The following is a 72,089-nucleotide window of genomic DNA, read 5'->3' on the forward strand; positions in this document are numbered from 1 at the left end:
AATTTTGATCTACTGTTGCAGAACGAAATTGTTTCTCTGCATAAATGTTGGTATATTCTCCCCGTGTCGGCGTGGGTTTCCTCCGGGTGCTCCGGTTTCCTCCCACAGTCCAAAAATGTGCAGGTTAGGTGAATTGGCCGTAGTGTTAGGTAAAAGTGGTAAATGTAGGGGAATGGGTCTGGGTGGGTTGTGCTTCGGCGGGTCGGTGTGGACTTGTTGGGCCGAAGGGCCTGTTTCCACACTGTAAGTAATCTAATCTAATCTAAAAAAAACATCAGGGCTGGTGTTAAACTCAGCAATGTTCTGCTTGTTTGTTTGTTTTAGGTCAAAGACATAGATAGATCCACAGGACACTAAGCGTCCACTTTGGTGAATCTCATTGACATATTTTACACCGTCCAACTGCGGCGACATGCCAGGCTTTTGCTGTTTGCGAATTTAGTCTTAAATCTGCCTTAGCTGTGCAGAAATCTTACTCCAGTCTCTAATGTTCTTCCCCAATATCTTGAATTCCCCAGCTGCTGAACAACTGCTTGTCTGACGTAGAGTCTTACAGCACAGAAACAGACCCTTCAGTCCAGTTTGTCCAATTTTTCCAAACTAAACTAGTCCTACTTGCCTGTGTTTGGACCATATCCCTCTAAACCTTTCCTATTCGTGTACCTATTCAAATGTCTTTTACATGTTGTAACTGTACCTGCATCTACCACTTCCTCTGGCATTACATATACAAACCACTGTCCAGGTGAAAAAGTTGACCCTTGGATCCCTTTTAAATATTTCTCCTCTTAACTGTAAAAATATGCCCCTTAGTTTTGAACTCTTCCACCCCAGGGAAAAGACCTTTGCTATTCACTTTATCTATGCCCCTAATGATTTTAATCAACCTGTATAATGGCACCCTTCGACTTCCTGCATTCCAGTGAAAAAAGTCCCAGCCTATCCAGCCTGTCTAATAACTCAAATTCTCCTGCCCCAGCAACATTCTGGGAGATGTGATCTATATGGACTTCAGTAAGGCGTTCGACAAGGTTCCCCATGGGAGACTGATTAGCAAGGTTAGATCTCTGGAATACAGGGGGAACTAGCCATGTGGATACAGAACTGGCTCAAAGGTAGAAGACAGAGGGTGATGGTGGAGGGTTGTTTTTCAGACTGGAGGCCTGTGACCAGTGGAGTGCCACAAGGCTCGGTGCTGGGCCCTCTATTTTTTGTTATTCACATAAATGATTTGGATGCGAGCATAAGAGGTACAGTTAGTAAGTTTGCAGATGACACCAAAATTGGAGATGTAGTGGACAGCGAAGAGGGTTACCTCAGATTACAACAGGATCTTGACCAGATGGGCCAATGAGCTGAGAAGTGGCAGATGGAGTTTAATTCAGATAAATGCGAGGTGCTGCAATTTGGGAAAGCAAATCTTAGCAGGACTTATACACTTAATGGTAAGGTCCTAGGGAGTGTTGCTGAACAAAGAGACCTTGTGGCGCAGGTTTATAGCTCCTTAAAAGTGGAGTCACAGGTAGATAGGATAGTGAAGAAGGCATTTGCTTTGCTTTCCTTTATTGGTCAGAGTATTGAGCACAGGAGTTGGGAGGTCATGTTGCGGCTGTACAGGACATTGGTTAGGCCACTGTTGGAATATTGCATGCAATTCTGGTCTCCTTCCTATCAGAAAGATGTTGTGAAACTTGAAAGGGTTCAGAAAAGATTTACAAGGATGTTGCCAGGGTTGGAGGATTTGAACTATAGGGAGAGGTTGTATAGGCTAGGGCTATTTTCCCTGGAACGTCGGAGGCTGAAGGGTGACCTTATAGAGGTTTACAAAATTATGAGGGGCATGGATAGGGTAAACAGGCAAAGTCTTTTCCCTGGGGTCGGGGAGTCCAGAACTAGAGGGCATAGGTTTAGGGTGAGAGGGGAAAGATATAAAAGGACCTAAGGGTCAAGTTTTTCATGCAGAGGGTGGTACGTGTATGGAATGAGCTGCTAGAGGAAGTGGTGGAGGCTGGTACAATTGCAACACTTAAGAGGCATTTGGATAGGTATATGAATAAGAATTGTTTGGAGGGATCTGGGCCTGGTGCTGTCAGGTGGGACTAGATTGGGTTGGGATATCTGGTCGGCATGGACGGATTGGACCGAAGGGTCTGTTTCCATGTGGTACATCTCTATGACTCTATGACTCTAAATTTTTTCTGAATCCTTTCTAATTTAATATTCTTCTTATAGCAGTGTCACTAGAACTGTACACTGTACTCCAAAAGTGACTCTAATAAAGTCCTGTACAACCTCAATATGATGTCCCAACTCCTATAGTTCGTGGTGTGAAGAATGAAGGCAAGCGTACTGAATGCCTTCTTAACCCCCTGTCTACCTGTGACACAACTTTCAAAAAACTATGTACCTGAGCTCCTAGGTCTTTCTGTTCGACAACAGTCCCCAGGGCCCTACCATTAACTGTAGAAGCCCTGCTATTGTTCATTTTACCAAAATGCAATACCTCACATTTATCCAAATTAAACTCCATCAGCCACTCCTCAGCCTATTGGTCCAATTGATCAATGATTCCTTTGTAATCTTAGATAACCTTCTTCACTGTTGACGTTACCACCAATTTTGGTGTAATCCTCAAACTTCCCAACCGTGTCTCCTAAATTCTCATCCAAATTGTTTCTTTAAATTACAGGCTAAAGTGGACCCAGTACGAATTCGTGTGAAACACAGATGATCACAGGCCTCCAGTCTGAAAAACAACCCTCTATCACCACCCTCTGTTCCCTCCCATCAAGCCAATTTTGTATCCAGTTGGCAAGCTCTCCCTGAATCCTATGTGATCTACTTTTACTAATCAGTTTACCATGAGGAACCTTGTCAAAGGCTTTACTAAGGTCTATGTAGACAATGTCTACCGCCCTGCCCTTATCAATCTGGACACTTCGCGTGTGTGGAAGGTTTGAGTTATAAAGGAAAGCTGGATGGGCTGAGACTTCTTCCACTCTATTGGGAGGCGATCTCATAGAAGTTTATAAAATCATGAGGGGTATAGATAGATTAATGATAGTTGTCTTTTCCCTTGGATGGGGGAATTTCAAGGTTAGAGGACACCTTTTTAAGGTGTGAGAAGAAATATTTTAAAAAAGGTATGAGGGGTAATTTTTTTTATACAGAGGGTGGTTTGCATGTAGAATGAACTTCCTGAGGAAGTGGTAGATGTGGGTACAATTACAATGTTTAAAAGACATTTGCTAAGTACATGAATAGGAAAGGGTTGGAGGGATATGGGTCAGGAGCAGGCAGGTGGAACTAACTAATTTGGGATTATGTTCGGCATGGTGTGGTTGGACCAAAGGGTCTGTTTCCGTGCTCTATGACATTATGACTCTGACTTTATGTGTATATCGTCCTGCCTTGATATGATGTTGCCATTTTAGAGTGTGGGATCATTGGCAATTTCTTGGTATCACATGTTGGCGTAAGTGGAAGCACGAGTTGAGCAGGTACCTTTGCTGCTATTCTGTGACTTGGGTTGCAACAGGCTAAGTTTAGCTTTAGCAACAACTGGTAAGTATAATGAGCTTGGATTTTTTTTGCCTAAAATTTGGGGTTCAACTTATGCATGACGTATATGAGAAATAAATGATTATTTGGCCGAATGTTGGGAGTTGGCCTTTACATAAGCTTGACCACTTCACAAGCATATACAGCAATAAAATAAAACCCACCTTCAATCTCCCTCCAGGTAAAAGCTTACTAAGGCTTACAGGTCAGATGCTCCAGAGTTTGATGCTGATTTCTCTGACCTCAGCTAAGAATTCAGTCAGGGATATAGCTGGGGAATTAATAATGGAAAAGAATAATATAATAGATTAGTTGAACAGGTATTTTACAATAGTCTTCACTACTACATTCACATAATATCCCAAAATGTTGCCAGGATTGGAAGATTTGAGCTTTGGCAGAAGTTGAATAGGCTGAGGCTGTTTTCCCTGGAGCGTTGGAGATTGAGGGGTGACCTTATAGAGGAGGGCATAGGTTTAAGGTTAGAGGGGAAAGATGTAAAAGAGACCTAAGGGGCAACGGTTTCACGCAGAGGGTGGTATGTGTATGGAATGAGCTGTCAGAAGAGGTGGTGGAGGGTGGTAAAATTACAGCATTTACAAGGCATCTGGATGGGTATATGAACAGGAAGGATTTGGAGGGATATGGGCTGGGTGTTGGCAAATGGGACTAGATTGGGTTGAGATATCTGGTCAACATGGATGAGTTGGACTGAAGGGTCCGTTTCTGTGCTGTACATCTCTATGACTCTATGAGTGAGGAATCTAGGAAAATCGCTATCACCAAGGAAGTGGTAAGGAGCAAAGTGATGGAAGCTGTGTGCTAACAAATCCCCCAGATCTTGATCAACTTCATCTTAGAGTCTTAAAAAAAACTAGTGAGATAGTTGGGTTTAATTTTCCAAAATTCCTGAGGTCTGTGGAAAGTTCTATTAGATTTGAAAATAAAGAATAAGGTCCTGCATTCAAAAAAGGAGGGAGACAGAAGGCAGGGAACTACAAACCAGTTAGCTTAATATGTGCCATAGGGAAAATGGTAGAAGCTATTGTTAAAAACATAATTGCAGAATACTTAGGGAAGTTCAAGGCAGTTACGCAGAGTCAACATGGCTTTGTGAAAGGGAAATCATGTTTAAGTAATTTACTGGAGTCTTTTGAAGAGGCACAGTGCCATGTATTGTGGATAAAGGGATGTACTGTACTTAGATTTCCAGAAGGCATTTGATAAGATACCACATCAAAAATTGTCGTGGAAATGAAAGGTTTATGGCAGTGTGCAACATATTGGCATGGATAGAAGACTGACAGTTTAAAAGGTTACAGAGAGCAGGCCACAAATGGATCATTTTCAGGTTGTAATTGTGGCCATTTTATAACAAGGCATATGTGGCAGTCGCTGGAGTGTGTGTAGAGACTGCATAACGTCTTGCACAAGGTGTACCTGGGCCAGTCAGTTCAGATCCTGAGTGCTGATGTTCATTGAAGATTTAATGAGGTAAGGCTTTGCTGAACAGAAAGCTGGCACAGCTGGCCCAACAATGGCATGCCAGCCATCTCCCAGCAGCAGAATCCTCCAAGACAGCTGAGGATGTTCAAGAGCAGAATAGTAGCTTGCAGGAGCCGCGTCACCCTCAGCTTCCCCAGTGACGACGGCTCAACTTGCAGAGCTGCAATCACAAGAAGGTCCCCCAACATGTCCCTGCCTGGCATGGCCACCTGATAAAACCCATTGCCCTCAGACCTCATGAAAACCTCACCCATGTGGAAGCTGATGACATCTGTGATCTCTGTCAGGAGGGTGTGAGTGATAATATAAACACCACATTAACAATTCTGATGCTATGGAGGTCAGCAGCAGAGCTCTGAAGTGATCCTACGGCAAATACAAGATAGAAGTCCATTCGGTCCATCATGTCTGCACAGTCCCTCTGAAGAGCATTCCACCCCACCTCCACCCTATCCCCATAATGCAACATTTACCGTGTGCCACTGTGCTGCTCCAAGAGTAGGTCATTAAGAAGGGCACAGATGTCTATCAGACAGTTCTCCAGATACAGTCTCCTCCTGCACTCAGTAGGTCTGCCTATTGTGTTGTACCCATGCTGTGCATGTTCTTGAGTCGTCCTCCTTGGCATCGATTCATCAGATCCACTCTCTTGCTGCCTTGTGATCATCAGTGTGCTGGACTTCCATCCATTTCCAGTGGCAGCCTTCCTGCCTTGTGATAGATTTCTGCAATGGCTTGATGCCTAATTATTGACAGATGTTGTCACAGCCTCTGGGCTGTATCCGATGTCACCCCAACCCCCCCATTCCTTCCTCTTCCATTGTGCAACTCCATCACCTTCCCTGGAGTTTTCTTGTTTACTTTGTTACAAAGCTATGCCAACTTGTAACCTGTCCAAATCCTTTCGAAATGCCTCCTTTGCCATTCAGTGGCATGGCGGTGCTGCCATGATTTTTTAAGAAGTCATTCATGAAACGTGGGCGTCACTATCTGTCCCACATTCATTGTCCCTTCCTTACTATCCGTAGTTGTTTCTTCTGATTGTTGTTTGCACTTGTGTGAATGCAGGATGAGGCAAAGGTCACAATTGGCAATGTTGACTTGCATAGCTGAATAGCCTACTGACTCCTGAAAGATGGCCTCATAAAGGAAGAACAACCATTGAGCAAATTGTCAGGCATCAGTCAATTGAGACAGCGGTGGGAGTTATGTACAAGTGATCCAGGGCCAGAATTAATGATACAGAGACAAATCCCACCAGTTGGAGATGGCGAAGTTAAATTCATGAAATTATCTTGATATGAAATGATGATCTTAGTATTGATGATCATTCAACAATCAGACTGTTATAAAAGCTTCTCTGATTCAGTAATGTCCTTTAGGGAAAGAAATCTATTACCCTCAAATGTCATCCTCTCTGTGCCTCCATACCCAAAGCAAAATGGTTGCCTCTTTCCAGCTGCCCTCTGAAATGACCTTGCAATTCACTCAATTGTATGTAATATGGACAATAAATGTCAGCCTTTCTAGCAGTGCTGACTCCCCATGGATGACAACAGTCAGCTTTTATGGGATATCCTAATCAACAAGTTTGCGCTTTCAGAATAGAAAGTGCAATATAGCAGGGAGATTGTTCAGTTTAGTGATCTCATTAACAAGTATTTTATGGAACTTTTACACAATGAACCTGATCACAGACATATTTTTGCTCAAACAAATGTTATCTTCACATCCTCACAGATTACCTTTTCCTCACAAATATTGTGTCATAGCCTTTCAATAGACCACCGAACACTATCTGAGCCTCCATCTGCTGCTCTGAAAGTGACTATCTTCCTATTTAGAACCCTGTCATAACAAGTTCTTGATGGATTGCCCTGGTGACAGTCTCTGGGGTTTGGTGACAAGGTAATAGAGATTCCTACTGTCAAACAGCCCCTATGTTGTCAGCAGGACCTGTGTTCAACAGTGTGACTGGCAGCCCTCCACATCTGTGCTTCCAGGTTCAGTACTTGAGCCATCTTGTCTTCCTTGGCAAATAAACCTCTATTTTTGGCTTGCTGTGCTATTGACTACATGCGAAATAATGGTAAAAACAGCAGAAATCTCCGAGGAAAGGGTTGAAGTCAATGATTTGTACCTCATTATAAAGCTCTCCATTATATATCTCTTTTATGAGGCTATTAGATTTGGCTTACAACATTTTGAGCTTTTATATTTTATATACAGAGTGCTAAATGGCAGTCAGTCATACACACTCAATGAAATTTGAAAAATGCTTAGCTCAAGAGGCCCAGTTATAGGAACTCAATAACTCTCATTTCCTTGTTATTACTCTTAGTCCTGTGTCCAACAGCAAGCATCGTTATTTTGGAACATGTGTATATGTGCGCGAGGATTGCGTTTCCATAGTGTCTTATTACCTTTCTCAGAAACATCTCAAAGGACTTTATGAAAGGTAACTCTGCCAATTCTAGCTGTACGTGTTATTGAGGGATTCATTGTATGGTGTACTATGATCCTAAGGGTATGTTAGTCCCCCCAAACACATGGCTGCACACTCCTGCATTGGTCGTCTCATACATCAAACTTCGTGGCGATACACCTTCTCCTGCAAACTGGAAAACAGTTTTCCCCACCTGACTGGGCTACTCCTGACTGTCAGCTGAGCAGCCAATACTTTTATCCATTAATAAAGTGTTCAAAGGAAATGAAAAGAATACCTTTTGTCTAATTTCGCATCTGGCATTTCTCTTCAATTGTTTGTAGCATTACCCCAGAGATTAGCCTTAGGGTTTACAGGGTACCAATCAGGCAAGTACCTAAGGGCTCTGAGGCTGAGCATAGAACTGCTATTTCCACTTCAGATATTAAAACTGTGCGCACTCTGCATTCATTCGGGGACTTTAATGTTTTGTCGCTCAGCTACTTAAAACATTCACTTGTTAAAACATCACTTTATACATGTTTCAAAACTGAAGTGAGTTGACTTTGGGTCAAGAATATCACCACTATTTGTGACATCAATCTTTAGGGTGCTTTATGACTACAGCCTTTTGCATTTGGGCCTGGAAAAGTGTATTAAAATCCCTGGAATTAGGCATATTATTGGAGTACTCTACTATGAATCAGGACCTACAGCTTTTAATTGCAACTCTACTTCCTATAGATTATTTCGGGGTTTAGCAACAGCGCAAGAGGTTCTCTAACTTTTAATGTCATTTTAAAAGAAAATATTCACAGCACATATCGAATGTGCTGCAAATTCAAAGGCTCCTGCTTGCATTTTTAATACATGTAATATTTAGTAATTGGAACTGGATGCAATATGTAAGCCACAGTCCTTTCTCTTGAATGTCATAGAATCCCTACCGTGGAAGCAGGCCATTCAGCCCATTGAGTCCACTGATCCTCCAAAGAGCATCCCACCTCGACCCAACCCTCTACTATCCAGGCTAACCTACCTAGCCTGCACACTATGGGCAATTTATCATGGCCAATCCACATAACCTGTACATCTTTGGACTGTGGGAGGAAACCGGAGTACCCGGAGGACAGCCGCACAGACACAGTGAGAAAGTGCAAACTCCTCACAGACCATCACCCAAGGCCGGAGTCAAATTCAGGTCCCTGGTGCTGTGAGGCAGCAGTGCTAACCACTGAGCCACCTTGCTGTCCCAACATGATGGTCTAAATCATCAGCAGACAGCATAAAAAGGTACTGGTGGCTTCAAATAGATATCTGGTCCAGATATGATATGATGGTACCCCTGAGCATACTCATTGGGCTGAATCCTTTCTTTTTGGCTTAGTCGAAGGTGGGTTGAATTTCTTTGGAGGGTTTCTTGCCAGAAAGCCTTATGGGCTTCATCTCCTGTTTGCAAACTCACCTCATTAATCTCCACAATGCTTCTTTAGTGTTTCTCACCTTTGATTTCTGTTCCATCTTACCACCTGTCAATCCCACAACACCCCACTCAGCAGCTATGTGCCTGAAGACTGGCATCCCTTGCGCCTACACCATCTTTAACATGCCACAGTTCTGCCAGACAAGCATTGATGTAGTGAATCCATCCTGCTCATTGATGGGCATGTCCACGAGATGTTGGAGAAGGGATAAGTGGCACCCCAGACCTCCAACAGGGGCGTTAAGCTCTGGTTGGACAGGGAAGTACAACCAAGAGATGTCCTTTTCCCATGGAACTGCTAGAGGAGGCCATGCCACCTGACCCTGTCAATGTGGTCTGAGGCCACCACCCACATCAGCGCCATCTCCAAGATGTGCTTGGACAGCCAGCAATGCAGAAAGAAGGCTCATGACCTTTCCTGTCCCATCACACACAGTGCAATGTTTGTGTCTCTTCTACCTTGCACTTGCTCCATTCGAGCCCACTGCACACACATCTCACTCAGGCTCGTGCCCCACACACCCTCATTGCAACACATTCTCTCTCCCCACTCTTCCCCTTCAACCTCCCACACCACTAACCGAGCATGCCCTCTGTGCTGCCTCCTCAGTCTTCCTCACCATCTTGACCCCACATGCACCAGCACGAAGAGCCATGCTATCCACTGTCATCTCCCTCATTTCCCTCCATTTATTTCATTACAGGAGAAGACAGCCCATAACAGGACAGTGAGACCCCTTACAGATATGTAGAGTGGGTGCTGGTGCCCAACATCTTTGTCCACAAGATCAGAGAATCCTGGCTCTCGCGGAAGAATGCCAAGACATCAGTGTCCCACCAAGTGAGTAAATACGACTCTGGATGCCCCTGCCACTCTCCCATTGACCCTCCACCATTGCATGCCACTAGCCATAGCACCTTCTCTCTCATTTGTCTTACAGGTTTCACAGGCCTCCCAATGACGTCAGCGGAGAAATGACCCACTGTGGAGGACAAGGCCCTCCTGAACCCCTGAGGGGAAGAATACCCAGGTCTCAGATGAAGCATTGGCACTTCCCTCACCAGTCAAGACACTGGCACCTTGACAGGAGCCGTGGTCAAAAAGAGTGAGGGTACACAATCTGACGATCACCTCCCCACAACAGCTCTGTAGTTGGCTGAGGAAGGAACATCTCAGTCCTCTGGCTCTCAAAGGCCTGCCAAAGACCAGGCACCTGCTCAGCCCCAGACAGGAGAGGACCAGTGGTGTTGGCAATCATGGACAATGTCACTAATTGACAGGCGCTCTGATGTTTTGTAGCAGTTTGGGTCAGAATTGTAAATGGTAGAATGAATTTCTGTTTCATCAGAGTGCCTACTTCAGTGTAAATATGTCTCACCCTCAAGGTTTCTCCTGCTTATCTCCTTCTCTACTACAGGGTAAGATGTTCTGGTTAAAAATGGGTCAGCTTGCCTAGTATTGATTGTGTATTATTTCTGGTCTGAAACCAGGGGAGGTGGTGGCCAAGTGTTATTATCACGACGCTATTAATCCAGAAATTCAACTAATAATCTGGGGACATAGGTTTGAATCCTGACATGACAGATAGTGTAATTTGAATTCAGTAAAAAATATCTGGAATTAAAAATCAATTGGTGACTGTGAAACCATTGTGTATTGTCATAAAAATCCATCTGGTTCATCCATGCCTATCAGGGAGGCGAAATCCTCCATTCTCACCTGGTCTGGCCTCCATGTGACTCCAGACCCACGGCAATGTGGGTGACTGTCAGCTGCCTTCTGAAATGGCCAAGCAAACCACTCAGTTGTACCAATCACTACGAAGTTTCTACAAAGAAATGAAAGCGGATGGATCATCTGGCATTGACCTAGGCAAAGACAATATGGCAGAAACAGCCCTGTTGACCCTGCAAAGTACTCTTTACTAACGTCTAGGCGTTAGTGACAAAGTTAGGAGAGCTGTCCTAGAGACTAAATAAACAACAGCCTGACACAGTCATACTCATGGAATCATACTTTACAGGCAATGTCCCAAACACCACCATCACCTGGATATGTCATGTCCCACTGGGAGGTCAGACCCAGCAGAGGTGGCAGCACAGAGACAAGTCAGGAATGAACTTCGCTGGGAGTCCTCAACATTCATACTGAACTCCATGAAGTCTCATACCTTCAGGTCAAACATGGACAAGGGAAACCTCCTGCTGATTATCATGTACCATCCTCCCTCGGCTGAAGAATCAAAACTCCTCCATGTGGAACAACACACAGAGGAAGCACTGAGGGTGGAAAGGGCACAAACTGTACACGGGGAGGGGATTTCAATGTTCACTGAGTGCCTTGTAGTAGCATGGCGGCACGGTGGCTCAGCAGTTAGCACTGCTGCCTCACAGCGCCAGGGACCCGGGTTCAATTCTCGCCTTGGGCAACTGTGTGTGTGGAGTTTGCACATTCTCCCCATGTCTGTGTGGGTTTCTCCTGGGTGCTCCGGTTTCTTCCCACAGTCCAAAGATGTGCAGGTCGAGTGAATTGGCCATGCTAAATTGCCCGTAATGTCAGGGGTGAATGTAGGGGAATGGGTCTGGGTGGGTTGCTCTTCGGAGGGTTGGTGTGGACTTGTTGGGCCGAAGGGCTTGTTTCCACAGTGTAGTGACTCTAATCTAATCTGATCACTGATCGAGCTGGTTGGGTCCTAAAGGGCATAGTGCTAGTTTGGGTCTGGAGAAGGTGGTGAGGGAACCAATAAGAGGGAAAAAACATACATGACCTCATCCTTATTAATCTGCTGGCTCCAGATACATCTGTCTATGATGGTATCAGAAAGAGAGACCACCACACAGTCCTTGTGGACACCAGGTCCTGCCTTGATTGAGAATATCCTCATCATGTTGTGTGGCACTATGACTGTGCAAAATGGGATAGACTTTGAACAGATAAAGTAACTCAAGACTAGGCATCTATGAGGCAACAGCAGCAGAATTGTACTCCAGCACAATCTGTAACCTCATGGCCTGGTATATCTCCCACTCAACCCCATTCCCATCAAGCCAGGGGATCAACCCTGGTTCAATGGAATGTGCAGAAGGGCATGCCAGGAGCAGCAGCACCTGGTGAAGCTACCAAACAGGACTACTTGCATTCCAAACAATGTCAGCAGCAAGTGATAGAGCTAAGTGATTCTACAAGCAATGGATCAGACCTAAGCTCTGCAGAACTGCCACATCCAGTCATGAATGGTGGTGGACAATTAAACAACTCACTAGAGGAGGGAACTCCACAAATATCCTCATCCTCAATGATGGAAGAGTGCAGCACATCAGTGCAAAAGATAAGACTGAAACATTCACAGTGATTTTCAGCTAGAAATGCTGTGTGGATGATTTTGTTTCCTCCAGTGGTCCCCAGCATCACACCAGTCTACAGCCATTTCAATTCACTCCACGAGATATCAAGAAACGGTTGGAGACATTGGATACTGCAATGGATACAGGCCCTGACAACATCCTGAAAAAATCTGCAGATGCTGGAAATCTGCAATAAACAGGAAGTGCTGGAGAAAAATTAACAGGTCTTACAGCATCTGTATAGCCAGAAACCCCACAGTTAACATTTCGAATCTGATACAACCCTTAAAGGGGTGCAAAAGGGATGGGCTTTATACTCTAGGGTGGAGATGCTTTAGTGGAACAGAAGGGAGGACAGGGACCAGTTAGAAGGTGAGGTGCCACAGAATAAATGGCTAATGGACTGATAATGATTGTAGAGAAGATGAATAGGTTCAAAGCAGAACATAGGTCAGCTTTGCTGAAAGTAAAACTGAAGCACGAGGAGAGGGGGTCAGTTAAATGGTGGAGAAAACAAAATGGAGGACAGGGTTGATGCTCTGAAGTTATTGAATTCAATGTTGAGCTCAAAGGGCTGTAAAATGCCTCAGCAAATAATGACGTGCTTTTCCTCCAGTGTGTATTGTCCTTCACTGAAACACTATAGCAGGCCTCGGACTGAGATGAGAGCAGGAAATGGAATTGAAATGGAGAGCAACTGGAATGTCAGGATCATTCTTATGAACAGTGTAGAAGTAAGTACTCAATCTTTGGTTTCACCAATCTAGGGGAGACCATATTGTGAATAGAAAATAGAATCAACCTGATTGAAAGAAATATTATAAGTCTCAACTTTACCTGGAACGCATGTTTGGACCTTGAGCAGTGAGGAGTGAGGAAGTAAAGGGGAAAGGGTAAAGGTTTCATCTCTGGCTCTGGCAGAAGAAAGTGTTATTGGAAGGGGATGAGTTATTGGGGGTGACAGAGGAGTGGGCCTGGTATCACAATGGAATTGTTCCTCTGAAAGTGCTGACAGGGGAGTGGAAGAGATGTTCTGGTTGTGTCACAATGTTGAATGAAATGGAGGATGATCATAGAATCCCTACAGTGAGAGAGCAGGTCATTTGACCCATCAAGATCACAACAACCTTTCAAAGAGCATTCCACCTTGATACACCCCCATCCCTGTAACCCTACATTTTCTATGGCTAATCCACCTAGCCTGCACATCCCTGGACACTTTAGCATGGCCAGTCCACCTGACCTGCACATCCTTGGACTGTGGGAGAAAATCGGAGCACCCAGAGGAAACCCTCACACTCCAGACAGACAGTCGCCCGAGGCTGGAATTGAACCTGGGTCCCTGATGCTGTGCAACAGCAATGCTAACCATTGAGCCGCCATGCCACCCCTTTGCATATGAATGTTAATGAAGTGTTTGGTGAGAACAAGGAGGTCCTGATAGGGAAGGATAGCAGTGAGGGCAGAAGTACAAGAAACAGTGTGGGAGAATCCTTAATTGAGGGAAAAGGAAGACATGTCAGAAGTACAGTTCTGGGAAGTAGCATTATTAGAAAATGCCTGACAGAGATAGAGAAACAAAGAAAGTGGAATGGTGTCCTTAAAGAAATGAGGTTGTGAAGAAGTGTAGTTGGATTAGTTGTCGAGTGAGCGAGTTTTCACTGACTATTAAGTCGGCAGTCTATTCATGAAAATGGAGAAGTCAAGGAATAGAAGATAAGAGTCAGAGATGGACTAGGTGAAGGCTTCAGAAGGGTGGAAATTGCAACCAACATTGTTAAATGGTTCCAGTTCTGGACAAGAGCAGGAAGCAGCACTTATACAGTTGTTTATGTCCAAGAAAAAAGCTGGAGCTTTTGTTGTGACTTCAAATGTCCTTCATCCTGAAATCTTCCCCGACCTTCCCTCCAGTTCCATTTACCCCTCACCAGCTTCTTTTCAGAGTATAAAGCCCACGACTTTTCCACTTCTATCTTCAGTTTTGATGAGAAGACATATTGGTCTCAAAAAACTAACTCTGTGTCTTAATGGATGCTGCCAGATTGGCTGAGTGTATTCAACACTCTCTGTTTTTATTACCACACAGGATGTTTGGGTTCTGATCTTCCATTGCCAACCGTACAGCTACGTCAAACCCAAAGTGATCCACTTACCTCATTCTGCAAAGTGAGGAGTTAATGATGGGCAAAATGGAATAAATTTACTGGTGTTCTTAATGATTTTGCTAACTCAGTTTGGTTGCGGGTTAAGTCATTAAATGTCCTTCCTTCAGGTGAAGAAAAAATATCCTTTTGAATGTCACAATGTAACTCAGAATGAATTGAGAACTTTTTTTTTACAGACTGGAACAACTATATACCGGGGTCACTCCGATCTAGTTTACTGCAGGATTCATTATCTCCTTAATTGGTGGAAAGCGAAAGCCTGATTGTGAAGTAGGACTACCTCAGTATCCTCCTCAACGCAGAAACCCTTTCATTAAACTGAAGGGTTCCTGCTTTAGTACAGCAATTTTAAAAGGATGTTTTGCTAAAGCTACAAAGTGCACAGAGAAACAAAGCTAAGAATCTATGGGATGCTGGAGATCTGAAACAAAAGCTGAACTGAGTTCTGCTGAAGAGTCAGTGGACTTGAAATGTTAACTCTGCTATCTTCTTACAGATGCTGCTGGTCCTGTTGAGTTTTGCCAGCAATTTCTGTTTTTGTTTCAAATACAGGAACAGACTTCTATTCTGAAGAGAAGTCACAGTGGACTCTAAATGTTAACTCCGTTTCTCCTTCCACAGATGTCGCCAGACCAGCTGAGTTTCTCTGGCATTCTCTGTGTTTGTTTTAGTATGGGATGGATCCATCTTCATTTCACAATATTGCTCACTTTCACTTTCTGACTAGCAACATTGCACCACATGACTCAAACTGCACTTATACTAATTTTATTTGAATGATACAAGGAAGTAACATACCTGAAAATGAAAATATTTGTTTGTTAAACATAAATGCATTTAGTGCTTTGTGTCTGTTCAGCACTGGGACCTCATAATACCAGGAGGTGGTAATACCTTATATTCACTGTGTATAATATAGGTGCATCTGAATAAGGCTGATTTCATTTGGGAGTGCAAACATCATGTTTATTAATTCTGTATTAAGAATATCGTAGACTGAAAATCACATAGAATCTGTCTAAACAAATATATTAGGATTTGTACATTATTTAGATTACACTGGCATTCCTATACAAATCTATTTTACAACTTTTTCCAGTGTTTGATTATTCTATTCTTATTAGAATAGAACTGTTACTACTGCCGTCTCCCCTCAGTTTGCTCTCTAGCCTCCTCATGGGGCTGCTCTTTCTTAAGCTTCCTCATTTAGTCAGGAAAATGGAAGGATTTTAGTTCTGTTCCAACACTAATGGCATTGCTGCATAGTTAGTCAGCAGAAGGCAGTATTGGTGTTGGATGAGGGAACTGTGTTGTCTTCCTCCTCCATCTTGCTGAAGAGGGTCATTTCTTTCCTCTCCGTCCCACCCCATCTCCACTCACAAGCACCACCTCCTCACAACTCTACCGTCAAATCAATGAACTTGGACAACAGCCACAGCTCAGAGTGAGAATAGCTTTTTTCTCAATTGCCTTACGATCTCTGGTGGAGGTGTTGACTTGTGCTGCAAAGTCATATGGGAGCTAGCTGCCCTCGGAATCCTGACCTCAGTCGGCATTTTCTGTGTTCGAACGACAACAGTAAAGTTTGTGGGTGATTCAGTAAGGGTTGACTGTGATCTTGTGTACTCACTGCTACCACACACACATGGTTAACTACATGAAGCAGGAGCTGGAGGGACCTCAAGTTGATTTTGACTCTTCCCTTTTCTATTGAGGCCAATGTTAATGCCCAGCTGAAATCAACTGCCATTTCTTAAGATGGGGTATTTTTTCTTCTGAATTTTGCAACTTATCACAGCTTAAAATGCACTGTTCGTGAACTTTGAACAGAGGAAAGTGTAAGTTCAAAAGTGAAGAGTCCTAAGTCATGCTATGAAAAATGAGAGCAAAGTCTTTCTAAAACTGAGATGGCACCTTTGTGGCATCAGATCTCATGAGGCCACCATAACCCTTAGCAGCCTGCCACAGCTATAGCATGAGCTCAAAGCCCACAGTATGACTGCAGCTGTCTCATGCAAAACTTCCACATATACTTATGTGACATGAAGCAAGGAACCTGCCAGAGTTGAACCTGCTAAAGACTTAATCATAAGAAAGGAAAGATGGAAGAGAAAACTGATGCGTGGGGTGTGGTGAAGGTTGTAAATAATATTTTGAAGAACAGGGAAAAGACCATTAGACTCCACAAAGGACAAGTCAACCATAATCCTTCTAAGACCTATTTGCAACAGCCTTCCCTCATCATTTAATCTACAACTTCATTAGCCTTGTAGTTTTTGTTTTCTTGGCCTTCCTTCTTACCAACAAATTCCTGATTTTAAACTTAAATTCCCCTGTTGTCAGGTTGATATAGAGTTATAGAGTCATATAGCACAGAAACGGGCCCGGCCTCTACCACTATATAGACAAGAATCTGCAGGATAGTTGAGCACTGTGTGAGCCTTGAAACTTTAAAATGAAGGCTCCTTGAAATTTGTTCCTTCTCAGGGAGAACTATAGTCCAGCTTCTTTGGAAATGGCAGGACCTAACCGACTTACAATTATTCGCCATAGCAGTACTCATAGCCTAATGCCAATCATTACAGGTGCTGCCATTAAATCTGAATCCAACTACTACTGGTATTAAACCACAGTTATTGAAAAGAGTCCCTTCTTTTATTACAATGCTCAGTGTTTTGCATTTGCCTGGATGATCCCACTCTTGTTCACCATTGTTAAATAAAAATGCCTGTTCATTTAAAATACACACACAGAACTACAAATAACTCTAAGGAACATTTCTTATTTTGTTACAAAAAGCATTGGAAATATGAGACAAGCTAATATATGATTAATATTAAAGAGCAGCCTATATTTTATGAAATAACATACTGGAATCTTGAAGAAAAGAAAACCACAGTTCAAGATAGCAGCATTGAAGTCAGCATATCAAAGTTTTTAACTAGCCTGGTCACCCGCTAAGAAATCTGCAAGGTTAGGGACATTTGAATTATCGGGTGTCAGCATCAGCTCTTTCAGGGAATAGCTATGAGATGAGGAGTGAAGCTTCCCACCTGGTCAGACAATCAGGTTTAGTAACAACCTCTGCACCAAGACTTCTTCCTCTTTCCAAATCAACCACCCTGTGGTCCTTCTGTGGAATATTGCCAATTTGATGCAAGCTTGTGCTAAATGGGGGAGTTTAGTGCTGTGGGCCCACACTCACTAGCAACTTGGTTAAGTGCCCAAACACGATGACAGTCAGCAGTTAACTTAGTGAATTTAGACCCAGCTCAAGGTCTAATTCCTTGAGGCACTCAGTCCCTTTTGGTTTAAGTTTCGAATTGGTCTAAAGTGGTGCACATGTATATACAGAAAAAAGAAGAAAAAAGGTAACTCCAGCACAAGAACAACTGCAAAAGATCAAAAGTTAGGATTCTAGATCTTTAAAATCTGTAGCACAAATCTCTGTCCCAATAACATGGTCAACAATACATGAACACTAGGATCATTGAACAGGCTAAACTGTACTGTGCATTACATCGTACTAGAAGCATTGTTTGAGATAGAATCTTCTAGGATTCATTTCATCTTGACATAGTCTCTTTGTAACTGAAATATTCAGAATACTGTTATAATACATTCTGTTAGTCTGTCCAGCGTGCATTTCAGCCCATTAAGGCTGTTTTCTCTGTATTTGGTCTGCTTCTGTTTCACTGACTCTATACATTATGTTACAATTGGTACCATCTAATTTAATTATTGATGGTATAGTGCTGTCTTCTGTGTTACAAAGTAAAATCACGCACACGTGCACACACAACTGTGGGGGAAACCACAATGTGCCAGTCACTGCAAGCTGTCGGGAGCTGTGTGAAGGCTTGTAATGACAGGTTTGGAATGTACGCAGTTTGGAAGCATTGATGTACTGAGTCATCCGGAGACCACTGGAGTTCTGCGAGAGGCATCGCTACGTAATGGGAGACAATCGCAAGGCTAGTGAATGGATGGACAGGCTATGGCATAAGCTGGATCGCCTGGACTGCATGATCATTGGCAGGGTCTGCTGGCAGCTGGAGGTAACTTTAACATGATCAGAGAACAGCAGGAATTAATGGAGAATTGGAGACATATTGAAGTGAGTTCAAAACCAGATATGTTTGTGAGATAGCAGTGTACAACTGAAGAGGTATCAATTCCAGAATAGGTCTGTGCAACAATACCAGTGTCAAACCAGACCATCTTCTGCCTCCTTGATCCACCCTCTCGTTTCCTTGTTAAGCAGCATCAGTAACAGAGAGGTAAGTTCATCCGGAGCAGTAACAGTCCATGGAGAAGTACCTCCAGATCTTTGTTAGTCAGCAATAAATTAAAAAAATAATAAAACAAGGATCCTTTGGGACATCTTAAATAGTGTTTTCTCTCTATCTGTCTTCTTGGAATTGCTGGAGTGTTCTAGTCCCCCGTCGTGATGGGGCATGACTTGGGTTTGCCTTGGCTGACCAGCGATGCTTCTCATCACCGGCACGTGTGCATCTCCACCACTTTACGACACTGCTTGCACTTGACGAAGCAGCACCAGTGGAACTTACAACTGCACCTCTCCACAATCTCTACCTCCTCCGTGTTGAAGCTGCGACCACAACACATGAGCTCGCAACCATCAATGGCCTTGGACGTCTTATTGCACTGCCTCCCAGAGGTTCCCAGGACCCCGTTCCTAATGTCATGGTCACAGAAATCCGGGCTCGAGTCCAGGTACACGAGGTCCTCATCTGTGTGGGGCTTGAACTGCGAGTTCTTGGGCACCAAGACTTTTGTGGAACCGACTTTCCTTTGTTCAACTTCCGTGGCACCGTCGAATTTTTCCTTCAGCACGTTGCCGACTTTCCTGAATGGAGGCATGGCCTTCCAGCAGGTTTTCACTTCACACGATCCCGAAACCCCGTGACACTTGCATTCCACTCTCATGTTGTTCAGAATGGCCTGGAAAAAGAATGCACAATCAGACACGGTGGGAATAAACCAACGCTGAACTGTTTCCATACTTCATGTGATGCAGCACACAATGCTGTTCATGGGTCACAGTTATGTTGGAGGAGGTCCGGGTCACATTTTGAACTGTGTTTGTTTTATTAGAGCAACTGACTCTGGAAACAGCTGCATCCTCCAAGGGGTGGTGTCGCTTTGATGGGGAATTTACAATGCTGCTGAGTTCCTGGAACATCCTGCTATCGTGGAACATTTACACGATAGCAGATGCCTTGTTTGCAGCCCCTCGTGATGTGTTTTGAAGCTCAGATTTTGTCATATTGAAATTAAACCAACAATGGGTAGCCCAGCGTCTCAGTGTTTAGCACTGCTGCCTCACAGCGCCAGGAACCTGAGTTCAATTCTAACTTCAGGTGACTGCCTGTGCAGAGTTTGCACATTCTCCCCGTGTCTATGTGGGTTTCCTCCAGGTGCTCCGGTTTCCTTCCACAGTCCAAAGATGTGCAGGTTAGGTGAATTGGCCATGCTATGTTTCCCATAGTGTTCAGGGATGTGTAGGTTAGGTGCATTAGTCAGGGGGAAATGTAAAGTAATAGGGTAGAGGAATGTGTCTGAGTGGGATACTCTTCGGAGGGTCGGTGTGGACTTGTTGGGCCAAATGGCCTGTTTCCACACTGTTGGGATTCTATGAACAACGTGGTAAAAGTGGTTGCAAAATGCTGCACAGTGTGCCTAGTTACATAGCCACAGGGAGACAGGGAGGATAGGATTTAGGATTAAACCATTGGCTCTTTGAACATGCCCCACTATTTAATAAGATCATAGCTGCTGTGGTTGTGTTCTCATCATAACTGCATCACATCATCCTTGACTCCTTTGTTTGAACCATTTAATATTTAAATGATGAAAAATCTCAGGCACTGGAAGCAGCTTTGGCACTGACTTGAGGAGTGAGAAAATTTGGTGGAGATTGCTGGTGAAGAAATTGCTGAGTCAGCACAGGTGATAGTGATCAAGGTAGAACATAGTGAACCTTGGGTAAATTGGTGTGTGCAGATCTGATTAGATTAGATTACTTATAGTGTGGAAACAGGCCCTTCGGCCCAACAACTCTACACTGACCTGCCGAAGCGCAACCCACCCAGACCCATTCCCCTACATTTACCCCTTCACCTAACGCTACAGGCAATTTAGCATGGCCAATTCACCTAACCTGCACACTTTTGGACTGTGGGAGGAAACTGGAGCACCCGGAGGAAACCCACACAGACACAGGGAGAATGTGCAAACTCCACACAGAGAGTCGCCTGAGGCAGGAATTGAACCCGGGACTCTGGTGCTGTGAGGCAGCAGTGCTAACCACTGTGCCACCTGAGGAAAGCAAAATGAGACAGGGAGAAATGATATAATTGAGAAGGAAAGGGAGAATACTGGAAGAACATTGAGGAAAGGAGAAAAATCTTGCCTCTTATGGTAAGATTTAAAAGGGACCTAAGGGGCAACTTTTTCATGCAGAGGGTGGTGTGCGTTTGGAATGAGCTGCCAGAGGAAATGGTGGAGGCTGGTACAATTACAACATTTAAAAGGCATCCGCATAAGTACACAAATTGGAAAGGTTTCGAAGGATATGGTCCAAATGCTGGCAAATGGGACTAGATTAATTCAGGATATCTGGACAGCATGGATGAGTTGGACCAATGGGTCTGTTTCTGCACTGTACAACTCTCTGACTCTATGAAGTGTAATGTGTCAGTAGAATTAAGCTGGTGCAATTAGCACATATGGTGGATATGTTGGAGGATGAGTTGGAAAAACTGGGAAAGAGATGTAGTGGGAAGTTTGAGTATAAAAGTAGCTTTGGAAGACGATGGGTAGTATTCTAGAGAGGAATAAATATAATCTGTCTCGGATTTACTACCACCCCTTCTACCATTTCCATACAACTTCCAGATGACTGAAACATTACTAATCAAGTGATGTCAATGTGAGACATTCTTAATTGTCATTGATAACTTGACTGGCTTGAGCCATGAGACCTAGAATAAAAGATGGTTTAACAACCTGCTAAAACACCCCTTCCCACACAACACAGTCCAATAAGACAATTGGTTGATCTAATGTTAAAGGAGCTGATTTTTTTCATTGTAATCAATTGAAACTTAGTGCTTCATTTGGGGCAAATATAATTGGTAGGGGACACTTGATAGTACAGTGGTAGCGTCCTTGCCTCTGAGCCAGGAGGCCTAAGTTCAAGACTCACCTGAACAGGGAGATGCAGGAAAAAACAAATATTATTTGATTTATGCCACTTTTGTAGATAATGTGGTTCTATAAAGAATTAAATGCCTTCCTTGGAAGGTTGTAGACAAACTGGGGGTTTGAAATTGATCTAAAGTGGTGGCACAAAGCAGGAAGTAATGGATTTGCCTTCAGTTTTGTGCAATGCCTAATTTGATTTCCAGAGTCGTAAATAGACTTAAATATCATATATTATATTTGACAGGCAACTGATCCAAATGGACCCATTTTGGGCCATGATGTGGAGATGCCGGTGTTGGACTGGGGTGTACAAAGTTAAAAATCACACAACACCAGGTTATATTCCAACAGGTTTATTTGGAAGCATTAGCTTTAGGAGTGCTGCTCCTTCGTCAGATGGTTGTGGAGTATAAGATTGCAGGATACAGAATTTATTGCAAAAATTTAGTGTGATGTAACTGAAATTATATATTGAGAAAGACCTGGATTGTTTGTTAAGTCTCTCATCTTTAGAATGGGCATGTTGGTTTCAGTTCTTTCATATGTAAATTCCAGAATTTTGGGCCAGTATTAGAATCAGACTACAATTAAATTGACTTCTACATTTCATTATTCAATGACACATGATGCTAAAAAAAAGGATTTCTTTCCAATCATGGTGTAAGGTAGTGACAAGAAAAAGACATGAAGTTTAGTGATGTCAGAACATAATCATGTCTAGTTAATAACTTAAAAAACATCTACCATGGTGTTGTTGGAGTCAAATGTGCAGCAAGTCAATAATGTTCACAAAACAGATGTTTGAAAACTAATTAATAATACAGATGAACAAATTTGCTAATGGGTAACCTGCTTGCTCCATTTCCACAGTATTTTGAAATAATGGCAACTAGTCACCAAATTAATCCAGAAATGTTGTTTATGAGCAGATAATGTTAGCTTTTGATGATTCAATTGCTTCTTGCATTAATAATTGCTTTATTAAAGTTGTTGGCTAAACCAATTAATAAAGCAACAAAGTAGAAATGTAAGACTTAAAGTGAGCAGACAATTTGAATTCTGTGAAATGGAAATACGAAAAGCAGACTCAATAACATTGGATCGTTCATATATATATATATGTGGATTGGATTTCAAAATCAATTTTTATTTAAAATTCAGATGTACAATCTATCCCAATAAATTATTTCAGAATTGTAACTATACATCTGTAATCATTGGAATTCTTCCACTACTCTTGCTTGACTGATGGGAACCACAGGAAACATAATGTAAGGGATTATTCCTACAATCATGTCTAAAATGAACGCTCAGCACTAAAACTGAGTGCCCATTAGATCAATGAGAAATGTCTCAATTTCAATCCTCAAGCTGCAGTATTAGCTGGGGTAGTGGTCCAGCTGCTACAGTTGGACTGTGTGGCCTTGTCTGAGAAGGGGAAAAATCAGGCATGGTCCTTACTATGGATTTTAATTCAGCTATGCCTACTGCGAGGATACATGCATGGGTTTTAAGCTTCACTGTGATACCCTCTGCACACACAGCTTGAATCTCACTGTGGAACAATGTGGGCAAGCTATGATTGCTCGGTGCCTCTGCAGCTATATTCCATATAAGTTCAAAACAGAAATTGAAGAACATTGTTAAGAAAAGTACATATTGAGAAAATGAAATTATAATTAACAGGATATGACCTGGTTGCAAAATAAAGGAGAGAAGGTTGCAAAATAAAGGAGAGAAGATGACAAAACTGCAGGGAATTATTGCAATCAAGAAAATGGAGGGGAATTCCAGGATAATGGATTCCTATGACGCTGTCTTGATCTGGAGGAAAGCTGAATTATAAGGAATGATCGGAGAAATGTGACCTTTTTGAGAAACGATGTAATTGCCGGTTGAATTCATGGAAATAAAGCAGATTGTAAATAAGCAACATGGAAAAAGTAGATGCAGATACTACCTCAAATTACAAAATTTAGTACAGAGACAGAGGCATACATGAACAATTTAGAACTGATGCTAGGAAGTTCTTCATGCTCAGAGTTTTATATGGAGTGGACTTCTAAGCAGAGTAATAGAAGCAAAATCCTGAAACTGTAGAAGTTTTCAATGGTTGGGTGAACGTTAGGATGGATGATCTAATATGGGTCAAATGGCCTTCCACGTTTATAATTGCTTTGTGATTCAACAATACATTTGTCACCAAATGTTGGCAAATTAGTTGCTCCATTAGTTACCAACCTGTCAGTGCTGGTCAGCTTTGCACACATGCATTTGATGTAATCTATTGTCCCAAGAATCATAATGTAGAACATGGGAGGTTATCAGTAAAGAGCTGGAGCATCAATACAATAACGGGATGATGGCACGGTGGCTCAGTGTTTAGTGCTGTAGCCGCACAGTGCTAGGGACTGAGGTTCAAATTCAGCACCAGGTGAATGTCTGTTTGGAGTTTGCGCATTTTACCTGCATCTCAGTGGATTTCCTTCAGGTGCTTTGGTTTCCTCCCACAATCCAACGATGTGTACAATGGGTGGATTGGCCATACTAAATTGTGCAGGTTAGGTGGGATTAACCATGAGAAATGCAGGGCGATAGGATAGGATGCTCTTTTGAGGGTCAGTGGCCTCCATCCACACTGCAGGGATTCTATTCTTTAACTGGAGAAGCTTTTTTAACATCTGCTTTGATGTTGTATAATTTACGAGTGGAAAAACTGAGAATGGAGTTGGAGTTTTAGGATTACAAACCATGTACCTTCCTTCCTGCCTCGTTGTTATGCAGATTCATTAGCGGCCTGCTCGAAGAAGCTCCTTTACTTCGTTCCCTTACATCCACAAAAGACTGGGAAAAGGCAACGCCATACGCAATATTATCCGAACAGCCTGACCACTGGAAACCTAAACCCAACAGTAATGAAGAAATATTAATAATTGGAACAAAAAGCCTTTTTAATCCAGAAGTGAACAATCCAGTTATTTCCAAAGTCAAGTCAAGCCTAGGTCAAGCCAGGAACTAAACCCAATTTAAAATCTTGGAATTACAGTATACTGTTTCACATAAATAGTAACCCGATAGGTAATTAATGGTTATATATTACTTACTTTAAAAACAAAATCAATACTTTCCACATTTCCACTCCTAAAAGTATTAATCTTTTTTGGTGTAAAGGTGAACATGCAAAAAGAAATATGAGAAAACACCTGCAAGTTCATCAAGTTCACCCAATCCATTAGACTTTATTCTACATTCATATGTTTTAGTTGGGTGGAGGAAGATTAAAATTGATTGCACAATTCCTTTGAGTTAACAACATTGTAAAAGATGGCCCATTTAAGAGAGAGATTTGACAGAGTAGCAGGCAGCTATTAGAGCACACATTTAAGGACAGGTTTTCCCCAAGTAATTGGGGGTGGATTACACAGGGGGAAGAACAAATCTGAGTTTTAATTGAGTGAAGAGATATAGATCAACAGTTTTTGGAAGACAATCTGACTTCTGCTTCAGCATATGGATGGCTAGCAATTCAACATGAGTGTTCCAATATTTAATGATGGATCTTCAATATAGAACCATTCCAAGTAGCATTAAGTTTGGATTCCCAAAAAATATTCCCTAATTCGAAGCTGCTACAATTATGTCAACTGTTTGTGAAAATGGAAAATGAGGGACACATTCAGTAGTCAGGCAGCATCTGTGGAAAAAGAACAAGAACTAAGAATTAAGGTTGATGGGCTTCCATCAGAACCTGAAAATAATTGCTTCATTCTGATGAAAGGTCATTGACCTATAGCATCAATTCTATGTCTCTATCCACAGATGCAACCAGATATTTGACTATTTTCAGCATTATCCATTTTATATTTTCAGCACTTACAGTATTATGCTTTTGTATTAACTGTTTCATAGTTACTGAGGTGCACATAGTTAACTAAAAGGGAGGTTTTCTGCCGGTTATGGAGATCACACCTACACTGCATAATGGGATTTGCAGTTTGATTTTCACACCTCCACTGAGTTTTACTTTCCAGTTTTGAATGTGATGGGCCATCAGATCACTGATCAAATTCAGTGTTCACACACCAACCCCAGCACTTCACCAAGGCAGGTATCACTGCTCTGCAGTTTTGATTTAATTTAATTCTCTTTACTCTAAGTGATGTAGAAAAAATGGTTTTGCTCACTCAGATAATGAGGTAAATGTATACAAACATAAAGTTTATTTCAGCCAGAGGTTTTGTCATATGGCCTTTTATGATGTTCCTCATTTTGGAAGACAGATCTTGATTTAGGTCATGATTGACATAAAGGTCATGATTGACATGCTGCATCCAAGGAGCAGGAGAATCGACGTTTCGGGCATGAGCCCTTCTTCAGGAATCCGGAAGAAGGGCTCATGCCCGAATCATCGATTCTCCTGCTCCTTGGATGCTGCCTGACCTGCTGCGCTTTTCCAGCAACACATTTTCTCTGATCTCTAGCATCTGCAGTCCTCACTTTCTCCATAAAGGTTAAACATTAAAATAACAAACAACAGCAGTAACATTGGCTTTTAGAATATCTGTTAAACATAGTTCACTCTTCAAATACTAGGTAATAATAAACAGTTTATTATTATGCTAAGTTATTATGGAATGCTTTGTTTCTTTTTCTCACTGACTGGGAAAGGCACCTGACCTAACTGTCTCTGTTTGAATTCATTCGGGCAGATTTGAACAAGTGATTGTTTAAAACCATTTTGAAAACCTTGACCATGATCATGTAGATTTAATTTAAATTCAAAACAATTGCCAATTCTCACATTTCCACAGATTTCAAAAATATACATAATTGAACTAAATCACTTACACCTTCAGACAGGCAGAGAAATCTCAACTTAAGAGTTTGACAATTATTTCCATGATTTTGTGAGGGAATCTGTTTTTTTTTAAATTTCCTTACAGTTGGAAAGTAGTTCCAGCATGCCAGGAATGTAAGAAGAGACAGTTGGGGATTTGGCATCATTGCCCCTGCCCTTAAAGGTGTCATAAATGTAACAAAATACTCAGGCTACTCTGTGGCAAAACACTCCCAGGTAACAGCACTAGATGCAGAGCACTCGACCTCAATAGTGAGTCACAAACCGAAACCGAGAATGAACCATTTGTGATTTTTGTTCATTTTGAGAACAGCTGTTCTGGACCTGAAATGTTAACTCTGTTATCTCTCCACAGATACTGCCAGAACTAGGTTCACTACGTAGATTCCAGAGTTGACAGGGTCAGTTTATGTGGAGAGATTGAGTAAGACTGGGACTATACTTATTGGAATTTAGGAGATTGAGGGGGGAATCTTGTAGAAGCATATAAAGTTATGAAAGGAACAGATAAGATAGAAGCAGGGAGGTTGTTTCCACTGGTGGGTGAAACTCGAACTAGGGGGCATAGCCTCAAAATAAGGGGGGAGCAGATTTAGGACTGAGTTGAGGAGGAACTTCTTCACCCAAAGGGTTGTAAATCTGTGGAATTCCCTGCCCATTCGAGGTTACCTTGTTGAATGTTCTAAAGGAAGATAGGTTTTTTAACAGTAAAGGAGTTAAGGGTTATGGTGAGCGGGAGGGTTAATGGAGCTGAGCCCATGAAAAGTTTTGAAAGGCTGAGCAGGCTCAGTGGGCCAGATGGCCTACTCCTGCTCCTATTTCTTATGTTCTTATTAACCCTGCTGAATTTCCCCAGCAATTTCTGCTTTGGTTTCAGATTTCCAGCATCCACAGTTCCTTGCTTTATTAAGACTTCCAGCCTGTTGCTCTGTGCTAATTTTGAACATGTATTTCAGAGGAGAACGGGTAATTGCTAATTCTCTTCCCTTGATGGAGCAACATTTTTAGACTCACCGTCAGGGCTCACTCCATGGACTGTACGGTCACAGCCACACTTCTCCAGCTCACCGCTGCTGCAGGCACGAGTAACAGCAAAGGCCACTCCAGCCGATGAGATTGCATAGACAAAAGCTGCTTCTCGTGTTCCTGCATGTAAAGAAATAAGGAAGTTTACTCAATCACATCAAGGTCAAACTGGCATGTAACAACACCTTCATGGAAGGGGATAAGCAGACCTGAGTTATGCTGCCAGTTTCTACATTGCTTGCCGAGCACTAACCAAGTTCTGTGCTTGTACATGTCAACGGGTTAGATTTTAATATTAAGAGCAAGCTGGTGAGTGTATGGAAAGTGATGTATTAAGAAGACCACCTGGGAGCTACGTTGTAACAGTTAAATGTTGACAATCTTTTCTGATTTTACTTCCATTCCAATTACTTTTCCTCTATTGTGGCAAAGTAGGAACAGTTACATTTTGGCACAAATGTTAGCACCGTAATTTGGGATACAGAGTGGTGATCGGTTTGTCAACTGCATGAAAGACATATTCATAAGACCAGCACCATGAACTAGAGTAGAACCACTGAACTTTTAAAAAGTCTTTTCCTCACTCGGATAATTTAAACCTCATTGGCAGATGCACACATGCTAAAATTATTTTGACCAGACAGAAGCTTTTGGTCCAGGCCCCTCCCACTTGCTCTGTGACCATTACCTGGAGTGCAACTAACCCTTAAAATAAAGCCAACTACTCTCTCTGACTGAGCATTAACTGATGGGCCAACAAAGATTAGTGGTGTTTTAGATCATGTTACTTTAATGGCTGGTGAGGAGGAATGTGAAGCTGATTAAGCCATGAGATGATAGCCAAGAACGAAGCACTTCCCTGGTGGTATGGAGAACAGTAATCTTATTAAAACAGAACTGAGGTTTCCTATTACCAACTTTAAGACGGTGTTTCTGCTTTGAGCATTCAAATAGATTTATTCTAATCCCATATTTCCTCCCCCTCTCGGTGAAACGTATGTTGGGCTAAAGCTCAAACAGCATCTTTTGCCCTGAATGATGAGCACTCTTCATATGTGAAGCTAGAAAGTGATTGAAGGGTAAGGGTATTGTATCGTGTGGGTGTTAGAGCTAAGAGCAGCATGCCCATGTCCAGTATCCACAAATACATTGTTCGCCAAAGCCCACGAAAAAATTACAAGCTTGCAAAATCCTGTTTGATTTTCCTCTACCTTACTCAAGGTTGCTGAAGACTGTAGCAGTCATACCACCATCAGCGTTAAGAGTAGCGTAAGTAATGTGGACCTGTATCAATAGGTTAGAGTTTTCAATCTTGAAGCTTTATGTAGGTTCCTTATCCTTTCATAATGTGGTGCCCCATTAAAAGTATTTCATACTAATATTGTGTTCTCTGAATTGTGACTTTCCAACAGGAATTAGCACCAATTGGCAGTACCAATTGGATTGCTCCATTTTAATTAAGTATCTGCTAACGCACAATGCTATTATTTGTTGCAAGAGGGAATTTGTCCGTTATTAAAACTAATCCCCAGCCTCACTCAGTCAATACTGGAGTGAATTTTACCATATTAAAAATGCATTTACAAATAAAACTATTTCCTGTTAATAAACCTTGTACTGGACAGCTGACACATATATATACCAATGCTATTAATAATTGTACTATATATTATAGGAATATGATGCAACTTTCCCTTACAATGATGGAGTGTAGCACTCTAGAATGTGCAATTCATCCCCTCGTTACCAATAGTTTTCTCCAGTTTCCTCCTCTTGTTTCCCTTCCTGCCCTGAAGTTGCAGACTGTGGGAATACTGCTTTGTTGGGCTCTGACAGTCTTTTATTACCTTGTTTGAGTGTAGCCACTTAGTATCAGCTGGTCATTTAATAGCGAGGAACATATTTACGGAGCACCTTTCTGCTAACTCAATGTACACCTTTTAATCTGAATCATTGGTTAGTGATCAAGAAGCAGCCCCCCTGATGACTTTTTTCCCTGTTCTAGCCCTAGGACAGTGAGGCCAATTGCAGGGTCGCAACTGTTGCACTATGTCATTCCTTTGAGAGAAATCTCTCGCAATGTCTGTACAAAGGGCGGAGAAACAGCATTCACTCGCACTGCACATGGTCCTTTGGGTGTGCAGTCCTGTTGCAGCTGTTCCCTGCTGCACTAACTTGAGCTGCATTTCCTCCATTACAACGGCACCGACAGTAGACCCAACTCTAGCAGAAAATCAATCACATAAAGAGGATGTCTCTGCTACTTCGCAAAGCTCTAAGTCCCACCAAAACAAACAGCGCTGATGGGCATCTCTGGAGGTAACAGTTCCCCAGTGACAATCATAAACTTTGCTTTGAGAGACAGAAGCAATGATGTTGACTTCTCACTCACCCTACCCTTCCTGTAAAGGTAGTTTGTCCTCTCTAACCTGTGTACACTTTCCCTGGATCCTGGACAAGCTACAGCAGCCAGAAAGGAAGATAATAACAACTATTTTTTCAGTTTTTCTATCTAACTGTGTTAAATCTGTGCCTGTTTCTGTTTTAGGTGATACTTATGCGGGAGATTCTCAAAGAACCCAGCCATACCAAAGACCTGTATCAGTTCTTCTCTTAGATTTTAAAAAAAAGTTGTGAAATGCTAACAACCCATTTTTATATAAAACTTACCTTTACCGAATTGTAATTAAGCTTTTCTTAAACACTTATTTCATTGAGAGTATTAATCTTAGTGTCATGGAGATGTACAACACAGAAACAGACTTTTTGGTCCAATTTGTCTATGCTGACAAATATATCCGAAATTAATCTAGTCCCATTTGCCAGCAATTGGCCCCTATCCCTCTAAACTCTTCCTATGCATATACCTATCCAGATGCCTTTTAAATGTTGTAATTGTACCAGCTTCCACCACTTCCTCTGCATGCACCTCCTTTTGAGTGAAAAAATTGCCCCTTCGGTCACTTTCAACTCTTTCCCCCCATCCGAAATGCATGCCCTCAAGTTCTTGACTTCCCCACTCCAGGGAAAAGGCCTTGTCAATTTATCCTATCCATGCCCCTCATGATTTAATAAAGCCATTAATGTTTGGTGATGAACTCCTTCCCCATTTGAGGCATTCAGTGTCAACACTAAAGGCTTCAGGCCAGTTGGCTGCAGAACAAAATTGCCTTTACACTATCCTCAATGTTGCTCCATCTCAACGTCAAAGAATCAAACAGTGTGATAATTTGTCATGTCCAACACTCACCCTAATGCTACCTTGAGTAAAATTATAACACTAGATCATTATCATATTAACAGTGTCAGTATCACAAGGCTTACAACCACAAGGAACTGAAAGTCAAACTGCACAAATTGATGTTATGTGCAACCATGACAGATAGACAAAAGCATCAATTTGTCTTCACTAGGTATAAATAAATGAAAACCAATGAACCTAAGCCCCTATGGGTAACACTTAAAATATCTTCCTGACAGTAGGCATAAATTTCAAGTGCAAATGTATAAAATGCATTACCATACAAATAAGTTGTTTTATTTTTTTAAAATGACAATATGTTTTTCTATTTTATTATAGTTCACAAATTATAATAGTGAATTACGAAGTGTAAAAGTGACCCACTTCTCCAAGTAATTAACAGATCAGCATTTTGAAATTTGAGACAGGGAGCCAGGAATCTGCTTTTTAAGTATGATGTGGATAACTGCACAACTTGTGTCTACGATTTGTTGTTTAATTATGTTTGATGAAAAATCCATCATGAGGTGAAGAATAGACTAAGTATTTCATGTTGAATGCCCAGTCTGAATCAAATTAGTTGAACCAAGACAAGACAACTGCACAGGGGCTACAAATGGCCTCAGCATCCCAGACAATGGTGGGCTCTCATTCATGGTTACTATTAATGAGCAAAAACCACTGGACTTTGTGTGGGGTGGGACAAGGTGGGACTCAGCAATGGTGCCTCCTCCACTGTTCAACAATTGATATTTGCTGATACCATAGAATACCTCCCTAAGAAAAGAATCCACCCTGCAACCGCTGCCTAAGATGAGGAGAAAAAGAACTGAAGGAAGTAAAGAGAGCAATCTTACATAAATCACCAGAGTAATAGCATGAACATGTATTTAGTTAAGCTTCTCATCTTGGCAATCGAACAGTGGGAACTGCATGAAAGGAACAACCATACAATAGATATCCAGCATGAATCAATCTAGCTTGTGCCATACAGCCTGCAATCAATTGTGGATGGCTACCTGAAAGCCAAGTCGCAAACGTTTAATTTTGTTTCTCTTTAAGTTAGTACAAAGGCACTTTCCTGACTTTTTCATTATGACTGCACATTTGGAATTTTATTCAGAATCCCTACAGCGAGGAAACAGGCCCTTCAGCCCAACAAGACCACATCGACCCTCCAAAGGGTAACCCACCCAGATCCATTCCCCTCCCCTATTATTCTATATTTACCCCTGATTAATGCACCTAGCCTATACATCCCTGAACATTATGGGAAATTCAGCTTGGCCAACTCACCTAATCTGCACATCTTTGGATCATGGGAGGAAACCCACGCAGACACAGGGAGAATGTACAAACTCCACACAGACAGTCGCCCAAGGCTGGAATCAAACCCGGGTGCCTGGTGCTATGAGACAGCAGTACTAACCACTGAGCCACTGTCCTGGCCTGATCCCTGATCAGAAAGGAAAACTAATAAAAATTGGACTGCGATCCTATACTGAAGTGTTTAAAATTGACACCTATCTACAGATTAAATACACTGATGGTCCCAATGCTGAGCTGGGCTACCTATAAGCTTTTCCAATTGCTCATGTGATCTATCTGCTCCTGGGGACAAAGAATGAAATCATCTCCTCAAATGTTGGCCCCTGCCTCATTTTTATTCTTCTGAACTACACTGGGATGACTTCATTTTAAGAAAATTACCAAAAAATAAAATTTTGATGGAATGTTCTACAATGATAAAATGGGGCTCAGTTACATTCTTAAAAGGCAAGTTCACCATTATTTGATGGAAGAAAAACGAAAGGGGAAGGAACAGGAGTTTGGGAATAACTACATCAATCTTTCAGGCTCTAGCATAGTCATGAATGGGGAGTATGTGCACTTCAGTGATCTGATTTTACAAGAGCTAAAATAGAATTGACTCAAGTTGTTTGTGAAACTGGCCAAATTTTTCAGTGGACTGTGAGACTCACGTGAGATGACAAGTTTTTTGTTGATTTTGTAATGGATGGATACAGTGTCACACAAGATAACTTAGAGAAAAAAGTGGGTGAAAGTAGTATTTTTGTACCATTCAAAATATAAATACAACCATAAATAATTTTAATTCAGTATTCAGACTGGTGAGAGTCCAGGGCAAGCACTTTTTAAATTGATATTTGGAATTGTCCAGTATCTGAGTCATCATTGTGATGAGAGACCAAAAACAGTAATGGAAAAAAAATAAAAAGTTTATCAAAAGAAATGTGCTACCTCCGAACGAATGGTAGTAATGAACTCAAAAGGTTCAGAACTTATTTCGATGTAGCATAAAAGGGTCTGCCTGTTGTCAAAATGACCCATTGCTGAGCTGAACCCCTTCCCTGAAATTGGTGCTCAAATAGTGGAAAAGTGTTGCAACTGAAAGTTTAGAAACGAGTGTGTGAAATTGTTGGGTGCTATGTCCATTTGATCTGTGAAAAACAGATTTCATTTATCTCAATTTGATGGGTGGTCTCACCTCTCGGAACACAATCGACATTAGTGGTGGATGTGCAGATTTAATTACAGAGTTGAAAATGTTAAAAAGGTTTTCCTGGATTGCATGTTTCAATAAATAGATGAACCATGAGTATTGATGTTTTGGAATGTGCTCCCTGAAAGGATGATGAAAGCAGAAAGAATTGTATCTTTCACAAGGCGATTCAATATAAACTTGAAGAGAAACTGTTTACAGGACAATGGTGAATCAGCAGAAGTGGTAACTTATTCAAAAAGCTGGTATGGGGACAGTGGGCTGAATGGCCTCATTCTGTGGTGTCTGAGTTATTCATATATGACCTGATCCCAACTTAATGAGCACAAAATCCACCTGATGTGTTATTCACCCAGCAGGCTGGGAAGATTAATTCCACCCTCAGGCGACTGTCTGCGTGGAGTTTGCACATTCTTCCCTGGTCTGCGTGGGTTTCCTCAGGTCGCTCCAGTTTCCTCCCACAGTCCAAAGATGTTATGTGGATTGGCCACGCTAAATTTCGCATTGCGCTCGAGGATGTGCAGGCTAAGTGGATTGGCCATGGGAAATGCAGGGTTACAAGGATAGGGTAAGGGGGTGGGGTCTGGGTGGGATGCTGTTCAGAGGGTCGGTGTGGACTTGATGGGCTAAGTGGCCTACTTCCACACTGTAGAGATTCAATGATTCCATAAACCTAGTCAGCGTTTGGTTAAGGAACAAGGGTTAAAATTGATTCAATGCTCTCCAGAAAATGTGAAAAATCTGCTCCGAGTGAGCAACGCTCTGAAAACTAGTGCTTCTAAATAAACCTGTTGGATTATAACCTGGTGGTGTGTGATTTTTAACTTTGTGCTCCTAGTGGGGCATCTGCTCAGGGTATCAAGGAAGAAGGTTATAGATCAGCTGTGATTTAAGTGAGGTGAATACAGTAGCGGGCTCAAAGGCCCCCTGTTCCTAGGTTCTTCATCAACCCTGCTGGAAAATACTGGCTCAACAGTGATACATTTGGATATTAGATATTTTTTAATCAACTTGTTCATAGATGTTATAACATACTTCTGGAAAAGGTGGGATTTGAACCTGGACCTCCTGTTGCAGAGGTCGGGACACTACCACAGAACCACATCGATCCACAGTTGGCTCATACGCTTCTGACCAAAACAGTTGACACCAGTTAATGCTGATGAAGAGTGAAATCTACTGGAGAGAACAAGACATCTTACGCCATGGAATCACACCATTGCGTGATTAGCATTCAGCAGAGAACAATGGGAAAAATAAATTATATATTTTTATATACCGGGAAAATTAAATGTACAGAAAACAAGTTTCCCAAATGTATTGGCATCAGGCATAAAATATTAATGGCCATCCACGTTACATGGGGAAATGTCTAATTATGTTCAATATTAGTTGATTTTTCGGTGAGATGAGTGCAAGAGGCGGAAATATCTCCTCTCCTAAAGAGCGAACGCCTGTTATCTGTCCGAGCGTTAAACTATTTATACATCGGGAAAATGACGCTGAAAGAGAGAGAGAGAAGTTCGCAGGGATGGGCTTTTCCTTGCTGTCCGCCTGAGCTCATCTTGCAGGGTTACGCAGTGACAGTGGAGGTCGCTCTACACCATGGAATCCCCTCTTGCGCACACACACACAAAAAAACACATTCCACTCTTCCCAACATCTGCTTCGAGCTCACCAGCTAGCTTGCACAGTAAACAAAAAGTTCCACCAACACCGGCTGTGAGGTCCCACACTGTCATTCCCAATTCAGCCGATCAAGATTGACACGGAACAAAAATTAAAAAGTAATGGGGACCGTTTAGCACAGGTTACCTGAGATTAAAATGCTAAAAGAGGAGGACATTCCTTTAAATACTACATAATCCATTTCTGTTTGGGTCATTTCTGGGCTTGTTTTGGTGCCAGGCTTGATTGGTTTGCATTCAATGACCCCAGGTAGAAAAAACAACCTCTTAGGGGTTTGCACTCTGTAAAAAAAAGCTATAAAAAGGATTCTTGTTACAGTTCCACCAGCAGTGTCCACTGCCTGGCACCTCAGAATCATTCCATAGGTGAGCTAGTGCCTTGTGAAGTTCGTCTTGTATCACGGGATTTTAAAAAGAGGGTGGTGAAAATATTCAGTAGGCACCTGTGAAGAGAGAAACATGTTTCTGGTCGATAGCCTTTCGTGAGAACTTTGGAAAAATCTGGATTTGAGTCTGATTAATTGGACATCACTGTCCAATCCCAAAACATGTTCACATTCACTTATGCCAAGGACAGATGGAATACTTCAACACTGAATTCAACACTGAACTTAAAGGTCTCCATTTGTATCAATGCGAAGTGGTTTGGGAGTGTAATGTCATCGCACGTGAATTTGAGTTCCCAAAGTAAAAATCTACCGCACAGAAGCTGTCCTTTGAACCTCTCCGCGCCTTGGTCTGTATGTCTTAGTCCTGCACTGATCACTGTTTTCAATATCATAATGGCGAATGAATCGTGAACTATTCCATAGCAACTTTATGTAATTGGGCTGGCTGCCAGTTTAGCTGTTATAGCAGACAGTACTGGCAGATCAGCACATGCACACTTACATATACGAGAACAATTCCACCCAGCAGGGCCTGAAGCTAATGAAATGTTCCGAATTGGTAAAGATAGATTGTCCTAAGATAAACTGCACTCATATTAAAAATGTAAAGAAGATGCAGAGAATACCTGGGACCTTTTTTAAACTCTGAATGGGTTTAGAGGAGCTATAGTTATATTATATGTTGAAGGAAGTCCAGGTGGTGAGACACTATCTCCTCAAGTGTATGTTAAAATTCAGATTACACTGAAATTGGGATTTCAAACCACAGTTAACCAGTGCTATACATGTCAATGCAGAAACTGAGACCTAAATTGCCTACTACTTAATATCCATAAAGAAACAAATACAAAATCATCACTGCAAATCGTTGCCAATGAAATTTCAACTTACATAATTAAAGTTTTATGTGGTGTCAATGTGTGGGTGGGTAGCTTTGGTAGTATTATCCCTGGAGTTAATTCTGCACATTTCTGCTCAGACAAAAGTGAGGACTGCAGATGCTGGAAACCAGAGTTTAGATGAAGGCTTTTGCCCGAAATGTCGATTCTCCTGCTCCTCAGATGCTGCCTGACCTGCTGTGCTTTTCCAGCACCACTCTGATCTAAACTAACATTTCTGCTCAGGCTGAGCCCTTTGCCAACCCTGAACTTCATATAAGAAAACATATTGCAGTCCAAGGGCTCAGTGTCCTCTTGCTGCATTGCGTCCTCATGCTCTGAGGGTTGCTAACCACAGCTTAAGTCAAGATATCACAATAGGGCAAGATGCGAAGGCAGGCCCCAAGAATTAGCTCAGGCAGAACAGGGCTTTCGTTACTGGTCCAATTTGCTTTAGCCATCTCACCAACTGAATTAACCAGCAGTTCTCAGGTCATTGTTTGGTTTCCTAAACATGTTACATTCATGACATTCACAATCTAACACCTATATAAGTTGATAATTTACTTGCCCATTTCATATATATCTATGAATATTTCTATTTCTGCAGGGATAGTTAGCCTCCTTAAAATTCAAGATTCTACTGAAAATTTGATTGCAATGTTACTCCAACGTAGTTATCCTTTCCTGAGCATTTCTTTGGATTCCTATAATTTTCTCCAGATCCCAGTTCTTCCAATGACTTCTGTCATTGGTTTATGGTCGATTTTACTTGAGATGCTTTGAGGTCTCTCACTGATTCTTACTTCAACAGATCAATAAATGTGAGTCACCAGCACCTTTTGAACAGCAAATTATGCTGGTTTTTGGAAGTGACAGCCACATCCTCACAATGAATAAATTAATATTAATGTAATCTGAATGTAATTTCTTTAATTTATGACTGATTTTGAGTTCCGGCCTTGTCCTTGAAATGTCCATAATACTCTGGTAAATCTTTGAAATGGTGGTCATGCCTCTAAACTAGTAGCCCAAAGTTCTGGACCAATAATTGAGAGATATGAGTTTAATTTCCCATGGTTGCTGGCAAACTTACATTCATCTATTAATTAAGTCTGGTGTAGAAACTTAGTATCAGTGTTGATGATCATGAAACTACATAGCTGTAGGTAATCGGTTTATTAATGTCCTTTTGGAAGGGAACTCTGCCATCCTTACTCTGATCAACACGTGAAACTATAGGACAGATTTAATTCCAAGTGACCATGAAATAATTGATCTCTTAAAATTCTGCTGAGAAGAAAACCTGTGTTGTGACCCAGACTGGCCTATATATGTCTCCATATCCACTGCAATGTGATAGCTACTTACGAGCCCTCAAGTCAAGCAGTTGTCTTAAAATTGCTACGCTGGACTTCGGTAGCTCAAGAAGGTGGGTAAAAACAATGACTGCAGATGCTGGAAACCAGAGTTTAAATTGGAGTGGTGCTGGAAAAGCACAGCAGTTCAGGCAGCATCTAAGGAGCAGTAAAATTGATGTTTCGGGCAAAAGCCCTTCATCAGGAATACAGGCAGAGTGCCTGAAGGGTGTATCTCTCCACCCTTCAGGCACTCTGCCTGTATTCCTGATGAAGAGCTTTTGCCTGAAACATCGATTTTATTGCTCCTCGGATGCTGCCTGAACTGCTGTGCTTTTCCAGCACCACTCTAATCTAAGCTCAAGAAGGTGGCACACTATATGTCTTGATGGATGATAAATGCTGGTTTTTATCAGACACACTCATATCTTGTGAAAAAACTAAATGAACAACTAAATAAATAGAACTCTGAATGTAATCTTTCTTTAAGTTGGACTTGATATCTTGATCTCCTCCCTCTGGTTCCAGTATCATTATCTCATTTTATTAATATTTGATCAACAATATGCAGTCCTGTCATCACATGACTATTTGCAACTATTCTGACAATGCTGCTAAGTTCTCTGTGCACCTCTGTACTGTGATTGTTGTCACTGTCTATAACTGCACTGTGTGTGACAACAACTTGCACTTATTTAGTCATTTAGTCCCTCTACTGTAGCAAAACTTCCCAAAATGCTTTGCAGGTGTATAACAGACAAACTTTGACACTGTCAAAGAAGGAGCTATAAGGACAGGTGAGTCATCTTTATGAGGTAACTCAAAGGGGGCAGAGAAAGGAACTTCAGTGCTTGGGGTCTAAGTGGTGGATTGCATATCTGGGATTGTTAAGGATGCAAGAATCTGGAATTGAAGGAATATGGAGTTGTTTGAGAGTTACAGGGCTGCAGGAGATTACAGAAATAGGGATGCTGAGGCCAGGAGTGAAATGAACATGGGAATGGGAACATTAAAATTGAGATATTGATGAACTCTGTAGCTGCTGTGGATCATCAAGCACAGGGAATGATTAATGAACAGGACTTAGTGTGTGCTCAAATATAGGCATGAGACTATTTGACGAGCTTATGGAAGATGGAAGACATCAAATGTTTAGATGAAGGTTCTACAGCAGGCAGAGGTAGAGACAAGCGATATTACAGAGGGTGAGGTAGCTGTCTTTGTGAGGGAGGATGTCTTTTTGTTTCCAAGAATACAGAATACAGTCATTGCCCTTTAAATGGTTGCCCCGGGATTCTGCTCCTACTCGGTATCTGACTGTTTCGAGATTACCATAGCTGTTCAGATATCATCATCACTGATACATTTGTGGCACCACTGGGATTACTGTCTGCTCTGTATGCATGTTATTTGTAGTCCTATTGGTACATCTCAATTACATTAATCCTGCACATTTTATTTGTCAATGTGTGAATTGTTATTGATAAAAATAAATACTGAGGAATGTGGATTAAACACAGAAGATGCTGGAAACATGACAGATGGATGGGATTTTAAATATAAAGATGGGGGAGTGTGGAAGTGCCATGTTTAGTTGTAGCAGGGGTGGATAAACCAGTTAGCAGCAGATTATACCTGTTATACAGCATCTGAATATTCATTTCATAAGACTGAATTGGAATGAAAACCATGTGGGCTGTATAATAAATGCCAGTCTGCTTTGGCTTGTTTACACACCCATAGAAATTGAATATTCAGCACAGAATTTTGATCTTATTTCTTGCATGACTGATACGTGATTTTCGTCTTCTCCTTAGTTCCCCTGAATTTGTTGAAAGCTTAGGCCAAAAAGACTTTTGATATTCTCTCATCGGTCATCACTGATGTGTATGCTCTAATAATCAGCAGCCCCAATAACCACAAGGGGCAACCCTTTCAAAGGGAATGAGCTTGCCCTTACTGAATGTTCACAGTCTTCAGTGAGGGCTGCTGGAAGTGTTATGGGAAGTGAACTCTGATCAGTCGTTCTTCCTTGAAATAATGACTGCTGGCCATGAACTGGGATCAAAGCTTAACTCTTCTTCATCTGTAAAGCTCAACTATTCACTGGGTAAACTCATTGAGCCATTAGAGAAGTTCTCTAATTGGTGTTATTCTAGATTATAATCAGTGCCCATATATTGTCATTAGATTGCACACTGGTCAAATCAATCATTTCAGAACCCATCGAACCGAGCGGAAACAAATATGTTTGCATGTTCTTCAGCCTGAGGGACAGCCTAAGAAGAAGATTGTAATTTCAAAGCAACATTAATGTATCATACCACTCTGGATTCTAGTCCTTATCTGACCTTGCTACTCTAGATTCACATTATATCTCCTGATTGCAATTGCTGATCTGCACTTTTTAGTTGTGGATTGAAAACAAAAACCTTCACTTTGGGTTTTACTATTGGTTATCTTGGTCCTTCAGTGATCTATTTCTACTTTATCACAGGACATTGTTTAGTGTTGTATTTCAGGTAAAGGGCAGAGGCTCACAGCACAAAACATCCCCCAATGTTGACAAGCATACATGAGAAGACAAGTTGTTTGGAGGAGCAATGATTTGAAGCCTGGGTTTAAAGCCAGAAAGGACGGAGGAGGGGAAATAAGACGTTCTACTGTTTAAAAAACTTTGGGAAAGAGTGCGTTAGCACAGTGGATAGTGTAATTAATCATGACGTCAACACAGAGAGCAGGTCACTATATTTGCAGCTCAGTAGCATGAAGAGAAGAAAGCCCTGGGAACGTTGATAAATACAAAAAAAGGAAAGAGGCCTATCACCGCAGTTAGGTCCTTATTGGTTTTTGAGAAATTAATTCTTTGTTTCCAGGCAGAATATACTGATCCTTCCATTATTCAACCTGAATTTGTTGTCACAACTTTGTATGTGCAACTGTCAGCACAATCTTTATATCAGTCTATTTACTTTATGAATAATATTTGCTGCTGTTCTCAATTTATTTTGCATTCTTGTTGCTGCACTATAATTGTTGATCTGTGTATATGAAATCCCAAGACTGCAATGACAGATGTATGTTAGGGTGTAAGAGTTCTTCTGCACGCAAACCCTTTTCTTTCTTATCTATGCCTTGTGTATCTTTAGCTCGCTTGGTAACAATCCTTCAATCCTCTAGCCACATTCCTGGATTTATGACAATATAATTTAAAAAAAACAGATCATTAAAGACAGCAAGCCTTTTCCTCTCTGTCTAACCCCTGCTTCCCCCTTCCCCCACTTCTTGATACAATTATCTGTCTCTCCTTCCAGATATGCAATTGTTTCTTGAATCCCAAGCTGTGTGAAGCGTGATGTAGCCTCCTCTGACACTGTTGCAATGATGAACTGCCCCTTCTTGCCCAGGGGTTGTTACCTCTGAGCTGTCTACCTCGCACGATATAACCCGGGATTTTTTCTCTCTTTCTCTCTCTGTGTACCTTGTGTGACCACTTTGCCGAAAACAGGCAGCGTGTCGACAGTGGAGCAGTTCCAGCGTCGGTTTCTGAACTGATGCTGACACTCTTCAATCGCTAGCTCCGCTCCCCTCCGCACCGAGTCCATCACCTCCACGTTCCGCTTGCAGATCTGGATCTGTCGGTTTATCAAACCCTTCAACCTCTCGCAGGTCTCCTCATCCTGAATGCTGGCGATCGACGACAGCTTCGCCAGATACCTGTTGGAACACCCAGAAGGCAAACGGGCAAATTAGCAGAATCCGCCAGTTGTGCTGCTGCCAGTGGGGAAGGTGGGTGCTGGGGCAGTTCAAAATAAAACTGGATACCTCGCCACAAAAGTGCAACAAAGCGGATCACAGCCACTTTGCAAAACAGGGTGGGTGTATACCGGGATAGGAAACAAGAATTCGACCGCAGTGTAAAATGTATTGTAACGCAACCCAGATATCAGAAAGCCATTTGCTGTGGCCGTGTCTTAAAAATAAATAGCTCAGCTGTGTGTTTTGTCTGACTTCACTTCATGTTTAATGTTTTGTTCTCGAATGTTTGTAATCACACAAGGAGATGGAGATTCGATTTTTAAAAAAAAAATAAGCACGTGAGACGAAAGTTGTTTGCAAACCCCAATTTTCCAAATTCGCTCCTTACTCCAGTAAAATTGGAGTTAAATAATCAGAGCGAGCTGGAGATAAAACTCATGACAATTGCTCGAGGAAGAAGCCCGGGGGAGGAAGGCACATTAAACAGATTCGGCAACTAGTTAGACTGAAAGATCTGGCTTTTTAAAAAAAACATCATTCTTTAATTATATTTGTAATATTTTATGAATTAATCGGTAATATTTGATGCAAATAGTTGTTAAGAGGAGCGTTTGAATTCAGTATTGAGCAGTTTACAGCATTCCCTTCAGTGTATTTAAAACGGATGCATACAAAATTGTACGTGTGTTTGGGGGAGGGGTGTAGGAACAATTATGCTTTTTACGTTGGGGGCAAAATATTTTCTGAAAAAAAAAGTTATGAGAACATGGATTTTGTGAATCCTGTTGGTCACATATTGTACATTTCGCAGAACTCCAAAAGATGAAATGTTATTTGTTTCCGAACGGGTTCCTCCCTCGCATTGATGTCTATTAATAAATAAGCCTCAACATTTTAGCTGCTCTTGTTAACTACTTACACTTCAAACCAAATTCTTAACTTATTCTTCACAAGACAGATCTTCAGCCCGAAAATTTGAATCCATTAAACAAAAAACAGTTGTAAACAAATCATATACTTCCTGTGCATTTGTAGTTTATGGAGAATTATCTCTCTAAATTCCACTTTAGAAAAAAAAATGACCTGTGATGAATTAGGGACACCCACCACTTGCCCTGCGGTTAATGAGTTCTCTCTTCATATACCAGCGTGAAGCCTGCTCGATCAGACAACAGACTTCTGGTCATAGTAACAATGCAGATTCCTGTAAACTACAGCACTCAGTGTTTCACAGGTTCCTCAAATTCTAAAAAAATGTTATTGGAAATTAACGCATTTCCTTACCCGAGCAACAAATATTCACGTACTTTTCAGAATTAAAGGGTTAAGGGGGTTCGGATTTTCCGTTCTGTATTTGGTGTACCTTAATTTAACCTTACAACCCTCCCCCCTCTCTCTCTCTCCCTCTCACACGTACACCCCTCGAATAATTTGATCAATTGTAAACTGTCCTGCCTACTCTCAGTTAGGTTAGGGTGTTTCCACTAAGTACAATCAGATTGGCGAGGTATCTGATGTTTCGGCGGTTCACAGCCCTGTGACAGTGTACGAGACTTGTTGTGCAAAGTTGACCTTCAGCTCCCCTAAGCAGCTCCCCCTTCTCCGATTTGCCCAGCGTCGTTTGGAAAACAAATACTTTCTTTAATCAGACATGGGAAATTGAGGAGTCCACTTCTCTCACACTCCAATCTCTGTTTCACTAGTTCTCAGATTTTCTCGCTCATGGGTTTTGGAACTGAAGATATACATTTTTCAGCAACAGATAATGATGGAATAATTGTCGTAATTCTGTCCGATCGCATGAAATGTTAATTGTATAGAACAAGTCTTCCACTTCAGAGTGTGTATATATATTTATATTAAAATTCTCCACATGCTAACAATTTCAATGCACGGTAATTTTGCCTGCATTTTTTTTTACTTTGCAAACAATTCAGAATCCTTTCCTTACCTCTGTTATACTGTACGTGGTCTGCTTATAAACCTTTTTTTTTAAATGACGAGCAGTCAATAATTGGACAATGACTGACATTCCAGACTGAACATCATCACAATACAGGGAGAGGCTACAGTCCAGATACCGTCAAGCTTTTAACCCTCAATTTAATCAACATATTTTGACTCGTCTCTTTCTTACAAAATAAAACCACCTGAATAAAGCAGCCCACAGTTTAAACAACACGCCTGTCATGTGCCGGTACCTTCGCTCACAGTATGAATGAAAAATGAGGATTAATTGAAAGCACGTATCTACTGTAGTCTGGAGCAGGTCTGCACAAGTCGACACTTCTCTTAGCCTCACCCTCTTGGACCACCCCACCTAACTAATCAAAAATAATAAATTGAGATAAATAAATAAAGTTGCTACCCTTCGCCCACGGTGATGCAAGTTTTTAAGAAAAAAAACGTGATAAGTTACATTTATACTTATCAATAACATTACAAAACAAAAGGTCAGTTAAAATTGCCAAATGTATTTAATGATAATAGAAGATGACACTGTTTAATTGGGGAATCTTTCAACGCTGAATGACAGGATAGGACGAGAGTCCGGGGTTAGAAAATGCTGATCCGATTGCATCTGAAAGTCTTAACTTTTAAAAAAAACATGGAAAAAAAAAGTGACCTCTTTGGGGGAAGAGAATTAAACTTGAACGCACCCCTCACCTCATGCATTCAGCCTGTGGCACCAGCTCACCCTCAGAGGAGAGAATTAGAACGTTCCCTCTTCTTTGCAATAATGTTACAACTATAATAAGTCATAATTATCGACACTTACAGCCAGTTACTAGCGGTCGCCGAAAACAGAGCCAATATCAGGACGAGAAGCGAACGCAGGAAGGAGACCGGAGTCATCACGAAGGCAACTTCAGCAACCTAGAATCTCCTTAATTGCAGATGATGTTTTCTTTTTAGAGAAATTAGCGTTTCAGAATTTTTCCCTCACAAAAAAAATCACATAAAGTGCAACAAGTCTTTTTTTCTTTAGTTTTCCAAGCGATCTGTTACAGGTTAAAGCAGTCTTCGTCCAGAGGAAGTTCCACTCAATTAGAAAATAAGTTATAGATGGTGGATGTCGCCAATATATATTTATGTAAATATATACGGACAGTCTTTAAGTGCTGTTAGAATGTGGTTATAAGTGATTTCTGGTGAAATAGTACAAGCCTTTCGCGGTCGAAAGGATGTGATGTGAGTTTAGCGGAGGTTCGGCGGAGCGTTAGCCGGGTGCAGGCGAGGTCTCCTTGGGGTTGCACAAACTCTGCGAGTCCCGGTGCGGTGTCGGAGGCTTGTCTTCGTGGGATGTTGCGCCGAGGCTGGGTGAGCAGGAGAATGCGAGGAGCCGAGGCGAGCCCCTAGCTCGGATCCCCGATCAGGCAGAGATTTCCCCCCTCCAACCACCCTCCGGAGGGGGGTGGGGGGAAGGTAGCTCAGGGTTGGACCGGCCGCCGTGTCAATCAAGCCCAAAACGCAGTTTCCATTCGCCGTTGTGTGTGGTGTACAGAGAGGCGCTGATGAGTCACTGATATACTGACAGGAGCACCATCTGAAAGTGAATACACTCGAGTTGGACAGGAAAGCTCCACAAACAACCGGCAGAGGGAGAGAAGCAAAAGAGAGCGTCAGCCACCAAATGTCTCACCCCAATAGCCAGCAAGTCCTTCCCTTTTTCATTCTGATCAAAACGACGTGCCCTCCTCGTGTATTTAGTTTTTTTTTTCGCCCTGCCAGTCTCTCTACCAGCATCTCTCGGGTACATCAACCAATTAAGCCACGCACTTCATGGGCAGGGTTAGAAAGTTCAGTGTTGGGCAGGCTGGTGTGTACAAGCGCATCCGAAGCCAAGTCCTAAGCTGTTCTCACACCACGCTCTCGCCCTTGGCAGAATGGGCCATATAGCAGCGAGGAGGCCAGTCTCCCAATTCTTGGGGACACTCAGGTCATTTGTCACCGTTAGTCATGGAGATGCACAGCACGGAAACAGACCTTGCGGCCCAACTCGTCCATGCCGACCGGATACCCTAATCCAATTTGGTCCCATTTGCCAGCACTTGGCCCATATCCCTCTAAACCTTTCCTATTCATATACCCATCCAGATGCCTTTTTAATGTTGTAATTGTACCAGCCTCCACCACTTCCTCTGGCAGCTCATTCCATACATGTATCATCCTCTGTGTGAAGAAGTTGCCCCTTAGGTCCCTTTTAAATGTATCCCCTCTCACCTTAAACCTATGTCCTCTAGTTTTGGACTCCCCTACACCAGGGAAAAAATCTTGTCTATTCACCCTATCCATGCCCCTGATAATTTATCAACTCCTGTAAAGTCACCCCTCAGCCTCCAACGTTCCAGAGAAAATAGCCTCAGCCTATTCAGCCTTTCCCTGTAGCTCAAACTCTCCAACCCTGGCAACATTCTTGTAAATCCTTTCTGAACCCCTTCAAGTTTCACAACATCCTTCCCAAAGGAGGGAGACCTGAATAGAACGCAGCATTCCAATATTGGCATAACCAGTACCTGAAACAAGCAAAAAAACCCCACAACTTTTCAAATCGAAAGTATATCCCCAGTTCGGATTTAGAGGGACAGCAGATTGTAAATGTTAGCTTCATTTATGGAAGTTGTTCTTTTTAACCCTTTAAAGACAAGCAGACGGAATGGTCAGGTGCAACCCATGCCTGGACAAAATCATGCTCTTTCCAATCAGATCTGTGATTTAATTACAAATGGTGGAGGAATCTTCTCCCAAGGTTAGTGTTGATAATAATGCTGAGAATAGACTGAGGAAGGAATCATAGATCACTGTGATCCATCAGGATGCCTTACAGTGGATAAGTGATCCTTTGCACAGAGACTTAGGTCACATACTCTGAAAAAGGCTCACTGGACTGGAAGAGTTAACTCGTTTCTCTCTCCACCGATGCTGCCAGACCTGTTGAGTTTCTCTCGCACTTTCTGTATGTTTTTGGTCCAGACTGGGGTCAATAAAAAATGTTCTCATCTCTGACATAAAAGGATCGATCATAACAGAATACAAAGGCAGCAGATCCCCGAAGCTTTGAAAAGACAGTTCCTGGGGGCGGGTGGACTGAGAGAAAGGAAGAGCTTTTCCCATTTGCAAGACAACTCGCTTTTCATTGTTTGTAAACATTGTGGGTGACAAATAAATTACATGGCGATGCCATGTCATCACAATCAGTGTGCCAGAGCCATTTGCGCTTGGTTTTTGACATTTAAACTATTAAAGGAACTCCACTAGAGGACCGTCGTTTCACCTCTGACATTGTGTTCCAATCCAAGCCAGACACGGAGCTGGCCAAATCTCCATTCATTAACAATGTTTAAGAACTTCGCATGAAAGAAATGTAATGCTTTCGCACGTCTTGAGGATGTGTAAGGTGCTATACTAATTAAGTTCTTTTTAACGTTTACGTGTACGGTACCCATCCTTCAACATACATTTTCATTAAGTTAATGATATAAGGATAGTTGCCATGGTAATATCACACTGATTCAATAGAGGATGCTCTCCTGAAATTGCATTTAAGGTGCATTAGATTCCTGCAATGGAGATAGTTTTACTGTAAATCTAACACGCCCTAAATCTGACCTGAATAGGCTCATGGAAGTTAATGATGGCCAAATTGGGCAAATATTCCATTCTCTTACTTGAAATAAACTGCTGAAGATTTTTGACAAAATCGTACCACTATACCTAGACCTGGAAGCTTTAATTCTGCAATGATTGTTTCACAGAGCAGTCTATGGCTGGAACTGAGCTCTGTCTGTAAATCATCTGAAAGTGAATGATTGAACTCTGTTAAGAGACAGTTCCTGTTTGGCCTTAAATGTAGGTGTGCCTCCTTTTTTTTATGAACATTTGATGGTTTCAAGTTGAAAACACTTTGTTGGATGTAGTATTACTGTCGTGTTAATTGGTACTTTGGAAATATTGAACTGACGCTATCAGGCTATATTGGACTGGATTCAAGCACTGATACCTGAGAATAAATAGAAGGAATGTGACCTCAAGGAGCAGATTATTCAATGGAATAGTGTTTGGACCTTTTGAAAACTGGAGCTATTTAATATATGAATCAAAAACAACAAACTGGGCCCATATTCAAATCAAGCCCAAATTGATAAGCCAGTTAAAAGTTGTTGCTTTTGTCCGTTGGCCTTTAAGAAGCAATGTGAAAAGAGCTTGTGTAAGGATAATTTCATATCCCAGTCTCTCCATTAATCTAATGTCTTAAGGTAGGTCTTAATCAAGTCTCACACATAATCTTCTTGAACTACTTACTAGGGAGGAATAGCTGAAGAGATTTGTTGTTGCCTTCCTTATGTTTCTTTTACAGTTTTGGACATTCTCTTGCTTATTAACCAAGACATTTTACTATTGGGTCTGGGACAGCTGCATCTCTCAGATACAAGTACCCATGTTGTATGTCAACCAGGTATTCAGAACTGCTGCTTGCAGTTTCTGGAGTGTGGTTTAAACCAACCCCTTTTTGACTCAGAATAGTACCACTGAGTCAAAGACTCAATCCCATATTGTGGTCCACATTTGACAATGTTTTTGGAAAACTCACTGAGAGACGTAACAGGATGGCTAGTTTGGGAAAAGCAACATTTCACACAACAGTGCTACAACACACACTTCTTTTGTCCAGATTGAATATGGTGGGAATTTTACTCTGCAACTAACTGTGCTACAACAGAAAATACTGTAACACATCCAGGGAGCTTCACAAAAGTATTACCAATTTGACATCAAATCACAGTTATAATATCACGTAATGTCTAAAGTAAAAGCATAACATGCTGGAAATACTCAGTAGGTCAGGTAGCAACTGTAGAAAGAGAAACAAAGTTAATATTTAAGGTAGATGACCTTTTGGCAGAACTGGAAAAAGATAGGGATGTAACAGCTTTTAATCAAGTATGGAGAAAGGGGAAGTTGGGAAGTGGAGGATAGAATAAAAGAGACAGTCTGTGAAAAGATGGAAAGCAATTAATTGATGAACTGGATGATAATGCGAGGTGTCAGAAGGTAATAATGAGACAGTCAAAGAAATATTTTGCTCCAACCTATCATGCATTACTTGAGCTTGCAGTGCCTGAAGTTAGAATATGTCCTATTTTCTGCAGTAACATTTTTCAACAATGAAAAAGGATCATCACAACTAACTTTACAGTGAGATGAGTCTTGAGTTGTCAGATGAATTCTGGGCAAAGAGCATTGTAAGTTGTAGGAGCAATGGGAAGTAATGTGGGAGAATTTATGACAATGAAAAAGGTGATGCAACTTCAAAAATAGTAAAAATACTCAAGATAAAGAAAGGTCACAAGAATGGGAGATGAAACTTTTAAGCTGCTTTAATATGGAAAAGCCAATGGGGTGAGATGTAGTGGGGGTGAATATATCCTGCTGTTACATGTTTAGCTACTTTAACAACAACTTAAGCCTGTTTATTTTCAATAGGTTTAGAACTGCATTAAAATAGCGCAGACAGGAATTCCATACATATGCATTAATCATTATGCTAAAAATAAACAGCATGCAGAAAATTAAACTTACTGTCATATTTTTGATATTGGTCTAATGACATTGCTGACATTGAGCCATATTCGGGAAGCAGTTTGCAATGAGGACATGGTTATTTAAAATTGAATTTTCTTGCTATTCTTTGTCATACGTAGCAGAACTGATTGCAATGCTTTGTAAATAGCATATTTGATAATTTTATCTCTGTCTTAATCACTGGTTTAAATGTTGAAAGGTTATTTCAAGGCATTAGAGATATTCCTTTATACATTAATTAATCTGCTGTGCATTTGCAGAATTTTCTCTTTAACTTTTACAGCATTTGAAGTTCTACTTTGTGAACAGAATTTGTCATTTGTTGTTTGCTAACCCTTATGGTGTTACTCTTACCCTCAACAAGCTAGCAAAGAAAACAAAACAGGCAAAGAAAAGGTGGGAAATATCAATGCCATAATGTTGTCAAGGAATTAAGCACAGGCATTGCCTCATCTGTTATTATGGAATGACTTCGTAAAATATTCCTTTGCTTGCTTGCATGATGTCAACATACCATGTAGTGCGCTAGTTTTTACACACTGTTCTAATGGAGACATTAATCTACCAAAAATAAATTATTCTTTTCATTAAAACAGAGGGGTGATGATGCAATGTGGCATGGTTTGCAAGCTAATACACAGCCTTTTTTTTCTTATTTGAGATGCCTTGGAAATCAATAGAGATAGATGTTATAGAGCAAGAAGCCTGACTTTTAAAAAAATCTGAGTACTTGTACAAATGATAATGTTACATATCTCATGGCTACCTTTACCTTGTTTTGTCCTGGGCTCAAGGTTGGAGTATAGACAAGTTATGACCTTTTGGGTTTAGTAAGACATGACACATTTCCTAGGAGAAACTGGTTGGCTCTTTATGAGAAACCACTTTCCAAGTTTCATTTGTCTTAATCTTTTGTGCTGTCCTTTCCCACTCCTCAATCTGAGGAAGTGCAGGGCTCCTGTTATCACTTTATAAAGCATGGGCTTGGCACCCCTATTAATCAAATCCACAGACACTGAAAAGCGACTGATTTACTACTAAGCACTGGGCCACTTGCCAAGCACAACGTGGTAAAGAGGGAAAATATTTTAAACAGTCAAATTAACAATAAAGTAGATTAGCTCCATTTCACAAAGTTCTATTTAACTCTGCTTTTCTAGGGAATTCAGCATTGATGATTATTCCAAATAGGAAGGTTTCATATTTAATGACGTGTAAGTCCATTATAGGAAAAGGATATTTGTACTCCTGGAAGATAGTGTTTGAAAATATTACAGTGGAATCTTATTGGATGCAAGGATATTCATAACATCAAAACACCTCAAACCTGGAATGCCAGATAGCTCTGTTGTATGGCTAATATATTGAGTGACTGAGTCACAAGGACCAAAGAATTTGTAAATTGTTTAGGAGGTCAGTGCAAGAATAAGAGCTGCCTCAATTAAGCCTATGCTCCATGTCAAATAGGTAAAAATTGACTAAAATTCCTGCTGCTGACGACTGGAGGCGTTGGATAGAACAAGATCAAACCTTGTTGCGTCGTCCCTCATGTCAATGAAAACCACTGTGGTATTCAACAACGTCTCCTTAGGCAATCCTTCAGGATCAAAAGTGATTTGCTTCCACTCTGGTTTGATGAACTCTGAAATGGCTTTTAGGTCCAATTCATGAACTGCAGAATCTGACATGTATGGGGTAAGTGCCCCTTGAAGGCTTGGGGTTTTGGGTCGATCAAGAGGAATTGACTCCTATGTCGCTAGCTCCTGTCAGGTCAAATCAGAGGATACTTGCAATATCAAGAAATTTGTGGCTTCTGCATGCACCCAGTCTTAATTGTTTTCTTGGGACCTAACATATCAAAAGGATAGGCACTGTCATTTACTGTCTCAGCCTAACTATAAAAAAATACCTCTTCAATACAGTCATGATTTGGAGATGCCGGTGTTGGACTGGGGTGTACAAAGTTAAAAATCACACATGACCAGGTTATAGTCCAACAGATTAAATTGGAAGCACTAGCTTTCGGAGCACTGCTCCTTCATCAGGTGGTTGTGGAGTACAAATCGTGTACTCCACAACCACCTGATGAAGGAGCAGTGCTCCGAAAGCTAGTGCTTCCAATTAAACCTGGTGTTGTGTGATTTTTAACTCAATAAGGTCAGTAAGTCATTTGGCACTTTTGGAATCATACATAGCAAGCATCATCACCTTCACAGAGATGTGGTGGAAGGATTAAGAGAATCCCTGTATTTTGCCAGATTAATATTTAACTGGGAAAAGTTGTATGAGTTTAGAAAGTGTTGAAGATTATTTTTAGTTGATGGTGGAGGACACAGATTGCAGCGAAGTTACAAATAAGGCAGCCAATCATGTAGAAGCTATTGATTAGATTTCAATACCCATTTTCAAGAGGAACAGAAGATTAAGGAAATTTCAATAGCATAAACGATAGAATAGTTAGAGCTTTGAAAGCAAATTAGGAAAGCTGAGTGGCACAATAACCTTTCACATTTGAAGTAGTGGCGAATTACTTGAAACCTTTTGAGAATATTTGAGTAAAAGGCATTAAATCCGAAAGTGTGAGTATGCAGATTCTGTATTGATTATAAATAGCCTTTCAATAATGATATCCATTTTCTGAACTCTGTAGTACTTCAAAAACTTATTTGTCGGATCTTCTTGCTCACCTTCATCCCTGGTGCAAGAAACCTCATTCCATATTTCAGTAGCTCACCTTAAACTCTAGAGACAAGACCCAACAACTTGCCAAATTCATGTTAGAGCTTGACATATTTTCATTTGAACAAAACTCAAAATGTCTGCGCCAACTAAATTCACATATAAATATAAACCTTTAACAAATGACTTCAAACAGGATGTCTAAGAAACAGGAGAAATCAATGCTGGCAAGTAATTTTTAACTTATTCTTGGCTTCCTGATTGGGATTTTCTTCATGCTTATTGTTATTTCCCAGGTGGATTCACGGTGACGTACCTGGGCTGTGGTGTTGTAATGTTGAATCCCTTCCCTGACAAAATGTATTGAGGCTTTTTGTTGAAGGCTGAGAGGTGTGTTCAAAATCCTGAGGGGCCTGAACAAACAGATAAGGAGAAACTGTTCCCACTGACAGAAGGCTTAAGAACAAGTGGGATACTGAAATAAAATAATTAGCAAATGAAACACGAGGCACAATCCTTTTCCACAACGAGTGGTCGAGATCTAACAACACATCACAGTTATTTTAATGAACTTGTTCAGACATGAACTACTTCAGGCAGGTAAGACTTGAGCCAGGTCCTTTGGCTCAGAGGTAAGGACACTATCATTGCAACGCAAGACTCAAGAATACATATCATACAATGAGTTTGAATGGCTGCCTTCATTATTACAAGCATTTGATGATTCCATTCTATAAGACAAGAATGTGAAAATTTGCTATATAGAGGTCAGATTCAGACATAGCTTCAGTCCATGTTAAATGTTAAATCTCCTTCCTTCACTGTTCATGGCCCATCTCTTGAAATGAGCGCTGCTAAAGAAGAGGCAGCTGGTATTGTGAAGCAGTTGCCACCTTAAGAAACTGGAGCTAATGGTTTCCTTCTGAGGACAGGGAGTTTGCTGCTGAAGGCTATTGTTGTGGTACTGCCTTGCCATCTAAACTTTGCTAGGTGAAAAATTCTTGATGAATGGCTTTTGCTCGATTTGTGGATTCTCCTGCTCCTCAGGCGCTGCCTGACCTGCTGTGCTTTTCCAGCAACACACTCTTGAATCTTATCTTTGCTGATCATTTCAGCATTGTTCTAGCTATTATGATTTTTTTTACTCAATCCATTCACTAGATGAAGTGCAATGATTGTCCCATATGTTTTTAGACAATAGACAATAGACAATAGGTGCAGGAGTAGGCCATTCAGCCCTTCGAGCCTGCACCACCATTCAATATGGTCATGGCTGATCATTCCTAATCAGTATCCTGTTCCTGCCTTATCTCCATAACCTTTGATTCCACTATCTTTGAGAGCTCTATCCAACTCCTTCTTAAATGAATCCAGAGAGTGGGCCTCCACTGTCCCCTGTGGCAGAGCATTCCACACAGCCACCACTCTCTGGGTGAAGAAGTTTCTCCTGAGCTCTGTCCTAAATGGTCTACCCCGTATTTTTAAGCTGTGTCCTCTGGTTCGGCACTCACCCATCAGTGGAAATATGTTTCCTACTGCCAGAGTGTCCAATCCTTTCATAATCTTATACGTCTCAATCAGATCCCCTCTCAGTCTTCGAAACTCAAGGGTATACAAGCCCAGTCGCTTCAGTCTTTCAGTGTAAGGTAATCCTGCCATTCCAGGTATTGACCTCGTGAACCTACGCTGCACTCCCTCAATAGCCAGAATGTCTTTTCTCAAATTTGGAGACCAGAACTGCACACAGTACTCCAGGTGTGGTCTCACCAGGGCCCTGTACAGCTGCAGAAGCACCTCTTTGCTTCTATACTCAATTCCTCTTGTTATGAAGGCCAGCATGCTGTTAGTCTTCTTCACTACCTGCTGTACCTGCATGCTTGCCTTCATTGACTGGTGTACAAGAACACCCAGATCTCTCTGTACAGCCCCTTTACATAAATTGATTCCATTGAGGTAGTAGTCTGCCTTCCTGTTCTTGCTACCAAAGTGGATAACCATATATTTATCCACATTAAACTGCATCTGCCATGCATCTGCCCACTCACCTAACTTGTCCAGGTCACCCTGTAATCTCTTAACATCCTCATCACTTTTCACCCTGCCACCCAGCTTTGTATCATCAGCAAATTTGCTAATGTTATTGCTGATACCATCTTCTATATCATTAACATATATTGTAAAAAGCTGTGGTCCCAACATGGATCCCTGCGGTACCCCACTGGTCACTGCCTGCCATTCCGAAATGGAGCCGTTTATCACTACCCTTTGTTTCCTATTAGCCAACCAATTTTCAATTTGATCTAGTACTTTGCCCCCAATACCATGCACCCTAATTTTACTCACTAACCTCCTGTGTGGGACTTTATCAAAAGCTTTTTGAAAGTCCAGGTACACTACATCTACTGGATTTCCCTCGTCCAACTTCATAGTTAGATCCTCAAAAAATTCAAGAAGATTAGTCAAGCATGATTTCCCCTTCATAAATCCATGCTGACTCTGTCCTATCCTGTTACTACTATCCAGATGTGCAGTAATTTCATCCTTTATAATAGACTCCAGCATCTTTCCCACCACTGAGGTCAGACTAACTGGTCTATAATTATTTGCTTTCTCTCGCCCACCTTTCTTAAAAAGTGGTATAACATTTGCCACCCTCCAATCCTCAGGAACCGACCCCGAATCTATTGAACTCTGGAAAATAATCACCAACGCATCCACGATTTCCCGAGCCACCTCCTTCAGTACCCTGGGATGCAGACCATCAGGCCCCGGAGACTTATCAACCTTCAGACCTAACAGCTTCTCCAACACCAAATCCTGGCAAATATAAATTCCCTTAAGTTCAGGTCCTTCAGCCACTGTTACCTCAGGGAGATTGCTTGTGTCTTCCCAAGTGAACACAGATCTGAAGTACCCATTTAATTCCTCTGCCATTTCTTTGTTCCTAGTAATATATTCCCCTGTTTCTGTCTTCAAGGGCCCAATTTTTGTCCTAACCATTTTTTTGCCTTGCATATACCTAAAAAAAGCTTTTACTATCCTCCTTAATATTCTTGGCCAGTTTACCTTTGTACCTCATTTTTCCTCTGCGTATTTCCTTCTTAGTAATCCTCTGTTGCTCCTTAAAAGCTTCCCAGTCCTCAGTTTTCCCACTTATCTTAGCTATGTTATACTTTTTCTCTTTTAACTTTATATGTTTCTTTACTTCCCTCGTCAGCCACGGCCGCCCATGCCTCCTCCTGGGATCCTTCTTCCTTTTAGGAATGAACTGATCCTGCAACTTCTGCATTATACACAGAAATATCCGCCATTGTTCCTCCATGGTCATCCCTGCTAAGGTATTGCACCATTGAACTTTGGCCAGCTCCTCCCTCATAGCACCATAATTCCCTTTATTCAACAGAAGTACTGTCAATTCCGACTGTACCCTCTCCCTCTCAAATTTTCTCAATATTAAGGCATAGAAGAGGAGCAACATAAGGAGCTGCATAAGGATTCAGGTTAATTAGGCATCATTGGCCTCTGTATATACAAATCTCAAACTTCCCATTGATCTAGGACACTGTGCTTCCACTGTTTGGCAATACCAAAGTCCTGCTGTTTGTCTCTCTCATGGAGCCAACCTCTATTGGAGGCACAGCAGTATTAGTGCTTTTAAACATTTTTCATCATTGGACTGTAGGCACCACTGGTTTGGCAAGCATTTATTGCCTATTCCGAAATTCCCTTAGAAGATTGTAGTGAGCTGCCTGGGGTACAGGTGCACCTACACTGCTGTTCAGAAGGGAGTTTGAGGATCTTTGTCATCACAGTCAAGAAGCAGAGAACAGAAGTCAGTCTGGTGTATGCACTGGACAAGAGCTTCCAGGTGATGATGTTCTTATGTATCTGTTGTCCTTGGTTGATGGTAGAAGATTCTGTTGAAGGAGTCCTAATGAATTTGTACAATGCATAGTCTAGATAACATACACTGCTGCCACTGTACATTATTGTTGGAGGACGTGAGTACTTAGGGTGCTGGATGGGGTGCCAATAAAGTAGGCTGCTTTATTGTGGATGGTATTGAGCTTCTTGAGTTTTGTTCGAGCTAAACTCATCCAGGCAAGTAGGAAGTATTCCATTGTTTTCCTAATGTGTCTGTTGTTGATTGTAGACAAGCTATGGAAATTAAGGAGCTGACCACAATATTTCCAGTCTCTGCAGCCATGGTGCAGTTCAGTTTCTGGTCAATAGTAAACTCTAGTATGCTGACAGTGAGGGATTCATTAATGACCATTGAGTGACAAGGGGAAATGATTAGGTTAACTCTTGCAAGAGGTGATCATTGCCTGGTACTTATATGGCATGAATGCACCCATCAAATTCATAATGGCATTGAAATTCTACACTATTGGCTGCTTTCAGCTTCATTCAAGGACACATGTGATATCAAGCTGTTCCAGTACAGTTACAACACTGGCATGCACATGATTATGTGGAGAATTGCCCAGGCATGTTCTGTCCAAAAATGGACAAAGCTAATCCAGCCAATGACTACCCCAACAGTCTACTCTCGATCATCAGTAAAGTGATGTAAGGTGTCAGTGTTATCAGGCAGCACCTGCTAAGCAGTGACCTGTGCATTGATGCCCAGTTTATGTTCTGCCAGGGCACTTAACTCCTGACCTCATCACAGCCTTGTTTCAAACTTGGACAAAAGAGCTGAACTCCAGAGGTGAGTTGAAAGTGACAGCCCTTGATCTTAAGGCAGCATTTGATGGGATGTGGTATCAAGGAGCCCAGGCAAAACTGGAATAAATGGGAATCACTCTCCACATAGGAAATGGCTGCTGTTTGAGGTCAGTCTTCTCAGTTCCAGGAGGTTCTCAGGCTGACCTCTCTGCAGGAGGTTCTCAGGCTGACCTGTTTCAATCAACCTGTTCCGCCATGCCTGGGACAAGTGGGACTTGAACCTAGACCTTCGGGCTTTGAGGTAGGGACCACAGTCCGAGCTCCTGAGGGCATTGTCTATGACCCAAAAATCTTGTGATGCTTCATCAATGACCTCCCCTTCCTTATAATATCAGACGTGAAATGTTCACTGATGATTAGACAATATTCATCACTGTCTATGACTCCGCAGATACTGAAGCTGTCCATGTCCAAATAGAGTGAGACCTGAACAATATCTAGGCTTGGCCTGAAAAACGGCAAGTTACATTCACACCACACAAATAACAGGGAATGACTACCTCCAATAAGAGACAAATATCCATTCCCTCCACCACTGACACTCAGTAGCAGCAGTGTGTACCATCTACAAGATGCACTGCAGAAATTCACCAAAGCTACTGGAACATTACCTTCCAAACCCACAACCAATACTATCTAGAAGAACAAAAACACAAGATACATGGGAACACCACCTCCTGCAGTCTACCCTCCAAGCTACTCACCATTCTGACTTGAAACTGTATCATCATTCCCCCTTTATCGCTGGGTCAAAATTTTGGAATTCCCTTCCTTATAGGATTGTGGGTCAACCCACAGCAGGTGGACTGCAAAAGTTCAAAAAGGCAGATCAGGATGGGCAATAAATTTGGACCAATCAGCAATGTCGATTCTATAAGAAACAAATAGCCAACAATTTGTTTTGGTGAGCTGGCCAGTTAATATCATTTACTTTGAGCCTAACATGACAATGTAATTGCGCTGTTAACATTTATGGTCGGGTAGGAAATCTATAACTGCAAGGTGTAATCAAATGTACCCACATCATCAAAATTGTCATAACAAATCTGTCGGGCAATGCTTCAGTACACTCCAATCAAGGTGTTTTACTCTGTGCGGTTTGCTATGTCTTCCATGCACATAGTTTTGGATTCACAAAGGATCTCAATGAATGTCCTGGAGGTGGTGGAATAAAGTGAACAAAGTCAATGGAGACCAGGCAAAGTAGATTGTGCTGGATGAAGAAACATGGAGGGAGGAACCTTTGCCATCCCTGAGACATTTATGAATAGAGCTGATAACAGACAACTTCGATTGTGTCCCAGGCAAATCTGTTCTGGCATTAAATCCACTTTCTGCACGCACTTCTGACATCTTTTGTGTGCTGACGTTTCACTGTCTGAGACAACAAATGCTCCCATTTCAAATCTTCCTGCAATTGATTTACCCAGGCATTACTTCACTTTGTCATGAATCATTCTGTATGTTCCATCAGTAGAATTGCCCATCTGTACGAAATATGCTCATCATTTGACCACCTATGTTCACCTTTTTTCCTCTCAGCACTTGAAACCATGGGGTTCTTTAATAGGCTTTAATCACGCAATTGACTTACACTTTGCCTGGCTTTACTTTTCACTGAAGCTATCGGAAGGCAAGAAAAGCCCTCAGTTCGATTCTACAAAGTGTGATGGATGAAAATGAAACACTGCAAAGCATTTCAACCACGCCTTCCAACAAACTCAAGGAAATACGATGGTTTAAAGATCCCACCAGCATTATAAATCTGGCTCTGATTCATTTTCAGTTGTAAACCAAATTAGCTGAGGATAATGCCTTCCTTACTAGCCACCAGAGGTAGTATCAGACTTGGTTCTCATCAAAACCAGTCTGCAGCTAACAAAAGCAAGCTTGCAAATTTAGTAGATGTCTCAGCATTCTTCAGTTTCCATATGACAAGGGCTAATTACGTATGGGAAGAGACACTGAAGCACAGAAAAACATCAAACGTCATGACTTCCATATCGTAATAAGAACAGAATACCTTGGAATTAAACAGAGGGTGGAGAGAGAAACAGAGTTAACATTTGTTGGGACAGAGACTCTAAGACACTTCTACTAACATGCATGGAAGGTCCAGATGTTCCAGCTCTCTCTTTAATCAAATAAAGAATTGTCTATTATGAATAATACAGTATATTCACAATTCCATTTTGATTCTTTAGAAATTGTGAAATGTAAATAAAGACCAAGAGTTCAGAATCTAAATTTGTTTGGAATCAAATAGAATAGGATAGAATAGAATAGACCGTAGTAGCAAAATGGTGTAGTGGCTTCATCTGCCTGTCCTGGGGGAAGGCGATGTCCTTCTGCACTACCCCACCCACCTCAGAGTGCCTGTCAACAACATGGAGTGCCAATTTCCCCTTCTCTGCCATGGTCAGGGCACAGGCCACAAACCACGCAGGGCAGCTTCGGGTTGTTAGTTATTGACGGGGAACACAATGGTCTTCTAAACTTAGCTTTGGCACCAGGAACCCAGGATGTCCCATCAGTGGTGAGTGTCCCAGCCTGCAGAGAGTGGGAGAATCAGGCTGGCACTGGATGGGAGGGGCACCATGGGATGTGGGTGGTAGCTAATGAGGTGAGTTTGCAACAATAGCACAAGAAAACCTGCTCAGCTTCACCGAGAGAAACTCCATGAAACTTGACAAAAAGAACACAGAGCCAAAATATGGGAGATGCAGCTTACTGGAAGTGAATGTTTGGCAGTTCCTGGTCAAACTGTCCTGCTGCCTATTAGAGATGTACTTATAGAACTTTGGTCATGTGATGTTTATTTGCACACATTTCACTCTCTACACTGGACTATGTTAACAAATTGGTCCATTTCTTTTCAGCACTTTGAAGGAAGTATACAGCAATATTTCATCTTGATGGTCATTTTCTCAAACTCCCTGATCTTTGAAGGGAATATTTGGATTTCAAGCAGTTTAACTGTCCATGTTCCTTTGACCTGTAAGAATGAATGCCATCATTATTGAATTACAATTAGAGGACAAAAAACTTTATAAGTATATTAAAAGGCCAGTTGGACATAGAAATTATAATCTGAGACTTAAAACTGCAGTGATACAACTGGTGTCCTGTGTTAATTCTGGAGGGGAACCATCATTGATCAATTCATTGGGGCTAATAAGTTTGTGAACACACTAATGTGCACTGGAACATATTCCTGCCTCTTGAATGTCCTTTACTGCATGCTTTCTTCACCAAAGGTTCTAAGATGTTAACTTTAGTGCCACTAGTGCCATTCTAATAAGACACACCAGGAGGAAAGTTCCTTTTTATACTGCAAAGAACAAATACTGGAGATCACAACAGGTTAGGCAGATTACACTTACATTTTGATGCACTGGGGAATTCTAAGAGACAGTTATAGGCTGCTGTCTCAATGCATGTTTCTTTTTAAGTAAAATGCCGGTTTAGAGTTCTGTTACTTGAAAGTTGTTTTATAAAGGCAAGTTGTTGATTCAAGTTCTTTCTTCTAAACAGATGCAGTGAGATATTTCAAAGACTGAAAAAAGAATTCTGAATGTATCTGTGTTATTAGAATTATTGTAGTCTATTAATATATAGGATTTTATTTCCCTGAAGCAACTTCAACTTTCACAAGTAGATACAATGAACTGATTGACAAGAGAACTTTCCAGTTTTGATTTTACAAACTGAAACAGCAAAAGTGAAGGATACAAGCCCGCAACAGTAAGCAATGTGTACAGAAATGCTAAATTGTTAAATGATGCAAAGAGGCATTGACAAGAATGCTTCAACACTTTATCTGTAATACCAAGGAGCAGAACACAGCTTCCAAGAGAAGCTCAATGTAAAACAAAAGTATCATGCAGCACGTAGGAGCAAGAACATTTCTGGAATGTTGGACAGAGAACTCAAATACTAATTGCAATGATTTTTAGGCATATAACCTCTAATGACATCTTATTCTCCAATATGTCACATTTAATCTCTTTGCTTTTGTCATTATGGGATGAATTTTATGCTCTTTTTGGTGAAGTCTGAGTTTTATTGAGTTTTTTGAGGGATTTGTGCCATGTGCCCCAATGAGATTTCTTGTTAAAATCTGTAAGAACTGCAGATGACGTAAATCAGAAACGAAAACTGAAATTGCTGCAAAAGCTCAGCAGGTCTGACTGCATCTGTGGAGAAGGATCAGAATTAATGTTTTGGGTCGAGTGACCCTTCCTCAGAACGCAAATTTCTCGTTGCATCTTACTAAAACACTTCATTGAAATCTAATTTGCCCACAAGGTGTCCCTCATTTCCAATTCTATCCCTATTTTGCCACGTGCCATTCCTGGAACAACTCACCACTCATTGGATATCTACTGAAAGACTGGCATGCCTTGGGCCAATGACATCTTTAAAAGGCTGCTGTGCACCATGACAAGCGTTGGCAGACTGGTATTGCTCTTCACCAGCAACATTAATTTTCAATGGCCAGAAAGGCATGCTATTCTTGGCACAACGCCGGTATGACTTACCTCCTTTGCATCATGCAACTGCAATCTCTCACTATCATCGTAGTTAAGCCACCAGACCACGCAGTTAACCTGACCTTCCTTGTCCAAAGATCCTCTGTGTTACCACTAATTTGGCCTCAGTGGAGACCTACATCTTGTAATTGTCCAGGGGGATCCTCCCATAAAGATAGGGAGATAATAGTCTAATGTTATAATTGCTAGACTATTAATTCAGAGACTCAGATAATAATCTGGGGATCTGGGTTTGAAACTGCCATGGCAGATTGTGGAATTTGAACTCAATTAAAAAATGAGTATCTAATGATGACCATGGAACATTTGCCAATTGTTGGGAAAGACCCAACTGGCTCAATAATGTCCTTTAGGAAAGGAAACTGCCATCCTTACCCGGTCTGGCTTATTTGTGACTCCAGACCAATAGCAATGTGGTTGACTCTTTCTGCCCTCTGCTAATTAGGGATGGACAATATATGCTAGCCCATCCTGTGAATGAATAATTTAAAAGAAAGACAAGAAATTGGATAATTTGAAATGTGAGCTTGCATTGACAGCCACCAGAACTGAACATCAATCGAAGAAGCATCCCCTTAGCATGACTGAACAGACCACTGACTGCTGTCTTTGCAGCTTCCCACCTCACCATGTATGATTCCCCTGATGGTTGGTGCTGGCCTTACATAATGGAGAATTGCCAAATCCCCTGGACTCCAGTCAGACAGATTCCCCTGATCTTGAATGTGCCAAATTGACAGCTGACTATGGCCAAACCCCTGGATTGCATGTGGGCTCTGCCCCTGGTTGACAGTACCAGAAACTCCTTAACTGACAACCCCACCACGCCCCCTTGGTTGGATTAAGGACTAGCCCCACCCACTCTCCAACATGGCCATTTGTTTGAATGAATGTGCAGTGTGCTTACTACGTGGGCTGATGTCACATGATGATGGTGTTAGGTTGACATCTTGGGTGCACGATATGGCCAGACATCCCTCCCTCTGCCTGGATAAACTTCCACTGACAAGCAGCTTTCAAGTGTGTCTGTATGAAAGACATTAATTCAATTTTCTTCTGGCTGAAGTACCATTGTGCTAACAGACTTGACAAGGCAAGGCAAGACAGAGATGCTGCAACTATGCAACTAAGCGAGCTGGGTGCCTGTGTCCATTCCTACTCCGGCCTTTCAATCCTAGTTACTGATGCATCCTGTAAAGCAAACCTGTGCTTCCTCAGTGGTCTGCAAGTGGACCAGGGCGTTACCATGCCTGTTCTGAGTTGAGTATTGGGTGCCAATGCCTGTGGATGAGGAGTTTGTGGGGCCACTGAGGCCTGAGATGCTGTTTAGCACTAAGCAATGTCAGCCAGCGATGAGCTGAAGTTACTAGATATCTGCTCTGACAATCATGCCATGAATTGCCAACAACAAAATCAAAAATTGCGAGAAAAACTCAACAGGTCTTGCAGCCTCTGAGGAAATAAAACTAAGTTAACTTTTCAGGTCCGGTGACCCCACTTCAGGGCATTTTCTTTTCACAAATGTGGGTTGCTCAATGCATTTGGTAGGATACAAAGTTGAATATGAATGAGATAAGTTGTGGTATTAATTGTTTGATGACTAATGATTCTCCCTAACTTTCTGCTGCCTCCTGAGAAAGTCACCTTTCCAAACAGTGAATGTCTAAACGATGCAGGGACTTGTCGCCTGATTCTGCTATAAATTTTGCCCTAACCCTATAAGACTGCACCCTCTATCTCTCTTTGATCTTGTTCTACCTTATGCACCAGCCGATTTTGAAACAGTTTCTACCTTACTGTTGTTAGAATACTGAATGGACTCACAAACTCTTAACATTTGCCTGTACCTGTGTTTTTGTTTTTGCCGATGTTTACCTATTATTTACTATCTATGCTACTTAACTCTGTGGTTTGCCTGTATTTCTCGCAAGACAAAGCTTTTCACAGTGCCTCGGTATACGTGACGATAAATTCAATTCAATTCACGTTTGCAGATTCCTCCAGTCTGATGAGCTCTCCTGTGCCCTTTAAATTCCCTTGAGCAAATTAGTTCTCCTCTTCTATAACCCTGTCTTTTTTGGTTGAATGTCCAGTTGCATGAGTCCTGCTCACCTTGGATGTCTCTACCATTTACCTTTTCAAAACCACCAATTCAAATCAACATTCAGTCACAACTCTTAACTGTGCTCTCCCAAGCTCATGATTTAGTTTCAATGGCAATTTGCTTGATGCTGCTTTTTAAACTCAGTGCAGAGGTGCAACAACAGAATTGGCTCCTGTGAAAGGCAAAACCCCCTCTAACTGTTTCAACGCATTATAATTTGCATTCTTTCAGTTTAGCAAGATTATCAACATAATTTCAACAAATATATCAGCATAGGAAATACATAAAGCAAAAATAATTGTTTGGTCTTGCTTACTTGCATTTTCAGACACTGTTTAGACTCACTGAAGTTAAAATCATATAGTCATTACAAAATGCATCGATAGGTTTCTCTAACTTTGTCTATTTAAATAAAGGTACAAGCTTAACTGGTTTAATTTTTTATTAAAATAATGGAAAACCAATTCATACAAGCATAGCATACTTCACAACCTAGTTCAATTGAATTACATGTAAATCTTTTGAAAACTGTTAGAAAGAAAGAGAAAGTAAATATTCTTCTAATTTCTATAATTTCCACAATGAACTTTTGGGGAAATTGTAATATTTTGGTCCTTTAAAATGAAATGACCATAAATATTAGTTGATACTTGTATTGCTCCTATGTGCAGAATGTATAAGATAACTCATTCTTCAGATGTAAATCTGATTTCCAAATATGGGGAAAAACACCATATGCAAACACAATTTAATTTTGAAATTGTTGTATTGCATGCAGACTAACACTCAGAGATGAATGACATATGAAACAAAATGTTGTGAACTTTCTAGTTCTGTTGTCCCTAAACTCAGTATAACACACTGTACACACTCTGCAGGTTTGGCAGAGTTTGTAGAGAGGGAAAAATACATTATTTCAGGCCGATAACCTTGTTCAATACCAACCTGCAGTACATGTGAAATAACAGTAAGTAGAATTTGAATATTGTCAAAACATGTTGAAATTACATGGAGCTTTTGGTCAGATCACACTTTCAGAACTGAATTCCATTCTGGACAAAGAGAACCATCTGACCATGCAGAAAATGTCCGTCTCAAAGCTGAGAATTTTTTTTTGCCTGACTTTGGATATGAACACTGTTGCAAATGGAAACCATCCTGATGAAACCAATGATCAACAGAACCATGTGTAATGTGCTTCCCTTGCATCAGTAGGACAGAACAAACATATTGTGGATGTGAGGTGGCAGTGATTGTCTGAAAGACCAGGTACCAGAGCATGAGCGATTAATCTTTTGTGGGAAAGGAAGTGGAGAGGAGGTAAGTGATGGCTAGTTGTGACTTCTGTTCACACCCCGAGGCAGTTAAAACATTTGTTACTTACCACTTTGTTGGCAACGTCCAGTGATTACTTAAGGAATACTGATTTGGCTCATCAATGCCCAAGAGTGCATTAATCTCAGCACCAATTATTTTCGAGTATGGTACCTTGTCAGATAACCATTCCTAGTACCTTGTGGTATATGTCACCTCTCCTAATGTATAGTTCTGAGATGTTTGAGGTAGTTTACCACCAGCAATCTTTCTTTGTCCTTACTTTGTCTTGGATCTATCTGGTGATGACTAGTCAAGGATACCCACCATTGTGTACCTACAGAAGTGATATAGTTCTTAGTTAACAGGAAGATCTTTTGCACAATCGCAATAAGTACAACTGCATTTGGTTAAGTATACTTACCAGGACCTTAGGGAACAGGTACAGATACATCTGTCCCCTCTAAATGTTGGAGAAGAACCTCCTATCTCCATCCACAGACTACATGATATATCAGTAGAATGGGCGGAGCCAAAGTAACATTAGTATTAACCCCTTCTGAACCATTTTCTTACACAACAAGTATATTTTTAGGATTTGTTTTAAGCCAGTAGCTTGCTTAAGCAAGCCACTTCAGAAGGTAGAAGTGCATCACCTATTGCATATCTCCCAGATCAAAATGGCATACAGCACATACCCAGTCTACAATGTGGGCTATGCTGCTTTGAGACCTCAGTGCCTCCTATCACACTCAAAAACAGACTGCAACATTTAGTCTCTCAGGTTGAGTGTGAGCACTGAGAAATGAGTGAAGTTTAGAATAATTCAGATCCCTTTATTGAGAATAGTGATAAATAAAGCTTCTTCCTTTCCCGCCGTACCAACCAGTACCCTTCCACTGACACTCTCCTTCGACTGACTGAACTGGTCTTCACTCTGAATAACTTCTCTTTCCAATCCTCCCACTTCCTCCAAACCAAAGGAGTAGCCATTGGCACCTGCATGGGCCCCAGCCATGCTTGCTTCTTTGTAGGATATGTGGAACAGTCCATCTTCCGCAGCTACACTGGCACCACCTTTTCCTCCGCTACATTGATGACTGTATCGGTGCTACCTCGTGCTCCCACGAGGAGGTTGAACAGTTCACCCACTTTACCAACACCTTCCACCCCAACCTCAAATTCACCTGGACTGTCTCAGACTCTTCCCTCCCCTTCCTAGACCTTTCCATTTCTATCTCGGGCGACCGAACCAACACGGACATTTACTATAAACCGACCGACTCCCACAGCTACCTAGGCTACACCTCCTCCCACCCTGCCCCTTGTAAAAACGCCATCCCATATTCCCAATTCCTTTGTCTCCGCCGCATCTGCTCCCAGGAGGACCAGTTCCAATACCGTACAACCCAGATGGCCTCCTTCTTCAAAGACTGCAATTTCCCCCCAGACGTGATCGACGATGCCCTCCACTGCATCTCCTCCACTTCCTGCTCCTCCGCCCTTGAGCCCCGCCCCTCCAACCGCCACCAGGACAGAACCCCACTGGTCCTCACCTACCACCCCACCAACCTCCATATACAGCGTATCATCCGTCGTCATTTCCGCCACCTCCAAACGGACCCCACCACCAGGGATATATTTCCCTCCCCTCCCCTATCAGCGTTCCGAAAAGACCACTCCCTCCGTGATTCCCCCGTCAGGTCCACACCCCCCACCAACCCAACCTCCACTCCCAGCACCTTCCCCTGCAACCGCAAGAAATGCAAAACTTGCGCCCACACTTCCCCCCTTACTTCCCTCCAAGGCCCCAAGGGATCCTTCCATATCCAGCACAAATTCACCTGCACCTCCACACACATCATTTATTGCATCCACTGCACTCAATGTGGCCTCCTCTGTATTGGGGAGACAGGCCGCCTACTTGCGGAACGTTTCAGAGAACACCTCTGGGCCACCCGCACCAACCAACCCAACCACCACGTGGCTCAACACTTCACCTCCCCCTCCCACTCCACCAAGGACATGCAGGTCCTTGGACTCCTCCATCGCCAGACCATAGCAACATGATGGTTGGAGGAAGAATGCCTCATCTTCTGCCTAGGAACCCTCTAAACACAAGGGATGAACTCAGATTTCTCCAGTTTCCTCATTTCCCCTCCCCCCACCTTGTCTCAGTCAAATCTCTCGAACTCAGCACAGCCTTCCGAACCTGCAATCTTCTTCCTGACCTCTCCGCCCCCACTCCCACTCCGGCCTATCACCCTCATCTTGACCTCCTTCCACCTATCGCATTTCCAACGCTCCTCCCCCAAGTCCCTCCTCCCTACCTTTTATCTTAGCCTGCTGGACACACTTTGCTCATTCCTGCTCCTTGGATGCTGCCTGACCTGCTGCGCTTTTCCAGCAACACATTTTCAGCTCTGATCTCCAGCATCTGCAGTCCTCACTTTGTCTTTTAATAATTCAATGTCTGACTCTCCTTTCCTGAAAATGCAATTCTTGTTTGAGTCTAGTTTCATTTTCTCTGTCCTCCCAAAACCTCATCCAATTAAATATTTTCTGGATTGTGTTGAAAAGTGTGGTGCTGGAAAAGCACAGCAGGTCAGGCAACATTCGAGAAGCAGGAGAGTTAATATTTTGGGCCTAAACCTTTCATCATGAATTGCACAATACTGATGAAGGGCTTATGCCACAAATGTCGACTCTTCTGCTCCTTGGGTACTGCCTGACCTGCTGCGCTTTTCCAGCGCCACACTTTTCGACACTGATCTCCAGTATCTGCGGTCCTCACTTTCTGGGAAGTGAGTATTGGCTAGCCACTAGCTGCGGAGTCTTTTTGAGACATGTAGAAGTTGTGTAATGTGCTACATAAAGATAAGTCTTTCTTTCTATTATATATACAGGGAAGTTTTACAGCAGAGCTACCTCCTGCTCACATTTAAGGTTCTCACACATACACTTCAGCTGGGGCTCTGCTTACAAACAACTGTAACTATCCTGACTGAAACCCCATCTCCACTGCCAATCCTAGCCCTGCATAAATGAGGCCAACTGTAGTACTCTTACCTCTGCCCTGGCTGAGAGCAGCTAATTTATCAAAGCAGAGGTTCCATGTGAGACATGTTAATCTGAAAGGCTGAGTTATGCATCATGTAGTGTATAGTACTCCATTATCAGTGCCTATGTTTTCAGTAGTGGGAGGTTAACATGCATTAATTGTACATTTTATCTGAACAGTTCTAATTCAGTGTTAGCATGTGGATATGTTAATAACTAGCTGATTCCTGGTTGCTTATCTAGATTCATCATGCAGTTTTATGTTGTGGCAGTGCCTATACCTTGTTCAAAGTGAAAGATGTTCTCTGCATTTTAAAACAGCTTTTGGATTTTTATCTGTCTCAGTTGAAAGAGTAGCAAAAGCAGAGGGATACTGGGTACAGTGTGAGTTATACACTTGACAAAAAGAACATATTTCTTCACTTTTAAAAGCCCCTGACATATGGCACCGTGTACAAAGCCACATTCAGTTCCTCAATGGTCTCCAATCCTGGACCATGGCAACATACACTAATAAATTAATCTTGCAACAATAGAAATCGAATGGCTTTGAAACTTAACTAGCTCTTTTATTTGCGTATGGTAGGAAATAGCAACTCTACAAAGCTACAGTAAATGCTCTATCTGTGAGCCATTCAACAAAGGACATCTACATATTCTTTAAACAACTTGCCTGGGTACAAGAAGGCTCAGCTGACTTTAGGTTGGCTCTTTGCCTCTCTGTGACTCTTGATGCCTCTTCCTTAAATCTACATCTGACTAAGCTTTTAGCCACTTACTCTAATCTCTTTGTGTGCACAGAGTCAGTTCTTGCCTGCTAAACTCCCTATTAAGACCCATGATAATTTTCTGAATATAAAAGATGTTACATGAAAACAGGTCTTTCTGGTCTTGTATCTGAATCATTGATAGCAATCAGGTTGTGGTGCGATCTCCAATATCTCACTTCGAGCCTTGGCTCTGACTAATGAGGTAAAAAGTATCTAATATTTAGTAGTAAGTACTATTTACAAAATGAAATTAGACAGGCTAAACACATGTTTTAGATTATCATCCCATATCAAAAAAATAATAATTGAGTTATGCAGAGGCGACAACACCAGGACATTAGTGCATGCTTTTCTGAGTTTGAAGCTGTTATTCATTCTTGGGACAGATTTGTTTGATCTTTAGTTTAAATCCCTGAGTTATTACCTGGGCACACTTTCTGAATGATACATTAAAATGTTCCATTCCTGAAATCTAAGATCCTCAATTTAATGAGCAAGAAAATTGTGACAGATAGGTTGTTTTAAATACATTGCACGTGCTTTGGTTGGAATATTATTTGCAATGGAATCACAATATTAGTGTGTACTCACGCATCAGCGCCAAATGAAGTCATTTAATTCCTTTAAATACTGAGCAGGAAACCCTTACATAGCACAGCACATGTGGTTAGGGAATTGCAAAGTTTATTTTCTTTTATTAGTTTTTCCATTACTTGGTTGCTATCCAGAAATTACTGTACAAATATTGATTTCTGGTAAGGTGAAAATGAGGTGAAACTGCGACTATATCATTTCAGCTGGTAAATGTTACTTTCCTATGGAGTTAGATTTTACTGTATTGATTTTCTCTCTCTGCAACGTGTTTGGAACATTGTTGCACAGCTACTGGTAACTTCCAAAATGGCTGTTCTACAGGTCTGAGCTTAGGATCACTAAATGTTAACGAATCACCCCATCAAAAAGGCCAACCCCTTTCTCTCCTCCGCCTGATCTCTGCTCATTTCCAATGTGAGGTCAAGGGGTCATGACCTAATGATCAGCGATGAGGAACCTGTTTGATAATCTGTCTCCTAATGGAGGCCAATTGCAATGCCCTAATTGAAACTCGTTTCCAGGTATACAAATGTCACCATCAGTGCTGTAATTACCCTTTTCCTACAGCTGGCAATTCCTTCAGCTATAGGGAGCAATATTGGAGTAGAGAAGGCAGTATTAATCTTTCCAATGGGTCCATCATTGTGAATCCTTTAATAGATATAAGCTACTCTATTTTCTGCATGAGTTTTACATTGCTGAGATAATGGGGAAATCCAAAAAATAAAAGTTACCATCTCATAGAGAGCAAGACAATTTTGAAGATAAATTGAGACCGAATTTAGCATGCAGCCCATAATTATTATATTCCATATTGTGCAATTATCATTTAACATTGGCACCAAGTCATATATTTCACTTTGATCAACTAGTTCTGACATGTTATGACACACCTCTGGAGCAGGTAGGACTTGAACCCATGGTGCCATAAGAGCTCACACCAAGTCTTATAAAATAAAGGATTAATGATTAAGCAGGCACAGGAAACGTAATGCAAATATGTTAGGTGTTTGTTCAGTATTTCATGGCACCTTGCAGGTTTCCACTAGCTGTTGAACTGCAGTACATTCGAGTGTATGAAAAATCACATTGCTAAAAAAGATAAAATTGTTACATTGAGTTTTTATCTCTCTAGGAAAGCAATATATCAGAAGGTCTGAAAGATTAGAAGAATGTTGAGACATGAACAGTCAAGGACATGCATTTTTATGGCAGCTTTTCACTCACTAGGGATGTTCCTTTGTACTTTCTCCCCAGTGGATTTTGTTTGAGAGTGATCACCTTAATTATTTAGACAAGCATGGCAGTCAATTTTCACTCAGAAAATGAATTGCTTCTAGGTGAAAGAAAGATGGTTAGGGTACTAGGAAAATTCTTTGACCGATAGCTCCATAGGAATTTAACATATACTCCTGCGCAGATATATGATGATGTACATTTAATGTTTAACATGCAGATATGTATTTAACATTTTGAAAAATGGCATTTCTGACAACAAAGCAATCTCTTGATTCAATACTGAAGTATTGCTCTAAGTGCACGAGTCTTGAAGCAGGCTTAATCCCTGCTGTCCTCTAACTCAGCAACAACGTTGCAACAGTCTGAACTGAGTTGACACGTACAGCCTAATTTTGAACCTGTATAAGTGAATGAGTTTTGAACTGTGCCAAAATTGTGCCCATAGATATTAAAATCGGCATTCATAAAAAGATGATCGTCAACTCATTGAAATAATCTGTGCTGATGCGTATTTTATAACCTAATGTTCCTAGCTTGGTTCAGTTTTATAACTGTTGGGTTAATTTAGAACCTATACTCACTGATGATAGTTATGTGAGTAACGGGATGTTGCCCAGGGAAATTCATGCTCATAGATTGCCGTTGCACTTTGAGAGCAGATGGTCGGGCACTACATGTAGATTCCACTAGGAGGTGTTAATAATATCTAAAATCTGTAAATGTTAAATATTGCAATCATAAAAAATGCGTAAAAAGTCAATGACTTCACAATAAGAGTATTTGATCTATTATTTTTGCAAAGCGACAATGAATATTTAATGGATGGATTTCTTTAATTGTGAAAATGTAAATGAGGCATTGAGTTGGACATTGTCATGAAAGTGGAATGGAGCTAATATACGCTTCTCCTACACCCCTGGGTACAAAGAGCATGTTTATGTGAGTGTAACAGTTTCCTTCTGAAATAGAAGGGACTGCACAGACAGGTAACACAATTGAAATTTTTTTCATTTTCTATAAGAAAACAATAATGATATTTTTCAAATGGAATAAGTTAGTAGATAATAAACAGTGCTATGGAAAAACAATGTAACTACAATGTAAAATAACTATTCTTTTCTCTCTTTCACTTACTTTCTACTTCCTTTCTTCCTAATTTCATCTCCCATTCCTCGTTTACAGTTTGTCACTCATTTTTTTATTGACTTTTTACTTTATTCCATGAATTTTTTCTTTTCCTTGCATATTGTTCCCTTTTACTTGTCATTTTTACCTTGTATATCTTTCTCACTGTTGCTTCTATCTATGCTCTTTCTTTTCTGTTTTTATTTTTCTTTTAGATTATTTCTCTTTTTTTCCCCTGGCTATTCAACTGTCTCTACGACGTACAACAACTTTATTACATAATGTAACTGGAAAGTACAAATGCCTCCAATTAATCATGTTTGGTATTCTGCCTCACACCCCATGTTAGTGCCAGTTACTCAGTAACTCATGATGATGGTCATACTATATAACTAGGCTCCAAATCTGACCCTGAGATGCCCGCTTTGGATGCAAACAGACTGATTTCCTAAATATGTGCAACAAAATGATTTGTATTGACCCTGGTCTTGAGGTGTGTGGTGTGTGCGTGTGTGTGTCTGTCTGTCGGTCTTGAGGTATGTGTGTGTGTCTGTCTGTCTTGGTGAAAATCTTTCCACACTATGAATATTTAAGTTTCAGTGATAATATGCAGTCTGAGTGTGCACTCAGTATTTGTGCATGCAACAGTTATGCTATTCATATCATTGCTGGAAAGTATATGTAATTTCTTAATTTATAAGTTATCTGATCATCTCCCCATTTCTCCCAAAGGTGCTGACTTGTGGTGGGGTACTGATTTTGAGTGCTGTCCAGTATGCTGTCTGAGTAACCATTCTTCATAACTGGGACTGGACAGTGGATGTTAGCAAGCAGATTGACAGTGAAATGCTTCAGGGCCAAGTCTGAGATCCCGTTCTCAGCCAGGACAGCAGTTGGAGT

The 72,089-nt window shown here is 41.4% G+C and overlaps 1 protein-coding gene across 1 annotated transcript; it reads right to left on the reverse strand.

Moving 5' to 3' along the window:
- Positions 1–15,243: 15,243 nt before the first annotated feature.
- On the reverse strand, positions 15,244–44,841 carry wnt4 (wingless-type MMTV integration site family, member 4). Its single transcript, XM_043675618.2, has 5 exons — positions 44,216–44,841; positions 41,159–41,394; positions 27,588–27,719; positions 24,473–24,615; positions 15,244–19,450 (listed from the first exon to the last, which is right to left on the reverse strand). Exons 1-5 carry the CDS (start codon positions 44,290–44,292, stop codon positions 18,983–18,985), a joined length of 1,056 nt encoding a protein of 351 aa, XP_043531553.2. The 5' UTR covers positions 44,293–44,841; the 3' UTR covers positions 15,244–18,982.
- Positions 44,842–72,089: the final 27,248 nt, after the last annotated feature.

Source organism: Chiloscyllium plagiosum, unplaced genomic scaffold (assembly GCF_037043375.1).
Source record: "Chiloscyllium plagiosum isolate Xiang-an unplaced genomic scaffold, Cpla_swu_hap1 HiC_scaffold_37, whole genome shotgun sequence".
NCBI lineage: Eukaryota > Metazoa > Chordata > Chondrichthyes > Orectolobiformes > Hemiscylliidae > Chiloscyllium > Chiloscyllium plagiosum.

Excerpts from the sequence above, each read along its gene's own strand:
- wnt4 (XM_043675618.2), bottom strand. The coding sequence starts at position 44,292 with ATGACTCCGGTCTCCTTCCTGCGTTCGCTTCTCGTCCTGATATTGGCT. Across the intron at positions 41,395-44,215 it reads GCGACCGCTAGTAACTGGCT|GTATCTGGCGAAGCTGTCGT; the intron begins GTAAGTGTCGAT and ends GTGTTCCAACAG. Across the intron at positions 24,616-27,587 it reads CCATGGAGTGAGCCCTGACG|GTTTCCAGTGGTCAGGCTGT; the intron begins GTGAGTCTAAAA and ends TGTTGGGTTTAG.